Genomic DNA, 72,089 nt, shown 5'->3' on the forward strand with positions numbered 1-72,089 from the left:
TCACTCTCTAATCCACTCCACATCCCTCCCCCCTGCCCTAGGCAGCCACTAATCTACTTTGTGTCTCTGTGGATTTGTCTGTTCTGGACATTTCACATACAGGTAATCTCACAATGTATGGTCTTTTTTTTGTATCTGGCTTCTCTCACTTATTGTATAATCTTTCAAAACTCTGCATTTTCCCTAAACATGTCTCTAACTGAATTCATGAAACCTTTGAAATACTGTATAAGAAAAGTTTTGAGTTACTATTATCAGAAAGAGTAACACACAAGATTTGAAAAGAATCCTTAAAGAAATCACTTTGAAAAGCTCAACTGTTGGAAGTTAAAATGCCTTGCCTTAAAAGGAGAAATAAAATTGGGATGAAGAAACACTACTTTATACTACATTTCATGATGAGAAAAATAGAAGATGTTTATTAGAAAAATCAACTTCTGATCATGCATAATAGCGCATAAACTCTGGCCACAGAGCATTTTGAAGAGGTTACATGATAATATTCATTAAGTACATATATGTGAACCAAATTTTATTTTAGGAAACAAATTAAAATATTCAAATCCATGCACGGCATGAGAATTACATCCCTGTGGGGAAGGAAACAAACTTTCCAGAAAAGGACTGAGAGAAAAAGAAGAGAAAGTCAGAAGGAAGGAACTAAGTTGAGGTTGTGAGTTTTCTGGTTCTTCCTCCCTACCCTGCAATTCCAGTCTTTTCCTTGCCCTCTGAACAAATTAGAATGTATCAAATTCCCCTCCAGATGGGTTAATGCGTTTTCCACACCTCTTTCACTCAGTCTGGATATAGAAACAAAGCAGAGTGGAGAAAGTTCTGACACACACGGCAACGTGTTGGTTTAATCTTCGGATTCACTCTTGAATCTTGGACAAGTCACTGTAGTTCTCTGACCCTCCGATTCCTCATTTATGAAATACAGCAAAAATGTAGAACTTCCCGGCTTGCGATAATGATGAATTCATATGGTAAATTCCTAGTCTGGGGCCTGGCTCGCTGTAGACCCACCATACGTGCCACTTGAAGTAGATCCCAGGGGCTCTTCTCTTTGAGACAAGGACAGTTTAAGAAGAGGAGATTTTTAAATCACTTACCTGCAATTTCTACAAGAAATTTTAAGCACATATGGTTTCCATCTCATTCAGATGAACCATAAATCGTAATTCAATCTCTCTCACTGGCATAGGGATGCTGCGGAAGCAGACTCCAGCCCTCTCCTGTAGCTTTTAATAGACTACTCTCCTTTGCCTCTTCACCTCCCTAAAACCAACTGTTTTAAGGCTTTTAAAATCCCATAATTTAGGCAATTTCCTCACTCCCAGTTGTTGCAATGTGACGCTTTTGGGCATGTAGCTGAGAAGTCATTTTGAAAAAGAAGAATGGATGCTTTTCTTTCTTAATAAAAGCGGTGCTGTTCCTCAAAGGAGGGGCCTCCCCTGGAGCTCAGGGGACACCGCAGAGAAGGGGCCTCTCTCTTTACACCCGTGTGGCTTTATGGAGAGACTCCAGCTCTTGGGTTTGTCGGTGTTTGACAGGTAATGTCCCACTCTCAGTCTTTAGATGGAGTCCTGGTCATCATGCTGAAGGCCACAGTCCTGGATACAAATGGGTTTGAGTTCACTATCCACACGTGAGTGTCCTTCCCCCATGTCCTCACCAACACTTAGCAGGGGCAGTCTTTTTAATGTGAGCTGTCTCATAGACATGTAGCAGCACCTCACTGTTGTTATAATGTACAATTCCTTAATGGCTAATGACATGGAGCATCTTTCATGTGTTTATTTTCCATCTATGTATTTTCTTTGGTGACATGACTGTTAAAATCTTCTGCCTATTTTTGATTGGTAGTTAGTTTTCTTATTATTGTGTTTTGGGAGTCCTTATATATTTAAAGTATAAGACTTTTCTCAGATATGTGATTTGCAAATGTTTTCTCCCAGTTCATGGCTTACATGTTCAATGTGTCAATATTAGAGTCTTTTGACAGACATATATTCTTCTTCTTGATTTTGTCCAATTTATCAATTGCATTTCTTTTATGCATCAAGCTTTTGCTGTCAAATTTTAAATATCTTTGCCTAACTCAAGGTCACAAAGATTTTCTCCAATGATTTTTACTAGATTTTTATAGCTTTGTATTTCACATTATCTATAATCTATTTTGAGTTTTCTTTTTTTTACATTGTGTGAGATATAGATTAAATTTAATTTTTGCATAGGATATCCCATTTTTCTGGCACCATTTGTTGACAGGCTATTTTTTTCCTCCCCTGAATTATCTTTGCATCTTTCTTAAAATCAATAGACCACAGATATGTGAGTCCATTTCTGGACTGCCTATTCTGTTTGTATAACCCTGTGTCAGCATCACACTGTTTTGTTTACTGTGTCTTTATAGTAAGCTTTGAAATTAAGCAGTGTGAATTTTGCAATTTTGTTGTCCTTTAAAGTTGTTTGGGTAATTTATGTACTTTGTATTTCCAAATAAAGTTTAAAATAAGGTTTTCAGTTCTTACAAAAAAAAAAAGCCTCCTGGGATTTTGACTGAAATTTCATTGACTCTATAGATTAATTTGGGAAGAATTCAACAACATTGAGTCTTCAGCACCATGACCATAGTGTGACTTTCCATTTAATAATTCTTCTTTAATTTCTCTCAGCAATGTTTTATAATTTTAAATGTACAAGTCTTGCACATCTGTTCACAGATTTATCCCTAAGTGTTTTGCACTGATGATGCTATTATAAATTATACCATATGTTCAATTCCAATTTCTGATTGTCAATTGCTAGCATTTGGGTTATACCTGATTTTTTATATATTTATCTTGTATCCTTCAACCTTTTTATACTCACTTACTTATTCTAATAACATTTCTGTGTTTTCATAGGATTTTCTACATAGGTAATCATCTTGTTTTCAAATAAAGTCAATTTTACTTTTTCATTTTCAGTCTGGATGACATGCATTTCTTTTCTTACCTTAATGTACTAGCTAGAACTTTCAGTGCAATGTTGAATAGAAGTGATGAGAGTGGAGGTCCTTGCCATTTTTCTGAGCCTGGGGAAAGTGTTCAGTCTTTCATCTTTAGGAATTATGTCAGCTGTATGTTTTATGTAGATGTTCTTTATCAAGTTGAGAACATTCTCTTCTATTCCTTGTTTGTTGACAGTGTTTATTAGAATGAATGTTAGATATTTTCAAATGCTTTCTCTGCATCTATTGAGATAATCACATGTATATATATTTTTTTATTACTAAGGTGATTTGCATTAATTGATGTTAAAATAACTTTGTATTCCTGGGCTAAACCTCACTTTATTATGATTATATTACTCTTTTTATGTATTTTTAAATTGGATTCAGATCTTTTGCATTATTTAGATGAAGAGTGTTGGTCTGCAAGTTCTTTTCTTGTACTGGTTTTGGTATCAGAGCAATCTTGGCCCTGTAGAATGAACTGGGGTGTATTGGCACCTCTTAAGTTTCTGGAAGAATCTGTGTAAAATTGGTATTGTTCCCTAAATGTTTGGTAGAATTCACCAGTGAAACCATCTGGGCCTGAAATTTTCTTTGTAGGAAGAATTTTAGTACAAATTTATTTTCTTTACTAGGTTATCTATTTCTTCCTGAGTGAGCTTTGGTAGTAGGACTCTTTCATGGGTTTATTTTTTTAATTTCATTGAATTGCTGAATGTATTGGCATAAAATTGGCTATAATAGTCTCTCATTATATATTTAATATCTGTGAGATCTGTAGTGCTTGCTCCTCTGTCACTCCCAACATTGGTAGGTTGTGTCTTCTCTCTCTCTTTTTTCCTGATCAGCCTAGGAGGAGGCTTATCAATTTTATTGAACTTCTCAATGCATCAGCTTTTTGTTTCACTCATCTTTCTCTCATTTTTCTGTTTTTCAGAATTTCACTGATTTCCACTCCGATCAATGGCATTTGCCTTCTTCAGCTTACTTTCGTTTCATTTGCTCTTCGGTTTCTAGATTCCTAACCTGGAAGCTGAGGTCATTGATGGAGAGCTTTCTTTTATTCTAGTGTGGGCACTTACTGCTGTAACTGCCCCATCTGTCCATCACTGCATCTGGCTGGTTTGGACATGTCCTGCTGTCATTCTGTTACAAGCATCCCTTATTTCTTGCTTGATTCATTTTTTGACACATGGGTTATTTAGAAATATTAACTCCTTTTCAAATATTTGGGAATTTTTAACATACCTTTCTACTATGAATTTTCTGCTATTAATAACTCAGTTAATATATATTTTTTTCCCTCAGAGAGCAAACTTGTATGATTTGAATATTCTCATATTGAGACTTATCTTTTGCCCAGAACATGGTCTATCTTGGTAAATGTTCCTTGTGCAAGTGGAAAGACGCCACATTGTGCTGTTTTAGTGTGGAGTGTTTTCATTAGGCTAAGTGGGTTGATAATGTTGAGCAGGTCTTCTCTATCAGTGTTGATTTTCTGTCTATTGTTGTATCAATTAGAGATTGGTACATACATACTTCTATGTACTTCTTCACACACTGAAATCTCTGAGTCCACATGGATACTTATCATCATAATCCAGCACCCAGGGTTCATTCTTGCTTCCTCCTTTTCCATATTTCCATATTTGTAACTTCTCCTATGTGTAAATTTGTAATTTTTCTGATGTGTGCACTCCCTGATGTGTTCAGTCCCACTGTCACTTAACTTCGACCTCCAGGAGGACACACTCCTCGCCCCCTGAAGCCCCACATCCCCTGAGGGACCACTGCCCCACTCTCCCTTGTCACACTGGTCCGGGCAACAGCTTGGTGCGGAGGCCCATCTCCTACTGTGTGGTGGCACACACACCAGGCACCCAGTTCGTTGTATGTCCTCACCCACCTCAGGTCGGACCCTCCCACGGACCACCCCCATGGACTATGCTGTGGCTGGGACTTCAGAGTCCACGTGTTTATTAGAAAGCCATATCTGTGAGAGAAAGGAGGAGGAAGCAGGAATGTGTAGTGGGAGAGGTTGCCATGTAGGCCTGGTAGAACCTCAGTGCACGCACAGAGAGCTCTGGAGCAGATATTTACCTGACAACCTTATCTCGGGTGAACCACTGTGCCTGCTCTCTACACCCTGGGGTGGCCAAGTCACTGGCTGTGGCTGCCTCAGGAAGAGTATTCCCTCACATCAGCCTGGCTCTGGAGCCAGAGAAGAGGTGGAGGGAGCTGCAGCCGAAGGCCTTGGCTCGCCTCCTTCCCTGCAGTTGGGCAGCAAGCCTTTCCTCAGGGGAGTCAGGTGGTGGTCTCCACAGCCCTGCATAGGCTGTCTCCTTGCCATCCTCAGCCTGCCTGTTCCCCAGCACTCTGTGCCAGGCCACCCCAGCTGGCCTGGACACCCTCCTCACACACTTGCCCTCTTTCACCCCAAACTAGCTGGCCCCTCCTGGGACCACTGTCCTCACCCCACTGTGATTCTGACACAGCATTGAGCCATCCCCACATGTGGACATATGGATGCCCTCCTCACCCTGCTGGGGTTCTATCCATCCAAGCCAAGCCCCTTCCATGGGGATGTTCACTCTCTGCACTTTGCTGCCCCCTCCCTACAGATACCCCCTCACCTGGCCTGGGCCCTGGCACCCCACGCTGGGCTGCCCCTTCCACTTGGCACCCCCTTCTTCGCACAGCAGGCTTACACTCCTCCCTAAGCCTCCATAGCTCCTTGCTCATAGCTGAAGATGCAGGGCCACCAGTGGCTCAGGCACTTCATGCTCCCAGGTCTACTCCCAATCTGGATGTCATTCAGAGAGCCCGGTTGCCCACTGGTCTCTTCCACCAAAAAGCAGATGGTGTACATTACCCAGAACAGCTGAACTGAGGACCAGCTCCAACACCGAGTGGCTGGCGACCACAGTGACGGAATCAGCTTCACACTTCATGGTCCCGGCGTGTCTGGGAGGTAATCACCTCCACAGACCAGAGGATGGCTTTGTTGTGAATTCTGAGATGTCCTGGGTAGCCTCAAGCTTAAGGACTAACGGCTATCTTTATTTTGTAGTAGACTTGTTAGAATTTTTGTCAGCTGATAGAATTAAGGGCTGAGAAGCACTCTGCTCTGGGGAGAGGTCCAACCAGTGCCGTCTGAGTTCGAACCCGGGGGAGGGTCCTTGCTGGAACCAGGAGCAGAGGTGAGCACTGTCAGAGGGATCTTCTCTGAGGAGACTCATCTGGTCCGTGTTTCCTCACCATGTGTTGGACTTCCATAACTGGCCCTGGAGCTGGGAGGGGACAGGGAGCAGGGATGACCTGGGTGGTGGAGGAGAGGAGAAGAGAAGGTCTGGAAGTCCAGCCTCCCGAGGATGCCACCTGATGAAAGGGGAAGTGCAGAGAGGACCGAGTGCCATTTTCTGACTCCGTGTGTGTTGGTGATTAGCTAGACCTAAGCCTGCTCTCTGGTAACTGACATTCCCAGCCAGAGGGATGCGCACAGTGTGACTGAAGGGTCACACATGTCGAGCACACAGCACTGCACCTGTGCATCAAGTTACTCTGAAGTATCTGAGTTGCCTGTGTGAGCTTGTCACACTATGGGAAATGGGGTACTGCCAGCTTGGCCTAGAGCCACCTAATTCTAAGCACTCTGCTTCTTTTTTTGTGTGTGTGAGGAAGATCAGCCCTGAGCTAACATCCATGCTAATCCTCCTCCTTTTTTGCTGAGGAAGACCGGCTCTGAGCTAACATCTATAGCCAGTCCTCCTTCCTTTTCTCGCCAAAGCCCCAGTAGATAGCCGTATGTCCCAGTTGCACATCCTTCCAGTTGCTGCACGTGGGACACGGCCTCAGCATGGCTGGAGAGGCGGCGTGTCGGTGCGCGCCCGGGATCCGAACCCAGGTCGGCAGTAGCGGAGCGCACGCACTCAACCGCCAAGCCACGGGGCCGGCCCCCAAGCACTCTACTTCTGATTGTGAAGGGCAATCCTGCAAAATTGCTAATCAGTTTACAGCTGATGTCTGATTTTAGAGAGCCTTTGGAGGATTCTCTCTATCTGTTTTTAACAGTCGTTTGAGCTGTCTCTGAGTTTCCACACCAATTTGGTCTGCTGCTCTTTACTTCTCAGAATTCCATCAACAAGAACACAGAGTAACTGTCTATAGAAATCTACGTTGATGGATATTGGGGAAGTGGATTAAAATTACCCAGACACAGAGGCGTGAAGGGCCCAGGACAGGTTATGGATGGAGATTTCAGTGGTCTGCACCGTTGAGGGGCCTGCATCTCTAACCCTGAGACTGAACTGTATTGTGGATTCACTCTCTCTAAGTTCCTTTTAGGATTAATACGCCTTACTTCACTTCTGATATGCCTTAGCAATTCCACTCAAGCCATCACACTCTTCTCCTTGGATTCCACTGGGGCCTGCTCGGCTTCAGCAGACATAGAACACGAAGGTCCTGTTTCTGTGGCCATACACCAATGGTCACTCGATTCCCATTACACGCCCCTCGGTAACCCCCTAGTGATACCTCTCTAGAGACATGCAGTCTGACACAACTCTGTTTTGGTTAGAATCCAATCTCAGCTCTTCTTCCTACTCACTCCTGCCATCCCTTGATCTTCAACAGCCCTCATGGCAACAGACCCCTTCTTGGTCCAGCTCCTGAGCACTATCTCCCATATGCTTTCTTTTGGGGAGCTCCTCACCGTGCTCTCACTATGAAAGGGAGCAGGGCCCCTCTTGGGAAAAGTCCGAGATTCCACCCAGGTAGTGACACAGGTGAAGATCTCTCAAATGAACACATTAGAAGACAGGGGTCAGGAGAAAACATTGGGCATTATTGTGCATCAGAGAGAAGGTTGCTCCATGGTCTAATGGAATCTATGGTAGAAGAATATATTTCATAAAAGAGTTTTTCCTCTATTTGGAAAAGTTCATGCTTTAGCCAAATGAATCAGAAATGGCTTTTTTAAAATTTTTTGCCAAAAGCGTCCATATGTTTTCAGATGCATTAGCAAAGCAAAAGCACAGAAACATTAATTTGCTAAAAGTAGGGCAAAACCACATTCTTTCCCTGGAAAAACTCAAGAGTTGGGGAAAAGAATTGGACTTGTCATTTTGGATCACAGTGAGAAAAAATTGCCATCTGGACAAAAACTGGCTCGAGAATGGAACATGACCATCTCCTTTCTTCCAGCAGAGTTTACCTCTCAACAGGCTTTGCCCTCGCTGTGGAATGCTCTCTTCAGTCCTGTTGGTGGTGCCTTTATGATGACATGGGAAAATGCATAATAAACACGAGTTTGACACAAATAAAGCATGTTTTCAAATAGTTAGCTCAAGGCTGTAGTGTTTTTTAAAAGAGTTGGACGACTTTGTACTTTTAGAGTATATTTGAGTGGATCATTTCAAATGATCACATTATGATGCAAAGCTCTTTGTTAAGAGCCAAGAGCAAGCTTCTCACTGCAGAAACCAGAGCCTGAAGGGTCACTTGTGGCAGTAGGGGGACACCCTGCACACTACCTTCTTTAGGAAAGACTCCGAGGGAATACACACAATTTGATCCAGCCAAATGCTTGAGCTGGTTGATAGTGCTCTCCCACTCCCCAAGTCAAGATTCTTTGGAAAAGTGCATTTGTAAATGTGTTTCTAAATTTAGCCACTCTTCTATATCCAGGCCAAGTTTTCATGGTGGAATCCAAAGCAATCCAGCAGTTGATGGAAAATCTGTATTGTATAAGTCCCCCAAACTGTTCAAATGGTCACGAGAAACTACAAGGTGCTTATGCCTTGTGAAGATGCTGCATTCAGTAAGTGTTCAACATACACAAATGGCACATTTTATAAACCTTTACCACTTAGTCAGATCAAGGATAAGGATGGGCTCGCCTGGACCATTCTCCTTGCTGGGGTAACACCTTATATTCATAGAGTAAACATGTGCCAAGTGAAAAGCACAGGATCACTCATTCCACTCATGTGACTTGAATTCCTCCTATGCACCAGCTGCTGTCTCCCAAGCTGCAGGGCACACCGTGAAACAACAGAATGCCTTCTCTCAAGTAGCTCACATTTCACCGTTCCCCTAGGGGAATAACTGAAACAATTCTTGCAGAAGTACTTTATACTCAAAATGTTTTATCTGGGGACTTCAGAGATTCTGATACGGCCGATTTTGCTCATTGAAGATGAAGAGACTGAGACCCAGAGAGGTGAGCTCAACTCAAGCAAATTCCTCGAAGCCAGTGAAACAGTTATTGTCATTACAGTGCTTTATGGTTGTAACGTTGAAATAGTTGCAGAGGATCTAGACAAAGCAGGCTCTCACACCACTTCTGATGGTGCAGTTGATGCAATTACACAGCACAGCACCTTGTGCTACCTAACAGAACTGAGCATCTGTGTTACTATTTGGTGATGCCAGAGATCTCACTCTAAAGGATGTACTCTCAAATTGCAGCTTTCAACCTTTTTTTATTATGAGGCACAGTTAGAAATACATTTAATATCATAATCCAGGACACAGAGCTCCAATATAAAAGTTTCACAAAATGCTTTTGGCTCTTACTTTGTGCAATGCAATCTGATATTTTTCTTTTTTCTTCCCTTTATTGAATTTCATTTTTTTTTAAAAGGATATTTTCATCATTGAGCACATTGATCTAATGATTTACTAACGGGTCAAACTTCAGTTTGAAAAGCACTACCTTTGGAGAATTCTCGTCCTTGTACCCAGGAGGCACTGCAACAACGTGCGAAGCACGAGTGTCCATAAGAGCAGAAGTGGGAAAACCCCAAATGCCCGTCAACAGGTGAGCTAGTAAGAAAGGATAGTTCTAAAATGGAATATTGAACGTCAGTGAAAGTTTCTAAACTGTAGATTTACCTATCATCGTAAATGATTCTCAAAAGCCAAATATGTGAAAAACAGTTCTGGACAGAAAGAGACAGCACAGCTCCATTTATTTGCTGGTCAAAACTAGGAAAGCTGAGGAGCAAATTCTTATGCAACAACATATGTACATATGCAACATCATTAAAAAAGAGAGAATGACGAATATAAAATTTAGGATAACTTCTCCCCTGGTGGAGGAGAGTGTGGAGGAAAGTGGATGCATTTGGAAAGATGAACATTGAGAGTCTCATATGTATAGAAAATATTCTGTGTCTTAAGCTGTGTAGTGGGTATATGGATATTCTTATTTTTAAATAAATATATTTTAAACAATATTTATAAATTTTATTTTTTAAATAAAATTCTAAATAATATTTTTATTTTTACAATTGTACATATATGCATTTTACATACGCAATATAATATAAAATAAAAATATCAAAATTATGAGTAATAAATGTCAGAGAGATATTCAATATTTTAAATATAATGATTATTATATTAAATAATAGGGTTAGAATTAGGTACAGTGACAAAGTCTCCAAGAGAGAAGAATATAATCAAATTATCATATATCCACATAAAAGTCTTATAAATTGTGTTTTGAGTGAACATTAAGTGGTAAATTAAGTAAATTAAGTGGTAAATAAATTAAGTGGTAATGACATACTTTGCATAAAAAGTACATATACGGGGCCAACTTGGTGGCATTAAGTTCAAGCACTCCACATCGGTGGCCCAGGGTTCTCGGGTTTGGACCCCAGGTTGAAACCTAAATACTGCTCATCAAACCATGCTGTGGTGGCATCCCACATACAAAATAGAGGAAGACGGGCACAGATGTTAGCTCAGGGACAATCTTCCTCAAGCAAAAAGAGGAAGATTAGCAACAGACATTAGCTCAGGGCCAATCTTCCTCACCAAAAAAAAAAAAGTACATGTAGCTATATATGCAGTGTGATGTAATTCTGTATGTATAATTTTATATTTATATAAAATATTTTTGGGAATTATACCAAATCTCAATTTATATTGTCCAAAATATTGTTGGGAATTATACCAATGTCATGATATGATGGTGATTTTTGTTTTTTTCTATGGGTTTTCAAATTCTAAAATGAGCATAAGTTACTTTGTAAGTCAGAAATGGTCAATAAGTCATGTTAAATGAATCAAATTTAGAAGAATGGTCTTGCTCTCTGTGTTAGCTCAGGCTGCTACAGCAGACACCATAGACCGGGCAGCTTAAACAGCAGACGTGCATTGCTCACAGTGCTGGAGGCTGGAATCCAAGGTCAAGCCACCTGCAGATTTGGTGTCTGGTGAGAGCTGCTTCCTAGTTTGCAGACAGCCATGTTTTTGCTGTGTCCTCACATTCTCTTCTTATAAGGGCGTTAATCCCCTCATGAGGCTCCACCCTCATGACCTTATCTAACCCTAATCACCTCCCAAAGGCCCCATCTCCAAATGTCATCATGTTGGGGATTACGACTTCAGCATATGAACTTGAGGGGAACACAAACATTCGGTTCAGAGCACTCTCTCTTCCCTAATCCCTCCACAAAGTATTAATGAAATGTTAGAAACTTCTACTGTACAGGATAATCTAGCAGGGTCTGTAATGAAGACCCCCCATTAAATGAAGACAGGAAAGAACCTTGGTCAGTAGTAGTTCAGCCTCCATACTTGGTTATGTCAACTCCCTGGGATGAAAATAAAATAAAAATTCACCAAGTGGGAAAGTGGGAATACAGTTTTTGATCCCAGTGCAAAAAATGGACAAAATGGAAAACTGTAGCACAGGCTAAGAGATCCACTGGACGTGTACTTGCCCACTCAGCTCTCATTTCTGAGAAGATGAAGATAACGAGTGGGGCAGGTGTAGACTTTCCTCAGGGAAGATCTGCCAAGTGAAACTGTAAAAATGAAGGTGGTCACACCGTGGAGGAACTTGTTACCGATGAGCTCCGTGAAGTGACTCCAGAGATGCTGAGTTCTCTGCATTGCTAATCAATCACTCCAGCTCTCACAGCACCAGTCTCCAGATACCCACATTCTGTCTAACATTCATGTCACTCTTGAGAAAAAGACACAGAAAAATTATTAATGGAGATTTAAAGTGCAAAAATATTAAAAGATGTTATGATCAAAGTAAGTTATTTTCTAGGAATGGTCTCATGACTACGAGTCTTGCTTATTTTAATCCATCTGACCATCTCCATCTTTTAATTTGAATGGCCAATTCATTTGTATTATAATTATTAATTTAGCTTGGTGTAAGTCTACCTTCTTGGTATTGCTTTTCCATTAACCTCAGATCTTTTTTGTGTGTGTGAGGAGGATCATCCCTGAGCTAACATCCATGCCAATCCTCCTCTTTTTTTTGCTGAGAAAGACCAGTCCTGAGCTAATTGCCAATCCTCCTCCTTTATTTCCCTTTTTCTCCCCAAAGCCCCAGTAGAGAGTTGTATGTCATAGTTACACATCCTTCTAGTTGCTGTATGTGGGACGCGGCCTCAGCATGGCCCGACAAGCAGTGCGTGGGTGCGAGCCTGGGTCTGAGCCTGGGCCGCCAGTATCGGAGCACGCACTTAACCTCTAAGCCACGGGCCATCCCCAAGCTCAGATCTTTTTTATTTGATCTTCATTTCCTGCTTTCTTTTGGTTTAATTGAGTATTTATAAACATCCCATTTTATTTCCTCTACTGTATTTTTAACTAATTCTGCTTGAATTACTTCCTAGGCGTTGCTCTAGAACTACAGTGAGTATCTTAATTTGTCGCAGCCAATCTTGAGTTAATATTTCAAAATGTAGGTACAACATAAGATGTTTACCAGGGTTTCCATGTATTTCAATAGCACATATGAAATAAACCCCACAATACAATGTTGCAGTTTTTTATCATAAAGTTAATTTACTTTTTAAAAATTAAAAAAAATATAAAAAATAATGTTTTCTACGTATGTCCACATTTACCAGTCCTGGAATTCTTTCTAAAGATCCAGGTTGCTACCTATGACAATTGCTCTTCAGCCTGAAGAACTATTTTTACCATTTTTTACAGTGCAAGTCTGCTGGCAACAAATGATCTCAGCTTACATTATTTGAGAATGTTTCATGTCTCTTTATTCTTGAGGATTAATTTCTTTGGTAATAGATTCTGTTAATCGGCTTTTTCTTCCCTTTCATTTTTGAAGACTGATTTCTCTAGTAGTGGATTCTAAGGTAACTGACTTTCTGCCTTTTCTTTCAACACATTCAAGAAGTCCTTACATCGTCACTCGTACTATTGGTGCTTTGTATGTAGGTGTTTTCTCCTCTGGCTGTTTTTAGGATATCTTTTTTATCTTTTATCTTTCACAGCTGGTGTTATGCACAGGTGTGGGGTTCTTTGTATATATCCCACTGGGTTTGCTGAGTGTCTTGCATGTATAGCTTGTTTTTCATCACATTTGTGAAAATTTTTCCCTTTTTCTTGGAATGACTTTCTGCTCCTTTCTCTCTCCCTCTCCTGATGCTCTGAGTTCTTGGATGTTAGACCTCTCAATATTGCCACAGGGGTCTTCTGAGCTTCACTTTAGATAGTTTCCATCTAGATCTCTTTTCAAATTTGCTCATCTTTCTTCAGCATTCTTCATTCTGTGGTTGAGCCCGCCCAATGTATATTTTTAATTCAAATATTGTAATTTTGTGATTTAGAATTTCCATTTGGTTCCTTTTTCTAATATGCCTTTCTCTGCTCTCTTTCCTTATCTGTTCACTCACTCTTTCCTATAAAGCCTCAAATATATTTATAACGGTTGTTTTCAAAGTCTTGTTTGTTAGCTCCAGTTCTGGAACCAGCAAACCATTACATCAATTTCTCTCTCTTGCTTGTAAGCCTCTCATTACTTTGTATGCGTCATGATTTTTGATGGTATAGGAGATGCTGTATGGAAAGGCACTGGAATATGGAATAGTATCATGTTTTAATAGGGCTTGTTTGTTTGTTTCCAGAGAATGTGAGCTTCTTCCTGTGTCTGCTGGATAAATTGAGGAAGTGATCATATTTCATCCAAAGTCATGATGAACTAGGACCACTGCCTTGCTTTGACAGGAGTGAGCTCGCCTCCACTGGTCCACAGCGGAGGGACCCGTCTGCCTTGATTGTGTACATGTTTGGTTCAGAAGGAGGCTGGATTTGACTGTATCAGGGCCTCCAATCCTTGGCTCCACGAGAAGAAGCAAAACTGTGCAGATTCTGTTTTTCAGCCTCTCTTCACTGCTTTTTTCTTTTCTTTCCCAGAATGTTGGGGTTGGACCAGGGATACTTTTCAGAAGAAGCAAATTATTGTTTCATTTGGATCTCTTCCAGACTCCAATCCACTCCAACAACTCCACCATTGCTAATAGCTTGACTGAATTCACCTCGACCTTGAAGAGTCTGATGTTCTTTGAGGGGCTTCTTCCTCCTGCTGCCATGACTGCAAGACCTGGGCTCTGTCCCCAGGAGGCTTCCACTGCCCTCAGACCACCCATGAAGGGTCCCTTTATTCTAAATCAGTTCATCAATTTCTTCTAGTATCCACCACTCAAGAATATTCTCATAGATAAAGAGATCTTTTTGTACTTATTTTTCTTTGATGTTCTTTGTTACTTCCATTATCAAGTATTATAAGCATACATCATATTAAAATATCAATAAAGAATATGAGTAAGAATATATACTAACATTAAATATTTTATATAATAAATTTGACCTTTTATGAATATAGTCAATGCTTTTAACCATCTGCTTTATATTTAGTATTCTGGATACTGATCAAGAAGGAATGCATTTGAGTCTCCTGGTCTGTACAATGTTACTAACCCTAGACACTGTGAGGTTGGTGGATGATAACATAGACTGTGTGGTTGCTATTAAAATAGACTCTAAATAATCATAGATGACTATGAGTGTGTCAGTATTTACCAAAACAGCTGTGGCTGGCTAACTCAATTTGTTGTCACCATGGTGATAAGGTCAGGGTTACGGTTCCATCACGTGTGGACAATTAGCTTTACTCTGTTCTGAGATCAGAGATGACATTCCCCTCCCTCCCACAATCTTGGCTGACTTCTCTACAAAGACTTATTGGGTGACAGAATGTAGATGAAGCAGAGCAAATCTATCTGTGAATCATGCCTTCCTATATCCATGTCTTTACACAAAGGGATATTTTTGTCTGTCGAGTTCTAACTCATCCTTCAAGACTCCAGTTCTACATTAAACAGCATACAGAACGTGATGGTTGGTGAAGAACCAACCATCAGTGGTTGGTGACACAAAAGACAGCACTTTTGTCCAAAGCAATATTCCCATTGTATAGCTAAATTGTGTTTGTGTTAAAGAATGCTTGGGGCTTTGTTCACAGCAGACTTTCATCATGTATTGGTTGAATTGATGTTGTTTCTCTTGGTATGTATACCTATGATGAATTCATCATTTCTCTTTGAAAAAATATTTTAAATGATTGCTGAGCTTGTACTTGACTAGAATAAACATCAGAATATTAGTGCTAAAACGAGGAAAGTTATTATAACCTACAAGATAGTATAACTAATGTGCTACCAAACGTTTCAGAAAGTGCAGTACACATATTCCAACTGAATCTTGCTTTAAAGAATTATCATAGAAGTTTAGTATTTCTACTATGCTTAGAAAAAAGTGAATGTGAAGATACATTTTCTATCTCATCTTTGACACTTTTGAAGACGTTAAGTGATAGACAGAAAGATTTTGATAGAAGATCCCAAACTCTGGTATATTTTCAAAAACTTCTTAGTGGAATGTTCTCTCTCTCTCTGTCTCTTCTGTAAACACACACACACACACACACACACACACACACACCTCTAAATAAAATGGAAAAAGTCCTTTTCTAGTTAGTTTACTAGGATTATGAAAAGAAAAAAATTACACAGACATACTCAAAAATATTCCCAAACTTCAACCCTGAATAATGACTCTGTGCTTTAGATATGAAATATTTGCAAAAGTTCATTGAAAATTGATGACCCTTAGAATAGACTATTAAAAAAAAAAAGGCTCTGCACATGACTCCAGTTCCAAAGAGATGGATCAAACCCACCTCCCAGAAGTTTCATCCAAAAATGAGACTGGAATCTATAATGAGAATCAAAAATGAGACTCTTATCTACAATTCGATATTTTTCCACTGAGCTCTGTTTTTCTTTCTGGGCCCCTCTGGCTTTCTCCTCTTAGATTTTTGTTTTGTGTTGCTTTTGATGTCATTTAACTTGATTTTGTTTTATTTTTGTAAAATGTCCGTATGATATATGATCATGTTCTAGTCCCACATCAAGGGTCTCATGTCTGAAGCGGCTTCGCCACTGTATTCACCTGTTTTACCATATCCCTTCCACCTGAATCTTGGGAAGAGATGCTATGTGATGTGTTAGCTCTATCTGTGATCTTCCTTAGACAATTTAGTGAATCTCATTATCCTGAGAAATTAAATAATAAAATATATTTTCCTATGTCCTGGAAAAGACAAGGGAGTGATTTACGAATATATTTAAAGGAAAATAACTGATTTTTTTAAGAATTATTCCAGGATTATTGCCTTTGGGTAAAACCATGAGGCTTTGAAAGTATTTTCTGGCGCTGTAGCAAATAAAGTGGCGGCTAAAATGCTCTGCATGAGGGAAAATAGAATTTTAAAGATTGGGGAGAAGTATGTTGGAGGAGGCTAAAAGGCAAAGAATCTCAGTATGTGGTTCAAAGACACATTCCAAGTAGAAGGGAGAGTTAGAAAAAATTTACTTCTAAGAGCAAAGATGTCTGCTATTCTATACTAAACTATCCTGTTTTCATGATCTGCTTAGCTGGACGCAATACATGCCTCCATCTTTGAGTCTGTAATGAACAGGTGTTATAAGGGGATAGAGAGTGGTAAGAATTTAGCAAGGCTTAGAAAGAGGTGAGAGCTATATTACAGATAGAGGAGAGAGAGGGAGTAAAGACACATTTGAGAATAAGTACCAAGCATCAAATGTTAAAGACCCGTGAGCAGATTGGATCGAGGAGTCTTAAGTGTGGCAATGAGATGTGATGGAGTTGAGGGTCAAGGGTTTGGGAAGGACCAGGTCGTGAAGGGCCTTTCATGCCATGTCATGAGCTGTTACTTTATCTTGAAGATTGTGGGAAATTGCCAAAAAGTATGAAGGAGAATATGTGGGTCAGACTTGTAGTTTTGACAGATTATGACATTGTGTCTACAGAAATACAATTTGAGAGAGATGAGATTCGGTTGGGGAGACACAGAAGGCTGTTGGGTAGTCCAGCACACTACAATGAATCCCACGTAGTAGTGGGGATAAAGATATAGAGATGAATTCAAGAAGTACAAGGAATACAAAATTACCAAAACTTGGTCCTTTATTGGCTATGGAGAGCAGGCAAGTAGTCAATGATAACTCATAAGTGTGAAGTCTGGGTCATACTATGGATGGGAATATGATCAACTGAGATGCATAATTCACTAGGTATGCAACCACTGGAGGATAATGATGAATTTAACTTGGGATATATTGAGAGCAAGGTGCCTCTGGAGCATCCAAATTGTGAGCTGTTGTTATTAACTATGTCCTAGGTGCTTTTCCCAGTAATTTATATATAGTAACTCATTTAATCTTCACAAGAACTCTCAGAAATGAATAATATTATTAACCAATTTTATGTAGAGGATACTAGAGCCTAGTGGTGCATTCTGACATTCTGGGAGAGGATTACAATAGAGATATAGACTTGGGAGAATGAGATATAGGTCATAACTGAGACCATTGGAGTGGATAATATTAAGTAGGGTGGGGAGTGTGGAGTGAGAAAGACAATGTGTTGAGTTTGGTATCCTGGGATGTAACAACACTAAATGTAAACTTCCTGTAGACCTCTAGTGATAACAGTGAGAGGCAGTGAGAGGGCTAGGATTAGGATAAACACAAAAATAGCTGCTATTAGAGGCTCCACCACTATCAAACATGTGTGACATGAACCAGAAAACAGAAATTTTTAAAAAGGACAAAGTTAGGGGCACAATGACATCACTTTGAGACTTGCCAATGATTTGTATTTATTGAGAAAACAATTCCATTCATCTTACTTTCATTCAAAACATACCAAGTAAATTATATCAGATATTGTATATCACACACATTTCTTGATTCAATTCAATAGATATAGTACTAATTTCCATTTTCCTAAAATTAGAAGGGGGTGTGAAATTTCATTTTGTTATGCTTAGACATCTCTGACAGAAGTGGGGCATCTTCCCATTCTTTCCACTGCTCTTCTTTTTACTCCACCCTCTGACTTCCACCGTTTGGTTCTTGCAGCAAATGTTACAGAGTGTCTGTTTCATGCCTGATTTTTGTCCTACAAACAAAACAGATAATGAGTGTTGCCCATGTGGATTTTGTACTTAGCAATTGTCTTTGCCTCACCATGGGCAGCGAGGCTGCTCAGAGAGGTCGAGGGCTGAGACGGGTTTGACCATGGTCCATGGTGGTCTTGCTCAAGCTCAGGTCCTCTTCCTGTAAACAGAGCACCTATTAGGAGATTTTCAGGCATGTCTCTTACTCCAGGGACTCAATTCAACTCAAGAAGAATTTAAACACTTTCCTACACATTCAAAATGGTCAAAATTCCTGTAAATGCTTAACTAGACTGAGCCCTGAAGAGATCCTTGAGTGTTCTACAACACATGACAAAATTAAGGAGGCTTTGGCTTTCTTACAGTGGCAGAAAACACTACAGTACTCCTCTTCCTGGTTCTTGAATCTTCAGTTAGACCTGAGATTACTCTGGATTTTTGCATCTGAGTTCACTAGCACATTTAGTACACACACACACACACACACACACACACACACACACATATATATATTCTCCACATCTTTAAGAAATCCTCACTTTGTTAGTGAAGTGAGAAATTCATGTTTTGGTATTAATGGCCAAATCCGTTTTTTTAAAAACTTGATCGTTGAACGATTTTTTGGAGTACAAATGGTCACAGATCTCATTGAAATTTTTCTCTAAATTTGCAATAAACTAATTAAAATACAATGCTTTCTTCAACTATGAGGCAAATAAGAATTTATAAGTCAAGAAGTTTGAGCATTAAGTAATATAAAGCATAGAAAGAAGCCAGCGCAGTAACCAGACTAGAGGAAGCACATACAGTGTATTATTATTACATTACTATTAATATTGGGAGTATTGATAAACTCAAAATTGCCTTTCACTTTTATACTATATGCTTCCATATTTTACATTATGTAGAATCCATTTGTCCAAAACCAATTCTGACCTGAGTTGTTTTCTGTGTGAATAAGAAGCAGTTTCATCCCCTTAAACATATATTGTATCTTCCATTAGATATGAATATCTCATAAGACTAAGTGAAGTCAGTTGACCATTTGAATTATATTTCAACCTTTTGAGGAAATTCATGCTCAAATATCTCATCACTTTTACTCACAATTTAGTATAAATTTATCTATTTCAATAAAATGATTTTCATAAAACTGAAAAAAAGCTTACAAAACAACAAGAAAGGAATTTGACCTGATTTGGCAATGGACTAATAGTTTTTTATGATGACAGGCCACTGGACAGAGCTCCAAGATACTGAATGGGAGATTTCAGAATTTTTAAAAGTGATACTTTTCCTTTAAAACAAAAAAGATAAAATGCCATTTCAAATATGTAAAGAACCTGGAAGTTGTCACTCCCATCCTTACAAGAAAAACACTGAACAAGCTGAAAATCAATGACTTTTCTTGTACTAACAGAGAATTAAAGTCACAGAGCACACTGCCATCTGAGTCTGTGAAGACAGGTGAACACAGAGACTCACAGCTGAGATCAATTTATCTGCAGCAGAAGTAGCAGGGCCATCAACAGTAGCAACATTTAACTGAAATTTTGATGAACTGTTTGAGGCTGAATATGGACCAGCATGAAAGAGAGCATCCAGGTGACTGCAGGCTTAGGGAGTCCCCAGAGCTTTCCTGGGCTTACTTCCAGGAAGCAAACCAGCTTCTCATGGTGAAGATTTAGAAAAGAGCTCCTCAAGAAAGACCCCTCTTGGCTCTGTCAGGGGGATGGGAAAAGTAACAATAGTGAGAAGCATTCAGATCCTCTACATAACAAAGCCTACTCTGTGGGGTAAGGACTTTGCCAGAGTCTTTTCAGAGCTGGAGAAGGACAATTGCCCAACTCCAGCCCATTCTAGCTTTCCTGTCTCACCTAAGGAAGAGGGGAGACAAATAAATACTTGAGAACATCACAGACCAGGAATAGAAGTCTTCTAAAGCTTGTAAGATAATACCACACTTGCCCTCTCCCATAGCTTACTACCACACTCGCAGGGCTCCAGCATAATAACAGTGAATTATAGTTGAAAGAGCTGCAAATCTCAGACTCCCAATGAGGAGGAGTAGTTAGGGAAGCCTACAGTATACAATGGAGACAAAAACATAAAAACTAGAAGAAATGGAAAGATCTACCTCTACAACTGTAGAAAACATTAAACACAGCCCAACTCCTAGCCAGATTAACATAAAATCTCACATTAAAGTCCTATTTACCTTAGTTTCTATTATCAGTCATGTTGAAGTCATGTTCAACATTGAAGAACAAAAACAAACAAAAACAAACAATTATAAGGCATGTGAAAAGGCAAAAAAAAATCATCTAAAGAGAAAAATTAAGCATTGTAACCACATTCAAATGTAACACAGATTTTAGAATTATCTGACAGCAAATTTAAAATAAGTATGACTAATATGCTAAGGGCTCTAATGAAAATGTGACAACAAGCAGGAAGTGATAGATATTCTAAGCAGCGAAGTGGAGACTCTAAGAAAGATTCAAAGAGAAATTTTTCTTTTTTTCTTTTTAAAGATTTTATTTATTTATTTATTTATTTTTCCCCCAAAGCCCCAGTAGATAGTTGTATGTCGTAGTTGCACATCCTTCTAGTTACTATATGTGGGACGTGGCCTCAGCATGGCCAGAGAAGCGGTGCATCCGTGCACGCCCGGGATCCGAACCCAGGCCGCCAGCAGCGGAGTGTGCGCAGTTAACTGCTAAGCCACGGGACCGGCCCAAAGAGAAATTCTATAAATCAAAAACAGTATAACAGAAATGCATAATGCCTTTGATGGACTCATCAGTATACTGGACAAAGCTGAGAAAAGAATCAGTGAACTTGAGGATATGTCAACAGAAACTTCCAAAAGAAGACATAACAACCCATTACATGCATGCACCTAATAAACGAGAATCAAAATATGTGAGGCAAAAACTGATCAAACTGCAAGGAGAAATGGACAAATCCATTGTTGTCTTAGAGATTTAAATGTTCCACTTTCAGTCATTCATAGATCAAGCAGGCAGACTATTAGCAGAGACGTAGTTGACTTAACCAGCACCATCATTCAACTTGATCTAATTGACATTTATTAAATACTTCATCCAACAACAGCAGAATATGCATTCTTCTCAAGCTCATGTGGAAAAGTTACCAAAAGAGACCACATTCTGAGACATAAAACAGTTTAACAAATTTGAAAGAATAGAAATCATACAAAGTATGTGCTCAGACTACATGAAACTAAACTAGAAATCAGTAACAGAAAAATAGCTGGGAAATCCCAAAATATTTAGAGATTAAACAACATACTACTAAAAACACATATGTTAAACAAAAAGTCTCAAGACAAATTAAGGCAAATTTTGAACAATGAAGATGAAAATACTCCTTATAAGATTTTGGGGGATTCAGCAAATGCAGTGCTCTAAGGAAAATTTATAGTATTGACTGTATGTTTTAGAAAAAAAGAAAGGCCTAACATCAATAATATAAATCAATCAATCAATAATCTAAAAAAATCAATAATCCAAATCTTTCACCTTAGAAAACTAGAGAAAGATGAGCAATTGAAACATAAAGCAAAAAGAGGAAAGAAAATTTTAAAAATCGAAGCAGAAATCAGCAAAATGGTGAACATAAAAACCATAGAAAAAAACAATGAAACCAAAAGCTGATTCTGTGAAATGATTCGTGAAATTGACACAATGCTAGCCAAGCTAACCAAGATAAAAAGAGCAGTGACACAAATGACCAGCATCAGATATCAAAGAGCAGTCATCACAGCTGATCTCATGGACATTAAAAGGATGGTACAGGAATACTATCAGCAATTCTACACATGCTGAGTCTATAACTTTGATGAAATGCACCAATACCTTGAAAGACACAAACTATCAAAACTCACCCAAGGAAAAATGATCTGAATATGCCTACATCCATTTCAAAAATGGAATCAATAATTAATAACTTTCCAGCAAAAAAAGTATCAAATCCAGATGGTTTTACAGGTGAATTCTACCAATCCTTTAGGAAAGAAACATTACGAAATCTCTATACTCTCTTCCAGAAAAATAAGAGCAGAAGGATCACTTTTTAACTTAATCTATGTGGTTAGTATTACACTAATACCAAAACCAGATTAAGACATTACAAGAAAAGGAAATTATGGACCAATACCTCTCAGCCCCTATTGATAGGGATACCTTAAACAGATACAGGAGACAACTGAAAGAGCCTCCAATGGTTAAAGCTAAAGCAATTTGAGCAAAAAAATAAAGTACTAATGGATTATAATCAAAAGCATAACATACATATATTCATGATTGCATACTGATGTAAATAAATGATTGAATAAGAAAATAAATGTGAGACAACAGCTAAATCTCCCTGCAGAAGAATTCCAAATGAGATGGAAATAATTCCTCTCTCCTTAAGGAGGGACTACACATGGTTATTTCCTTCCAAACAGTACATTATGGTAAGTCATAAAAATTAGTAGCGTTACAGCAGAGAAATCTGACAAACAGGACCTCAGCCAGGTGATCAAGGTCAACATCAATACTAAAAAGTCATGCTGAGAGTATGTAATTCTGATATAATGCAATGGAAATAGCGTTTTGCCTCTGAGATCTTCCTCTCAAAAAACAGTAATCTGTGTCCAACCATGAGAAAAACACCAAGACAGATTCCAATAGAAGGTCATTCTACAAAACACCTGCTCAGTATGTCTCAAAACTGTCAAAGTCATCAAAATCAAGGAGTGCCTGGGAAATTCCGAGCCGAGAGGGGATCTGACAACTAGACATCATGTGGTGTCCTGGATGGGATCTGGAAACAGAAAAAGATATTAGAGGAAAACTAAGGAAATTTGAATAAAAGATGGACTTTAGGGGCTGGCCCAGTGTTTTCGTGGTTAAGTTTGTACACTCCGCCTCGGTGGCCCGGGGTTTGCAGGTTCGGATTCTGGGCGTGGATGTACACGCTGCTTATCAAGCCATGCTGTAGCAGCGTCCTGCATACAAAATAGAGGAAGATGGGCACGGATGTTAACCCAAGGACGAGCTTCCTCAGCAAGAGAGGGAGATTGACAACAGATGTTCGCTAGGGGCCAATCTTCCTCAAGAACAACAACAAAAAGGTGAACTTTAGTCCATGAAAATGTGTCAATATTGGTTCATTAATTGTTACAAATGTAACATACTAATATAAGAGGTAGAAGAAACAGAAATAACTAACACACAACGACATTTGACAGCCTCGGTGCTGCATACATTTTATGTTACAAATTTTACAAAAAATAAGATTATTAATATCTTTATTCTTTATATCAGAGAAAATTAGGCTCAGAAAGAGTCATCGATGTGCTTAAAGTGAGTAAGATTTGCAGTTAGGACTTAGTTCTAGCTAACACCAGGGTCTACACCTTTAATTTCTCCTATTATCTCAACCCCAAATTTCCTTTGAAAAAATTCAAGTTTCACCTGGCCAGAGCATAATGATTGCTAATATTTACCACAAGGCTTTACTGTGTGCAAGCACTGTTCTACGTATGTGCTCATTTAATCCTTAAAAATCACTAGGAAGTGGTATGATGATTTGTTCCACACTTCAAGCCATTAAACACAGGGAGATTAACTTAATGGTTGTAAGTAACACAGAGATCATAAAGTGCTGGGATTCAAACCCAGTCTGTCTGGCTCCAAAGTCAGGTTCTTAATCAACCTTCCAGAAGTGTAATGTTTCTAGGATGAGAAATGGCACATTTAGGAAGTTCTGGGGAGAGTATGCACTCCCTTCACCATCTTCCATTTATTTTGTCATCAGAGCTGTGGCTGCATTTATGTATGTATTGTGCATGGGTACACGTGTGCATTTTAGAGATGGGCTGCTTTTGTGTGAATTCCTAGTAACCAACACACGCATTAAGGACATATGAGAACTTATTTGGGGATGATTATACTAAGACAACTTTATTTCAAAATTTTACTGTGCTGCAAGAGCCAGCTGTATTCCTCAGCTCTCTATTCTATTCCATTGGTTTGTCTGTTCTTCTGCTAGTATCATAAATTTAACTTTTAATTATTGTGCTTTTGTAATCTTTTAAATTACACCATTCTTCAGTTGGTGGAGATAAGTGGTGTTATGTAAACACAGCACTAAACTTGAGTTAGAAGACCTGGTGTTGGCGGTTACATGGCTCTGGTTAAGTTACATAAACTATGAGTTTTAATATTCTTATCTTTAAAATACAGAAAATAATTTCATAGGATGATTTGAAAATTAAATAAATTGGTGAATTAGAATGTGGCAAATTGAATAAAATGGTATATTTTACATTAGTGTGACAATTTATTACTATAAATGGATTTTACATAACTGTAATTTACATCAATTGTCAATATTATTTCTATGATGAAGATCTCTGACGTGTCTGAGTCAATAGAGAAAGACCACAATCCGGGGTCTTGGTGTTTGGACGATGAGTCTGGCTCTCTGGAGCCCTGGGGGTACCAGCATAAATAAATGTTCCCAGAGGCTGCAGGAAGCTTGTCAGTTAAACCATTTAATTTGAGGGTGGCCCTGAGATGGGATGCCAAGCTTATTCATGGATTCTGAGGTTCAGTGTTATAAACAGACTCATGGAGGTGATGGTTGTTCTCAGTCAATCCTAACAGAAGTACTCAGTCATAATTTCATTACTGGATTCACTGTAACATGGGCAGCTCGGCCAATTCAAAGGAGATGGTGAGACAAATCACACCACCTGGATCGCGAAAGTGGCCTCTTGACTCAGGGTTGGTGACATCCAGTGGGACAGCCCTGTTTCCAAATTCAAGAGTCTGTCAGAGAGTCAGAGAAAGTGTTTCCTTTTGGACAAATGCAATTCCCAGGTCACAAGCTGTGAATCCAGATCTAGAGCTCAAAGAAAAATTTGGCTTCAGAATTGGCATGGCTGAATGCAAGGGGTAATCTTAGGAAGTCAACAGTCCCAGGAACAGTCTCAGAGCCTCGTAATAGAGTCTGAACACACTCACCGGAATGCTGTAATCATTCCCTGGCTTCTGAGAGAGAGGGAGAGACTTGGGATACAAAACTAAAAATTATACTTATTTGCTAATTTTTGGAAATGGGTTGTAGGGGAGAAAAAGCCATTATCACTAAGTTTTGAGCCAAATGAAGCCTCCCTCTAGCGGCATGTCAGTAGCAATAGTCCCTTCTCTTCATCAGCATGTTTTTCATCTTACCCTTTCATTAACACAGTTGTGTACAAGCGGATCTTTCCATGAGCTGAGCTCATGCTCAACACACCCTGAACGCCCTGCCTTCCTCCTCCTGTGGTCACGCGTTCACTCTCCTTCTTTTTCTGCTCTCTCCTCCTCAAATTCCATGCAATGGTGTTAAAATGTTTGTGAAAATAGTGATGAGCCTTCCCTTCCTGCATCCGTGTGTTAGGGTATCTACTGAATGCCCTAGCTATCTTCTCTTCTCAAATCCATCCTTAGTCCTTCAGAGACACTTCTTGTTTTGAATTACTGGGTTCTGTAGCAGTGCTCTGCCTCTCACTCTCCCTTTTCCTACACAGACAGCCAATGCATGCGCCTTTCCCAACATAAGCTTGCGTGCTGTCTATAGTTTTAAGATTAATTTCCCATATTTCTAAGACATCCTAGGTACCTCTCCAGATACAATTGACATAATAAGCAACAAAAATATAGACCAACGAACCAAAATAATGTTTTTGATGGGCAGAGATTGGGGCTCAAATTTGGACTCAGCATACTCTGTGAGGTTTGAGTACAAACAGCTACTTATTTGGGTAAATGAAAATCATCCTGTATTCATAGGCCCACGCAATTGCCTCCAGAGTCAAAGGTTTGATAATATGAAATACAAATACCTGGTGTTCCGGTTGCCATGATGATTTAGTCTCCAATCCCTAGGTTCCTATACAGAATAGTATTGGGAGTAACACTCTTGGAAGAATCCCTTCTAGAATTTCTAAATGTTGCATAAAATTGCCCAACACTTCTATCCTCTTTCTATAAATCCTTCTGAATATAAGCGGCATCTACTTTTACCACTATTCCATCTATGTCTCCCCTCCATTCTTCACTACATTCATTGCTGAAGTTTCAACTCTGGTTCACTTTCTCCAGCATGTTCTCCAGCATGTTCTCCAGCTCCTCTTTCTCCATCATGTTCTCCCAAAAAGAACTCATCTGTCCTCATGTCTCAACCAGTCCTGTACACTCCTCCCCCGATTGTATAGTTGATGTGTCATAGGACCATAAACCTTTAGAGCTAGAATAAATCTGATCTGAGAGTCACCGTGGCTAAATCATCATCATCATCATCTATAAAAATAATTAAAAACAAACAGATGATCTGCTTATAGCCATTGAGCTCACTAGGTTGCTTTTTTCTCACATAAATTTAGAAATTCTAAAACCAAGCCCACCATTTTCCATGATATTCTCAAAATCTATTATATCTTCCCAAAGTCTTCAGCCAATGGAAAGATCGTTCTCAAAGTCACAAAAGCTCTATAATTTAGCTTTATTTTACCCCACTCCTTCATTATCCACACCTAGATGGTAGAAATATATCAGTTCTTCCCTCAAAATGTCTCTCACCCACTTCCTTTCTCTCAATTCAGACTGTTGTTCTCCACATTGATAATCTTGCCTTGTTCACACCATCAGTTCTGACGTTGACTTCCCAGATTTGAGTCTTTCTCACTAAAAACCATCCCATATCCATCATAAACTCTCTTGTCCTAAACCTTTGGTGGCTTGCTAGCCCAGACTACATGAAGGCAATGAAAAATCTTTGAATATACACATTTGTTGTTATTCTGATAACTCCCAGCTACAGGAGTGATGATGCTGATAATGGAGAGCAGGAACCAGACAGATGCCCATTAAGGGCTGAGATCATTTTTCTGACTGCTGAAAAGGACACTTAACTCTTCAGCCCTTGAAGTTTTTGGTCTGTTACATTTTTAATGTTTTGCTTAAGTTTTTAATACAACATAATTTGCATGAGGCAACTGTAAGGCTTTTATGTGATCCATTTCATTGCCTGAATCTTTCATCTGGGTGAGGGCTGCATTAAGCTCATCCTGAATAATAGCTTCTATTATTTAAATCCGTTATTTAAATTCAATTTTGCCAAGAAGCTATCACTCCTACTCTATCTGCAAATATGGAAACTTAAACGTAGAATTTCCTCCTGAAATTTTCCATAGGGGAAAAAAATGTCATCCATTTAAATGCATCCTTTGAGTACTGCAAATTCTGTGAGCAAACAACTTTAAACAACCTATTTATTTTTCATATCAAAATTAGGATTTTAAAAAATTTTGCTGATTATAAAAGTAATTTGTGTTTACTGTAAAAGAAAAAATGAAACACTGAAGAATCTAAAGTAGAAAGCAGTGTCTACTCAAAATGGCTATGCCCAATGGAAACATTGTGTTATCTCTATATTTTTTTCTAGATTTTTAAACATAAAGAAACATCAATATTTACCTAAGTTGCATCATATGATACCACGCAGACTGCATTTTCCAAAGACAGCCACAACAATATTCCCATCCTGCACGCTCTTCTGCAAGTGTCCTTGGCATTCTCTCAACAAGAATTGTTATTTCTCCACCTCCTGGAATCTGAGCAGGCCGTTGGATAGCTTCAATAGATAGGATATGGCTGCCATAATGTGGCATAAAACTAATTCTGTGCATAGCCCTTAACTGGCCTGGCAACTTCCACTCTCTACTTCTTGGAAGCTGACCACCATGTAAGAAGTAGGACTATTCTGAGAGCACCATGCTGTGAGGAAGCCCAAGAAGGCCTGGAAGATGAAATTCCATGTTGAGAGGTGAAGAAATTAAAGTTCCCCAAAGCACCAGACATGTGAATGAAGAAGCCATCTTGGAAGTGGATTCTTCCATCCCAGCTGATCCAGGTGATTTACACGTGGGTCAAAGACAAACCACCCAGCTGAGCCCTTCCTGATTCCTGATCTACAAAATCAGCAACAGAGTAAAATAGTTGTGTTTTAAAAATTATTACCAATAATTTTTAATGAAATGGGAAAATACTAATTAGGGAATATTAAGTGAAAAAACTTAAGTACGAAACTATAAATACAACATGATGTTAGATGTGCCTTAGCTTGTCTCACCTGCTCACTGCAGCAGCCACCAAAACGGGCTCCCTCGCCCAGACCTAACCCCCTTCAATGCATTCTCTACACTGAAGCCAGAGACATCTTCCTAAATTAAAATAGTTGTTTCAAACTCCAAAGTTCTGGGGTTATTTGTGATATAGCAACAGAAAACCAAAACATATTCCTTGAATATTTTTTATCATAAAACAAATTAAATCCACCTCATCTCTTTTAGTGGTTTTCATATTATATGCATTTACCATATACTAATTAACTCATCCCTTATAGATGTACTTTTAGACTGTTTTCTCTTTTATTATTGTAAATAATGCTGCAGTGAACATTTCTTTGCATGTGCACCTATCTGATTGTTTTCAAGGGTGAATTCTTGTAAGTCATATTACTGAGCCAAAAGATAATTCAAAAATTACATTTTGATATCTTCAGCGTGACTATATTTCAGGAATGTACAAATTTATTCTCACACCAGGAGTCTGTGAGGATGTCACTTCCATCATACTGGGCCTTATCAACTTTTATAGCCAATGTGGTAAAATATACAAAATTTCATTTTTATTGGCCATTTCTTGTATTTTGTAAATTGCTTGTGCATAAAGTATAAACCATTTCAAAGCCATTTTAAAGCTTAGTTTCTTTATATAAATAAATAATTTCATAAATCTATATACAGTAGACATTATTACTGCTCACCAATATTTCCATTCCTCCTCCCTTTCCAGAAGAGCACAGGAGGAATAAATTTCCCTAATTCCATGAACTTATGTACGGCTATGTGCCTTGAGTGGGGAAAAAAAAGAGGAACATGACATGCATCAAATTGCTAGTGCACCAATCTCCCACGTTCTTTCTTCCCCTGCTGCAGCAATCATGAAAACACAGGTTGATAGGAAGATTCCATGAGATCTAAATGGCCTGGAAGGCTAAGCCAACCTGTTGAGATAATTGCTCTGGAGAGTCTCCCAGACCCTCCCTCACCCTTTGTGTGAGAAAGAAGTAAACGTTTTGTTCATATTAATACATTGGGATGTCAAACTGTTTACCACTGAAGAATAACCTAACCTATCCTGACTAGTAAAATACACATCTGGGGGCCGGCCAGGTGGCACAGTGGTTAAGTGTGCATGCTCTGCTTCGGCGGCCCAGGGTTCATAGGTTCGGATCCCGGGCGCGCACCGACACACGGCTTGTCAAGCCATGCTGTGGCGGCATCCCACATAAAGTAGAGGAAGATGGGCATGGATGTTAGCCCAGGGCTAGTCTTCCTCACACACACACACAAAAATACACATCTGGTCATATATATGCTTTCCAAATGCAGACCTTGTCATTGGGTTTGTTGGTTGCTTGGCTTTATCCCTGTCTACACGTATATCAACACGCACAACATGGGTCACCTTGGTAGAAAGATTTAACAATCTGTTATGTATTCTTCCATATTTTTCATTCATGCTCGTAACATTATACAGATATATCCATATGCATATACATAGAAATGTATGTATGTATGTAAAGTGGGATTTTAGCCTTTGTTTTCCAAAAAAAGAAAGTGGATAATTATACCCCCTTTTCTGCCTCTTGCATTTCTTACTCAACAATAACTGGTGGAATGTAGTCACCTTCTATAGCTCTAATTCCCTCATTTTACCGATTGCTCAATAGAACGTAGTCTGCACGCAGTAGAATTCATTCAACCAGTCTCCTCTTGACCGGCATCCACTTTGATCTAGTTTTGTGCCATTAGAAACAATGCTGCAGTAAACACTTGAGTGCCCAAGTCCATTAATACGTCTGCTTTTATTTCTATTGGCATTCTTGGGAGAAGCCCGGTGAGGTTAAATGATATATGTGTTTTTATTTTTAATAAATGCTGTTAGATTACTTCTGCCAAAAACTATAACACTGCACATTTCCACCAGGAATATGAGATATTATTTCCTTTAATTCCCCGGGAGTATTAAGTGTGTAGCTCTTTCTAATCAATGTAAACTGCTATCTCATCACTTCTTAAATTTGCATCCTCCTGGCTACCAGTGCATTTAAGCATCTTTTCATATATCTGTGACCATTTACATTTGCTCTTCTATGACTTTTCCTTAGTCAATTATTCAACAGTGCTTTTCTCTTGTCAGTTTGGAGAAGTACTTTGAATAACATGGACAACTTACCCCTTGTCTGCCATTTGCATTACACTATTTTGTCCTCATGTATTTTGTCCGTTGATTTTAATTGTTTCTATAGCCACACAAAGGTTATTATCATTTCTTTTATAGCATTTAAGTTTCTGATCTTAGTTAAGACGTTATCCCTGACCCCTAAGTTGTAAGATTTTCTTGCAAGAGTATTGATTGTGGGTTTTTTTCTTACACTAGAGTATTTAAGTCATGAGGAACCTACTGTTTTCTTTTTTGATTTTTTAAAAGCTAAGGTATTATTTCTATTTAAAAAATGCGCTTAAGTGTACAATTTGAGAAATTGTGGTAATTATATATGATAAAGTAATCACAGTCAAGATATAGAACAGTTCCATCACCATAAAGTGTTTTCTTACACTCCCTCACACCCCCAGTGCCAGTCCCCAGCAAACACTGATCTGCGCTCTGTTACTCTAGTTTTGAATTTTTCTATACTGTTGTATAAATAGAATCATCCAGTATAGACTTTCGTGCATGACTTCTTTCAGTCAGCATAATGTTTTTGAGATTCATCCATGATGTTGAATGTATTAATCTTGTTACTTCTTATTGTAGTGTAGAATTCCATAGTATAGATAAACCACAATTTCTTTATCCATTCACCAGTTTTTGCCTATTGTAGATTGTCCTGCTATAAATATTTGCATACATGTCTCTGTGGATATGTTTTTCTTTCACTTGAGTGAATATCTAGGAGTGGAACTTCTGGGTCACATGGTAAGTGTATGTCATACAGTTAGAGATACTACCCGACTGTTTTCCAAAGTGACTGTACCATTTTGCATTTCAGCCAGCAACGAACAAGACTTACAATTGTTCTATATCCTCACCAATGCTTGTACTCAGTATTTTTCAATTCAGCCACTCTGGTAGGCATGTCATTGTGGTTTTTAATTGGCATTTCTCTGATGATCAGCGATGTTGAAAATCTGTTCATACGCTTATTGGCTACTCATATATCTTCATTTGTAAAATATATAGTCATAAATTTGGTCCTTGTTTTAGAAAGACCTTCACTTTTATTGGGATGTTTGACTTAATCTTGAGCTATAAGAGTTCTTTATCTATTCTAGATACAAGTCCTTTGCCTGATGTATGCTTTGCAAAAAAATTTCCAGTCTATGGTTTGCATTTTTATTTTCTTAACTTTGTCTCTTAAAACCCAGAAGCTTATAATCTGAATGAAGTCCATTTTATCATTTTTTTATTTATATTTTATGCTTTTTGTATCTTGTTTAAGAAATCCTAGTGTAACCAAAAGTCACAAAGATTTTCTTCAATGTTTTCTTCCAGAAATTTTATAATTTTAGTTTTTACATTTAGACCTGTGATCCACTTGGAATTAACTTTTTTGCATAGTGTTAGGTAAGGATATAAGTTCATTTTTTTGCAAATATCCGAATATATAAGTATTCCAGCACCCTTTGTTAAAAAGACTGTCCTTTCTCCATTGGCTTGCCTTGGCACTCAATTGCCCATACAAGTGTGGGTCTATTTATGGACTCTAATCTGTTCCGTTGGTCTATGTGACTATCCTTAAGCCAATCTTTTTTTTATATATAATTTTTATTTATTTATTTATTTTTCCCCCCCAAAGCCCCAGTAGATAGTTGTATGTCATAGCTGCACATCCTTCTAGTTGCTGTATGTGGGACACAGCCTCTGCATCGCCGGAGAAGCGGTGCGTCGGTACACGCCCAGGATCCGAACCCGGGCCACCAGCAGCGGAGCGTGCGCACTTAACCGCTAAGCCATGGGGCCGGCCCAAGCCAATCTTGATTGTTATAGATTTATACTAAGTTTTGCAATCAGGTAGTGTAAGTCTTCCAAATTGACTCCTCTTTTCCAAAAACGTTTTAGGTATTCTAAGTCCATTGCCTTTTCATATAAACTTTTAAATCTGCTTGTCAATTTCTTCAAAAAGCCTTTTGTTTTGCACCTTCTCAGACCCTGGAGCATCCCGGATGCAGAACCCAGAACTGGGGGGATGTGACTACTAAGGGGGCCCAGAGTATGCAGTAACAGGGAACAGATTAGCCTTCCTGCCTGAAACAACTAACAAATTGGAAAATACATTAAAGAAAGTTTCTCAAGACATTGGACATCGAGTAATGAAGGACAGTGACCCCTGAGAGATGAGAAACAAATGAAGTGAGCCCTAAAATTGCCCCGGCTATGACCTGCAGAGAGTTTCCAGGCAGCAGCACAGGGAGGGGAACCCAGGGGGAGCACAGCATTCTCCCTAAATTGAGGAGAAGGAGCTGGGACCCAGGGGGCTAAGGCAGCTAGAATCAGCAGGGCAGAGCATTGAAGAGGAGAGCACTGCAAGGAGAGAGAATTGCAGAGATCTACGAGAGTATTCTTCAGCACGTGCATGTGAGGAAACTATCAAAAGGATTAGAGGGGAAAGTCTTCCAGGATAATGGGGGGCCAGAGCAGTGCCTGCTCACACCGTCTGGAGTGGAAAATCCTCATAATTATAAGGACTGGTAGAATACTGAAAAGTTTTTCCTCAGTAGTGGAGAAAATTTTACCCTAGACTAGGCGTTACTCTGTTCCCTCCTAGCAAAGCTTAAAGCACAACCCAAAAGCATCAAATTGTTTCCAAGTAACTTAAATGCATCCCAAAACGAAGCTTAAGTATATTTATAGGAATGTTATAACATATAGCACCCAAAAAGGAAAAAACCACAAAGCCTGGTATTTTTCTCTTAGAGTGTTTTAGCAGATAATGTCCTTGCCTAGGCTTAAACTTCAAACTCGTCTCTTAAGCAGTGGCCCTAGTCATAGTTCAGATCTTTTGTCTTCAACTGAGCCACTTTGAGTCCTCTGCATATGTGTAGTTTGTGAGTCAGAGATATGGGTACACCCATCCCTCCGCCCCCCGCCACCCTCTTCAGTGGTCACAGCATTCCAGCTTCAATCTTCTGGTCCCCACGTGCACCCCCACAGCTGCTGTGTGCACTGCCATGTGGAGGCAGAGACAACACTTGTAGAGCTTCTGATCTCCCCTCCTTCCTTCTATTCCTCAGACTGAATAATCTCAGTTGGCCTATGTTCGATGTCACTGACTCTTTCTTCTGCCTGCTTACATTTGCATTACATCTTATATTGAGCCCATCTAGTGAATTTGTCATTTCAGTTATTATACTTCTAACTCCAGCTTTTCCATTTGGTTGCTTTTTATAATTTCTATCTTCTTATTGATATTCTCTATTTGGTGACACATTGTTCTCCTGATTCCTTTTGTTCTTTGGACTTGGTTTTCTGTAGCTCTTTGAACATATTTAGAATAGCTGACTTAAAGTCTTAATCTAGTAAGTCCAAGGTCTAGGCTTCCTGAGGGACAATTTCCATTGGATTCCTGTGTATGGACCATGTCTTCTTTTGTATTGTCTCATAATATTTTTTTCTTGAAAACTAGACATTTCAAATAATATGTCTGACAACTCTGAAAATCAGATTCTCTCCACCACCCAGGGTTTGCTCTTGCTGCTTGTTATAGATTTTATTGTCTGTTTAGTGACTTTTCTGAAATAATTCTTTAAGTCTGTATCTTTGTCATGTGTGGACACTGAAGTCACTACTTATTTAGCTTAGCGATCAGCTAATGATTAGACAGAAATTGGCTTAAATGTCTAAAACCCTTAAGTCTGTGGGTATTTGCCCAGCAGCTCTGTGTGCATGTTGGGGGGTGTCCTTGACACTCAGCCAGGTGATTTACAACTCTGCCTCCACTGCAGTTGCTGCTTGCACAGAGCCTCAAAGTCAATCAGGGGTGAGGACTTGGGACTTTCCTCAAGTCCCAGGTGTCTCCTGAACACATATATAGCCCTATGCATGTGTGTGACATTTTAGCCCCTGTGGACATCTCATTTGTTCCTTTAATAGTCTTGTCTTCCTTCTTTAAAAGTTAAGACATTTAAAGCTTTAGATTTTGAAGAGTTCAGCTGTTCTGGGTCATTTTATTTTGTTTGGGATTTCTTTTATATTTCTCCTATAATTCAAGGGTTTTCTAAAAATATGTTTCTTGATTTCCAAGTGATTAAGATTTTTTAATCACTCTTTTATTATTTAGTTCCAATTTTTTTGGATTATAATCAGAGAATATGGTCAGAAAAATTTAATGTTTTCTTCATGGCTAAGTCCATTTTTTAAATATGTACATGAGCATAGAAAAATCCAGTTTTGCATTTGAAGTATGTAAATTTCTATACACAGTTATAAAATCAAATTTGAGTATGAGCAAATTCCACTATATCATTTCTTCAAAAAAATTTTTTTTCAAAGGGAGACTGAAGCCAACCGAAAGAGTGGCCAAAGCTGGAACAATTTGAGCAACAAAATAAATAAAATAGTATGGGGTTTAAACCTAAAATATAAAATAAATTTCTGTAAGTACATACTGATATAAATAAATGATTGAATACATAAATAATTAGGGAGAGAATAGACAAATTTGTCATGCAGAATTCCAAATAATTTATGAAGCAACTCTACACTCAAGGACATGGAGACTAACTCTCACTTCTTAAGTGTGGGCTGTGCATAGTGACTTCCTTCCAGAGTACAGCATGGAAAGAGGAGGGGAAAATTAACCTTACAGGGGAAAAACACAAACACTACTTCATCCAGGTTAACACCTATGCGATAAACCACTCTGATAGTATGTTCCCTTGATATGATGTAATGGGAAGGGCACTTTATCTCTGTGGTATTTCTGCCAAAAATCATAACTTCAGTCTAATCATGAGAAAAAAATCAGGCAAATCACACTTGAGGGACACTCTACAAAATATCTGACTAGCATGCAAAACTGTCAAGGTTGAGGTGTCAACAAAAATGTCAGAATAAGACCTGTCAAAGTTCTCCCTCCATAAAAGCAATGAGAAACTGGCAAAAATGTTCACAATAAACTTTATTAAAGCTCTATAAATTAATTTAGCATTTGTAGCAACTTTGAGACTAGTCAGTGAAAAAAACCTTAAAACAAACAAACAAAAAATCCCACTGAATCTCAGCAAAAACAGCAAGGTTTGTGGCATTTTAACTTACCATTTTCCACTCCTCAGCTTTGGAGGCTTTGAACAATAACAGCCTGCATTCCTAACGTAAGAGGGAGCAGATTGCGGCTGGAGCTCTCTCTCAAAGACTCGTTACCAAGATTGTTATTGGACCAATCTTATGGTTCCCTGGCAGCCCTCATGCAAAAACCTGTCTTTATTTGACCTGATTCAAATTATCCCCGTGCTAAAGCTTCATCTTGGAAAGCATTTGTCCACTGTTTTAAAATCTTGGCTTCCTGAGGCAATAACAGTTGGGGCAAACAATAGACTAACCAAAAAGCTTGAAAGGAAAAGCTGAGGAATGAGATTGCCACAGGGGCTAAAATGTCACACACATGCATAGGGCTATACACGTGTTCAGGAGACACCTGGGACTTGAGGAAAGTCCCAAGTCCTCACCCCTGATTGACTTCGAGGCTCTGTGCAAGCAGCATTAAAAGAAGCTAGAATATGATAGTATGTTCCAAATGCTGGGAGAATATCACTGTAAATCTAGGCAGCTCAGCTATCTTTTAGGATAAAGCCCCACTGAAGATTAGTTCAGTCCAAAATTACAAGAAACAACATAAAGAAACAATCCAATATGAGCAAGAATCAGTGGATACCAAAAGAGTAGTACAAGTATCCTGAACTTGCTGCATAATAGAAATGTTGGAGAAAAGCTATTAAAAAAATCATAAGAAAATAATTTACAAAAAAATAGGAAGTGAGCAGGATATTATGACTAAAAGATAGTCTTAAAAAAGAACAGATCTTGAGCAATTAATAAACATATTTTCTTTAAAATTACACATAGTAATTTTAGAAGAAGAAGATTAACTGGTATTATATATTGAAGATATTACACAGAAAGAGAAATTCAAAGATAAAGATGTTGAAAACCTAAGACATCGGTCAGATAGACTGAGAAATTCAACATTTAGTCGATAGGGGTTCCTTAGCTGAATATAGAAAACGAAAGTGGCTGCTCAAAAGATAACATCTGAGAATTTCACAGAGTCAATGAAAGACATGAATCCTCTGATTTAGGAAACATTGGAGGCAGAAAAATCACACCTACGAATTCAAGTAGAAGTGAAACAGCAGAATATAAAATAGAGACAGAAGATCTGAAAGGTGGCCAGACGAAAAATGCAGTGTTTACAAAAGGACAACAATTAAACTGGCAGCATTAAAAGAAGCCAGAATATGATAGTATGTTCAAAATGCTGGGAGAATATCACTGTAAATCTAGGCAGCTCAGCTATCTTTTAGGATAAAGAAAAAAATACATATACCAAGAGTTGAAAATAATGTGAAGCAACTAGAACTCTTACGCTGTTGATAGGAAAATAAATTAGTACAATAACTTTTTTTTCCTTGCTAAAATGGAGATAATATGGTTAGCACATTATAAGCATTCAACAAATATTAGTTTTTTACTGTTTAGTAGAGGTAGAGATGAATATCATAAAATGGTTTAAACGTCCAAGTTCACTTTACAAAGAAAAATAAGTGCCCGAGTCAATGAATAAGCAAACAAACAAACAAAAAATAGAAATACCTTGTGGTACTGAGAATGGATTCCTAGGAATCATTAAAAAAATACAATATGCTCAACTTGAAATATATGTAATTAGAATTTATAAACATTTAATATAATGCATAGAAAAAGGCATCTTTAATTTGGTACTCTCTTTTCTAACTTTTGATTATTTTTTGTTTGTTTATTCCTGATGGAATAGCGTCTTAGGAAGTTATTTTCAAATACATGTTCCCAGAAGTTCTGTGAAAATCATTTTGACACTGGGTGGAGAGAGGTTGGAGATGAGAAGGTGGAGTTCTCAGGGCTCACTCCCAGTTCAACTAGAATAACTCCTTTATTTTTCTGCTTATACACTGAGCTTTCGTACACGATAGGAGACAGGGGCAAATTGCTATTTTTAATCACAGCTACTTTTAATTAGAATCAAATTAGTAATTAACAGAACATTTTAGTAAATTTGTTTAGGCACATTCAGCAGTAAGAGAAGGGGTGTGCTTAATTGTTCTATAAAATAAAGAACAAAATACTTTGGGGCTATAAAGAAATCTGGTAAGAGTGGATGAGAAGATAAGGAAGGAGAGAGAGAGAGAGAGAGGCAGAAGAGAAGCTGAGATTGAGTGAAGGAGGGTCAATAAATCTTCCTTGTGGTGGAGTGACCAAATGGCGATGCCTACTCTTCCATTGGAAATTATGGTGTTTCTCTGATGTAAGACCGTCATCTGGCTCTCTCCCATACAGTAAGTAGAGCTTATTGATGAATTTTCCTTACAATTTAAATTGCTAAGATGGCTGAGAGATGTTTGACAATGTATTTAGAAGCAGTTCTCTTGGAAAGGGGCACTGAGGTAGAGGAATCCATGAAAATGTCACCACAGGAGTTTGTATAAATCCGTGAGGAGAGTCTGACTTCCATGGGGTGTAGAATTTTAGGGGTTGGAAGTGTTGAACCAAGTCTGGAATCTGGGCTTCATGAATAATGTTTCATTTGGAGAAAGGATTTTATGCTAAGTTTGAAAATTATTCCTGTAGTAAATGATTCATACAGTTACATCCTGTTTTGAACACAGAAGAAGCCATGCCATTTTCCATACATCATAAGAATTTTTACTGAAGTTGAATCTACTGTAAGAATCACACCCAAAAAAATGGTTTAACTCAATCCTTTTCTGGCTGGATTGGAGGTGACATCTATACTAATGGAGTAGGGACCATAGTCACAAAAGAATTGTTGATTTCCAAGAACGAAGTGGGACCAAGGTGCGCCCTTGGCAGGGGACCTTTAGCTACTTCACAGTTAGTAAGCTTTTGCTATACAGTGTGACTTTCCCTAGGGTACTATTTGCTGGTCAATACATGGCTCCGCTATTCTAAGCCACTTCATTGGTCAAAGTGTGAGTCTCTTCTAAAAACCTAACAGGGTCAAAAGTTGATGGTCAATACTCATTTGTTGAATGAATAGTTGAATGAATAAGTGAATGTATGAATGTCATTTAAAGCTTTGTAAATATCATGTTCTCTATTGGTAAAACCTTTCTAACCCATTTTTTAGAGATTCTTTCATTATGAAAGGAGAAATATAAACGTAAATCTTATAATGATAGTGCTTTGTCAATTGTGAACGTAAACACAGTATTTAGTAATACCACTTCTGGTAGTAGAATATGAATATGAACCTAAACAATAGTCACACAAGGTCATTTATGTGTGGTCATGATTGGAGGAGCCTATTTGCATGAGATACAAGGAGCCTTCTAAAGAAAAGTTCATTTTAAGAAAAAAAGAGTCAGAAAAATAAATCTGAGGATAGGCTGAGGTTAAAGAAGATTGGCCATCTGGGGCCTGTGTTGATCATGTTAACCTTTAGCCCTAATGGTTTTCCTTCCCCCTTCTCTTTATCCCAGGTTCTTGTGCCAGAGTACAGAGGAGTGGAAACTAAAACATATATTTCAAATAGCTACTTCCTTAAGAAGTCTGTTAGGCGTTGGTACCGTAACTCACCAATATTCTGGGATCCACACAAGAGAAATGTGAAGAAAGAAAGAGAGAATGACGTTCCTTACTTGTGCAGAGGACCTTGAGCAGAGTGAAGCCACCTTTTACATGTCTTAGATCCTAGAGTGTTTACTGGTGACATCGGCACTAGAGGCCCTTTTGGCACAGGTGTATGGCAGCATAGAGAGGCATTTGTCCACTCATTCATTTACACGTTCCTTAACCGAGATTTATTGGGGCCTTAGATAACGTGCTGAGGATTTAACTGAGTAACACAAACCCCTTTATTGAAGGCAGTGTTGGACAAAACAAACAAGTAGATCAATACTTCCAGGACACTGTGAAAGAGGAATGCACTATGTGATATAGGATTTTTTAGATGGGCAGTCAAGACTACTCAGAGAAGATTTCTATACCAGGTTCATAACCTGAGTGTTAAAGGAGGAGTAGATGTTAGAGGAAGCATGTTTTCATGGCAGAGACAAGAGTAATTGTGAAGCACACAGACATGAGACAAAACTAAATTTGCAGAATATTTTGGCAAACTACATGCCATCATCTACTGAATCCTTCTTTGGGTTTATCTAAATAGGTCATAAAGTTCATAAAGTATTAATTTTGAAATACTCAAAGGAAATAGGCACAATTTTTCAATTTGGTTTGTTAACTCTTCTGTCCTTACGCCTCTTACAATCTACTTTTCAATAATGACTCTGGTATTTCCGTTGGTTGCTTCTCTTTTCAGCTGGCTTTTTACAGTATCCCAGGTCAAGTTTCCTGTATGCCAAGCAGTAACTGTGAATTCTTTTTTTGATCATAAAGAAAGCTCCAAAACTTTTTTGTCTTCACACTGCCTCGATCATTGCCTCTGCAGAATAGAAACCAATCTCTATATTTTTACATAAACTTTCTTAGCACAAAAATTCACAAACCTGACTGGATATTCTTTTTGCTTAGATGGTCTTGGTAGCTATGCTCCTCAACTGACCACCTTGCAAGTGGGCAGTTTCTATAATGAAGTGAAAAATGAGATTATGTTGATTTAAAACTTTGTGATATGTTCTGATATCCATTCCAGGTGCCTGTGGTTCAGATAGATATTTTTGGCAATGTTCTGCAAAGTTGGAAAAACATTGCTCTGTGGGTTTCTGAGAAACATTTGCTATTTTTCTCATATACGTCGTGCTAGTAGCAACTTCTAATCAGCAGGAAACAAAGGGCATGAGCAATTTATCCATTAAGTGAGTCATATGAAGTAAGCAAAAGAAGGAGACTTGCTGATGGTTAAAAGTGATATTTTTACATTTTGGTCAATGACCATTTCTCATAAATGTTTTAACATATGCTAAACTGAAAGTATTTTGGTTGAATTGTTAGTGAGCTAGCAAAATCTCAATATTTTTAACATGATTTTTTTTTTAAAGAACTCAAAAATAACCATGGAGCTTTTTCCAAGACTACTTAAAAATCACTTTTCAGTTGAGATGCCAAACTTTTAAAATCAGTTTTGGAAAATAAGAAATCTATATAAATTTATCAATTAATATAGAAATAAAGTGTAAAAACCAAAGAACAAAAGAAACTCAAATGTTAGAAATCTTCTAATTTTTGAAGAACTTTAAAAACTAAAATTTTAAAGTACAATTCTATTAGTATCACTATCTAGTTTTCTGCATTATTTTTTCCAATTTTTTTATTTTGAAAAATTAAAATCTATATGAGTTGTAAGAATTCATCAAAGGACATCATTTTACCACATTTGCTTTTTCTTTCTCAAATACTTCAGCATGTACCTTCTAAAAACAAGGATACTCTTCTACATTACTGTAATCAAATTATCACAATCAGAAAATATAACATTTAAAAATACAATTATTTAATATATAGTCTATATTTAAATTCCTCCAATCGTCCAAACAGAATTCTTAACAGATGTTTTTTGATCCAGAGTACATGAAGAATAACGCATTGCATTCAGTTGTTATTCTCTTTAGTTGGCTAATAAAGCAAAGCTTTGTTAATTGTTAGTAAATCAAAGCTAAATTTATTACAACTAGTTGAAGCAAGGGAGAATCATCTTGACAGAGTAAGATTCTCAAAACAGAAAAAGTTCATATGGTTCCAAATTGGAAGAATGCACCTCAATTGGATTCATTTAAGGTTTTTCTCATGATTTGACTGGAGTTAAACATTTTTGCCAGGCATACTACACAGGTGATTTTTGCGTCCTCTGTACAGAACATGATGTCAGTTTCTTCCATTATTGGTGAAATATGGCTTGATCATTTCTCCAAGGTGTCATCTCTCAGATTTACTCACTGCACAAGTTCTTTTTAGTAAGTAATCTGTGGGGGAAAGTTTATGAGGACATAATATTGTGTTCATAAATCCACTAATTATTAGCTTCCATTGATTCTTTCTGTCGTTACTATGATAGGTGAAAAAGAATAAATTTTAATTTCTATAATTTTTTCAACATGTTATTTGATATTTGTCCATAAAGTAGAGCTTTTCCTTTTCCTCACTTTGTAATTACTATTATTTAATAGCAATATACATATTAGGTTCCTTTCTTATTGCAGTGTGTTATGTTCTTATTCAGATTGATAGCCAAGCCATTCCCCATTTGGCCAGTGGGAGCCTATTCATGCATGCTCCAGGATCCTTTTGATATGTACCTATAATTTTTAAAAGAAATTCCTTACTTTCTGTAACAAGAAGACTTTCTAGTCTTACCTTGTACTTTCCTTGCCTTAGCCCCGGAATCAATATTTCTCCAAGGGACCCGCGTTTTTTTCTATCCATTTCCAAGCCATTGCCACTCACCCCCCTGCAGGTAGTCATTTCATTGGCTTCAGGTTTTCACTTCCTGTACTTATTTTTTCAAAATTAAAGCAATATATACTAAATATTCCTTCTCATTCTTTCTTATCCAAAAAAGGAGTGCATTATAGGTACTTTATTGAACTTAATTTTTTTTTTCACTAAAGAGCTTGTCCTGAAAATCACTGCATATGAGTTCATAGAAATTTTCTTCATATTTTGGTTTAAAACTGCATAGAACTTCATTTTGTGGTGAACAGTCATTTATTCAGTCAATCTCCTGTATATGGGCTACATTTTTTAATTGTATTTTTGTAAGTGTATCTTAACAGTAAATTCCTAAATTTGAAGTTTTGTTAGATACTGCCAAATTCTTCCCAGAGAGCTGAATCTATGTTGTATTTATATCAGCAATATATGGAAGTACTTGTTTCCAAAGCCTTCAAACAAAGTGTTCTCAAACTTTTGTGTTTTATAAATCTGATAAAGAATATATGGAATCTTAGTATAGGTGAGATAAATATGAAATTCTCTTATCATGAGTGAAGTTAAATGTCTTTTCATATGTTTAAAAGTCATTTGTATGTCTCTTGTGTCTCTTTTTGTAAGCCATTTATATCTTTTGCCTTTATTTTTATTTGGTTTTGGTATTTTCCCCTGTAATTTAAAATGTTCTTTAAATACTTAGAATGATCACTTTTTACCTGTGATATATACAAATAATTTCCTTTCTATGTATCAATTTTATTTCCATGTTTTTTTGGGGGGGATGTCATACAGAATTTTTTTTCAATATTTCCTTTCATTGCATCAGGATTTTGAGTTATAGGTAGACTTTTTTTCACCCAGTTTATAAAGGAATACCATGTATTTTTCCCTGGTAGTTGCATAGATTTAATTTGTGTATTTAGATCACTGATTCATTTGGGGTTTCTTTTTCTTTTCCAATTCTCGTGCCTCTAATTGTTTCTTCTAATCTAATTTCATGGGCAATACCTCTAATTTATTGTTAAATAATAGTGGAGATAGAAAGTATTCATGCTTTATTCTTGAACTTGATGGGTATATCTCTTTTTCTTCCACATTAAGATGCTGGCTTTAGGGCTGAGTATATAATGTTATATGTATGTGTGTATATTTCTATATTATTGAATAAATTTTAATCAGAAATGGGTGTTGGATTTTATCACGGGCTTTTTAGCATCTATGGAGATAATTATGTATTTTTCTTTTATATCTATCAATATAGTGAGTTTTACAAATGAATTTCTATCTTTAGATTTATTAAATAAACTTCAATTAATGATGCTATATCTTTTCTTAATGTAGTATTAGATTTTGTTTGCTAATGTTTTATTTAAGATTTTTAGATTGATGTTAAGAAACAAAATTGGTATGTGCTAAATTTTTTCAGCTTAGGAATCAATGCTATTCTTGCTTTCTAAAAATATTTTAAAGGGTTCCTTAATTTTCTACGTTCTGTAACAATTTATACAGCATTGGAATTATCTAATCTTTGAAGTTTTGATAGAATTCTCTGTGGAATCATCTGGATGTGATGCTTTTTTATTGGGTAGTTCTTTAATAACTCTCTCACTCTTTCTGTGTCTCTTTCTGTCTTTCTGCCTTTCCATTCTCTCTCTTTCTCTCTTTGTCATATGCAAATCATCTGTTTAAACTTTTTGTCTCTATTATAATCAAATTTGATAAATTATATTTTTCTGAGATATTATCTATTTCATCTAAGTTTTGGCATTTATCTGCATAAAGTTTTGCACAGTCTTCTCATAATATTTTAAATCCTTCTGTTTCAATTGCTGTTTTATCCTTGTTCTCACCCTTGTTCTTCAACCATTGTTACCACCTCTGTTTTAATCTTAGACCTACAGTTAAATATATTCAGTGCTGAAAATCAGTCCTTTTGCTCAAGTTTCTTCAATCACGTCTTGAGTGGGGTAAGCTTGTCCTGTAATTGATTTTGCAGGAAGGACTCATACAGTATTCCTGGAGTTCTTACAGGATTAAACAGTTTCTATAGACTTGACACTTGAAAAACAGTTTTGCTGATGTAACACCCGTAGCTCACACTTTCTTTCCTTGAGTTATTGGAACAAAGGTCCCACCTTTGTCTTGGTTTCAACGTCCTTGTCTAGAATTTTGATGTCATCAGATTTTCTTTCATTGATATGTGACTTTGTCTTTTTGCGTGAATATTCCAAGGATAATTTTCTTTATGCTTAAAGAAAGATATTGAAGCTAAACATTAAAGGGCATATTTTTTTCAGTATATGGTGATCTCTTCAATTACATAGCTTCGGGACTTCTTTGTTTCTGAATTTTTTTGAATTATGGTTTAAAATATTTTCAATTTTTTTATTTTAGTCTTTAACATCTCCAACTATGCCTGTCTTTTATCTTCTTTGCCTATATTGATCAATTTCTCTCTGAACATTTTGTTTCTTTCATTATTTCAATTTTGGTTTGTCTTAGTTGTTAGAATGCCTTTCCTAAATCTTCCTTATTAACTTTGACGTTTAAGCTTTTCTCTCTTGGACACTCTGTAATGTAGCTAATATTAACACATGTTAATATTTATCTTAATATTGAAAACTTATTTTCAGAGTGAATGAACTTAGATGTCCATTTCTGTTCTAAATTTTGGAATTTATAATTCAAAGTTTTTTAATGCCAGTTTTTACTTAAGCTTGTTTAATTCAGTTTGGAGTGTTGTGTTAAAGGTTTTACTTTAATTATTTAGTTAATTAATTAATTTCCTTGTTAGCTCTTTTATTAGAGAGAATTTTTATCAATTGAGATGTTTTGATTCTCCTTTTCTTGTTTTCTTTTTATATTAGGTCCATATGGAAGTACTCTGCAATTTTTAGTTGATTCAGTATTTGAAAAAAATTATTCTGGATTGGCAATAACAAATGTCTACATACAAGACTTTCAGATGGCTAATTAGGTTTCTCTGTTCAAGAGTTCTCTCTTCTGTTAATATTTTGAAGTGCAGTTTATTTAATGGATACTACTCTTTTCAGGGAAAGAGGCTTTGATTTGTCTTCTCTTTTTATCATGTCTTTTTTTCTTTCTTTGGAAAAATAAATTTTCTTTTTCTTTTACATCTTGCCCTTCACCATGAAGTCTCAAATGTGTGCCTCCTGCTTCCCTATGTGCTCTTCTCCCTCAGAAGTAGTGATACAAAATGAAAGGAGTAAAATAAAAATTATACAAGGAAAGAAAAAGATAAGCAAAAACTGTTTAAAATACTTAAGAGAATATGCTACTTGGATAAAATTGATAGAATGATGAGTTTCAAATAACAGAGGACACAACTTAACACTGGCTTAAATATAGGTTGGATTTATTATCTCTCATTACAAAAAGGCGAAGTTGGGTTAATTCCGTGACTTATTGTTCTCAAAGGCACAGGTTACTTTACCCTTCACGTTGTCATATTGAATTTTGTTTTCACATTTGCCGTCTTATGGTCTAAATCACTTGGACAAGAATGTTCTTCTGTAAGAAATAGCAAAGGCCAGAAGAATGTCGTTTTCTTGAGGGAGTAAGGTAAACTTTCTCAGAACCTTAACTTCCCCCACTGCCACAAACCTGGTATTTTTCCTTCATGTCTCCTTGTCCAGATTTCATAAAATTATATATAAGTTTACCAAGATTTATTTTTAGATAAATAAATATTTTCTTGTCCTGGACCACCAGGTATTTAAACTCTGTGTTCTTTTAAAAAACACAAAAGGGGTATGAGACGATTGTTGATTAAACCACCAATTGTGTCTGACACAGATAATAAACATAACAAATTCCACTAAAACATAAGTGTATTTAATGGGAGATAAAATAATAAGAATATCCTAAGAATATGAAGGATAATAATCTTGAAAATATCTTAGAGTAAATTAAAATTATAGGATCATCTTAGAACAAGTATCTGAAAGATAATAATCTTAGAACATTCAGTAGAGTTCTTAATGATTTTTCTCTCTAGATTAGAGTAACTGTAGGACGTCTTTGGGAAGAAAGTCACAGCACAGAGAACTTAGCTCTCTAATTATTTCTAAAGATTCAACTCCTAAAATTTGAGATCTTACATTTGTGGACAGGCAATATCAATTACCAGTTAATGCTGATCCTTCTGGTTCTACAGACTTACAAAGCTGGTACCAAATTCTCCCCTTACGAAACATAGTGCCCAAGAAAGTATTAAAAATTATTTAACTGTATTCTTATTAGGGATCATATGAAGAGGCAAAGGAATTGAGCATTATTTTCTCCCCACTTCTCTTCCTCTTTTGGGAGAACTTGTCCGTTAGAAATCGTGCCTCCTTAGCCTTGATGACTGGGCCAGACGGAGTAATATGCAGCATGTTGACTGTACTTAATAATACTGTATTGCATATTTGAAAGTTGCTAATAAAGAACTTACAAGTCCGCACTACAAGAAAAAAAATTTGTAACTATGTATAATAATGGTTGTTAACTAGACTTATTGTGGTGATCATTTTGCAATATATACAAATATCAAACCACTGTGTTGTACACCTGAAACTAATATAAGTGTTATATGTCAATTATACCTCAATAAAAAAAAAGAACACAATAACACAAAACAACATAAGAAAATGTAAGGTACAACATTCCATTAAGAAGAAAGGAAAATGAACTTATTTCCTCGTTTATGTAAAAAAATGCAGAAAGCTAAATATGACCACTATTTCCATGATAAATTTATTGTGGGAAATATCAAATTATACAATGATTTACACATTCTAATCTAAATTATTTTAGAAGTATTGGTGATCTATTATACTGAACCTTATTTACGTAAACACTATTTTGGCCATTATACAAATTATTTTTCAAGAAATCAACTTTTGAATACATACTATGTGTCCGGCACTGGGCTAAATTGCTCTGCATAGCTCCCTATTAAATAACTGATAGTATTAATACTTTGTACAGGTGAGGAAACTGTGGCTTATGGAGTTTAAATAACTTCACCACTATAACACAGTTAGTGAATGGTATAGATGGGTTCTGAACCCATGTAATGGTCTTGTATGCTTAACAAATTGTCTTAGTCAGAGCAAGTAACATTATTAATTTAAATGTAACTATCTATAGAACTTGTTACCACAGTATTCTTTAGGTAGAGAACAGAACAGAAAGGGGTATACCACGTCTTCAATAGATAGGCCCAAACTTCATGCCATATTTAGGACTCGCCTAAGGAGATAACAAACTGATTATAATGAATTGTCTATACGGCCTTCTATGATCAGACTCAAGAGAAGTTTCTTTAGCCTTGCACCTATGAAATGAATTGTCAGTGGTGACTCCATTTTGTACCCTGGACTTCACCTTGTTAAAAATATGAAACTGTGCTGACCATGCTGACTTGCCAAAAAGGGAGTTATTTGCTGAGACAGAACTTTCTGAAGGACTGTCCAAAAACATACTTTTTCTGGTAGCAACCATATGCCCTTGAGTAAGCCAATAAACTGTAGCAGAAATTTACCCTCCTTAACAAACAATAGAGGGAACTGTTCTGGGCTCTCTTTCTTGCTAATAAAAAGTCTGGACTTTCCAGCTGCTGCTGGAACTGTGTTCCTTGAATTGCAATTCTAAGACCCCAAATAAATGCTACTCTTCTATTTTACAGTTTTTTTTAATAAGTTGGCATATTTGGTGTTAGAGATATGGGATGTGAAGCGACTTTCCACCTATTTCTGGGGCTGCTGTTGGTTTGGAGCAAGACCCCTGTGTGAGCCTCCTGTGCTCTGTCATCTCCCTGACAGCCTCAGGCCAGGTGAGTCCTCTCAGTTCTGAACCTCCACCTTGGTTGAGGTTCTGGCTTTTATCTGGGTGTCTTTTGGAACTAGTTTAAGAGAATTTACTTCCTCTTTTGGTGAGTCCATACTTGTAGCAGGAAGTATGCAGTCTATTGCTACAGGGATTCAGCTCTTTGGGGATCCCTGCTGGATTTATGTTAAAAAATTATGGGCCCTCTGCATATCAATTTTTAGAGAAATGGCACTGGTATACCAAGGATGATTTAAAACTTGCTTGGCCCCAATGGGGCTCTTTTGAAATATATAAATTAGTTTATTTGCATGCACAGTTAGAAAATAAGAGATCTAAAACTAAGCAAGTGGAACGGGAAGCTTATTTTGATTGGTATGTTGAAGTGTCCTGGGAAGTGCCCCATCCTGTTCAAAAGGCGGGGAAACGTGATTCCAGTGTTTTAGGCACTGTTGAACAAGAAGGCCTATCGTAGTAAAGAAGTTTTAGGGAATCCAAAGGCAAGATAGGTTCCACCTGGTCTATGGACCAGGATCTTGTGCCTTTCTGGAAATGGGTGAACTTTTGGATAATTTGGGATTGTAACAGCCATTCTGGAGAAACTTTCTTTTGGATAAGTCCACCTTAAGGGGCACCCTTAAAAGAGAGGATTCCAAACCTCTCAGAGACAATGGAATGCATTCTTTGATTCCTATGCAGAAGCTTCTAAAAGAAAAAATGACTTCAAAAACAGCTATAAAAGGGTCCTCACAGCATGCAAATAAAAAAAATCTTTAGTAAAAGTCTTTGGCCTTCTGAGCAGGTAAACTTTACTTAGTCCATCTGCCAGAAACACAATTTAGATTCAACTATTCTTTTGGGTTTTGTACCTGAGACATGGCTAAAAATTTTAAAGATCTTTGTGTCTCTCTGTATGTATATACATATGTGTGTGTATATATACATACATATATATGTATATATACACACACATATGTATGGTATTTTTCTACCTCTGGATGGTATTGCCAAAATTAAACATTTATATATATTAAGTATTCCTAAAATTCTCAGAAATATAGAAACTAACCCAAACGTCTTTCAAGTTCACCTTGTCTGAGATCAGGCATGTCTTTAGAGTTATCAATACTGAATGAAATACAAGCATACAAGTTTTTCTATCTGGGTTTACTAATCAAATAATTGTTTACTAGTCAAATAATTCTGTTACAGAATTTGTCAACAAGAAAAATAACTTAAGATGATGGTTAACTCTTTAATGTCTAATCCAAACATAATTGTTAAAAACAAGTGTTTAAATAAATGTAAATAAGATAAAAGCTTACACTAAGCTAAACTAAATAATGGATATCCATTAAATATCTAAATCATTTCCAGATAGGATAGTCACTGAGACATTGACTGCTAAACATACAGGGAAACAAACAATATTTGGGTCCACCAATAGACATGTTTTGTGCCACATTGAAAAGTTTGCTGTAAAGAGAAATATGCTTCTAGAAATTATGAAATTTGTTTATGGGTTTGCTAATCTACTACAGGATGCTAATAGATGAGCTTATAATATCTGATAGCTCACAATTTCATGCTTCCTAGTTTTCACTGGAAAGCAAAGAGTTAAAAAAGTTGGAAGAAGAGCTGAGAATATAAGGTGAACCAAAGAGAAAATGTCAGAACACTTAGAGTGATAAACATAAATTAACTCTGTGCAAACTGTGTGCACTGACGCTGAGAGAGTGCAGGCAAAGCAGCAGGAGCCTCTGAAAGATGAGAAGCAATGGGATTCTCTTGAGAGCTTTTTCCTACTATGGAAGGATTCACTGTAACTTTTTATTTTTCAAACTATTGTCACAGACCATTGAGAAATTATGATTAATGTTTATTTAAACAGAACATGTACATGGTATCTACATTTATCAATATAGATAAATGGATAATACATATCTTCAACTTTATTTATAATTCATAGATAAATTTATTATAAATTTATTTATTATATATAAATAAAAGAAAATAATTTCATAAAATGCAAAATAGAAGGCACATATGGCATATATTAAGCATAGGAAATACATATCAGTTTGTTAAACTTTTATTTCAGATACTTATATGGTTTTATATATATAGGCAAATGCTGGACCATGATATACACTAGATTTCTTGCTGTGGAATGATTCAACATGTTTGAAAACCATTGCTCTTATACTACAGTAAATTGAGCAACAGAAAGGTCTGTGCAGCCAGATGGAGAGGCCAATGCAAGAACCACCACCCTTCCTGTCCTGTAGGCACACAAGGATAACTCCTCAAGGCCAGGCTGTAATCATTCTCTGACAGGCTCATACGCTGTTGCCTGTTTTTTCAGATTTACAGCCAGGCAACAATCTTTGTTCAAAAGAACTTCCCCCAGTTCTTATAACTACTTACAATGCTGGGAATTCTGGTGACGGCTTCCCAGATATTTATAGCCCTGCCATCAGTTTAGACGCTGTTGTTCCATCTTTCAAATCTTTATTCTGCCTACTCAACTTACAGCAGCCGTCTTCAGCAACAATGTGGGGATCTTGTTCTATCCGCCTGTTCTATCATGAACAGTGTAGCAGAGCAATGTCAGGATGAACCTATAGACCCAAGTGAATCTCGTTCTATAATATCCAAAAAGCATATGGCTTACTTTGTACTATGTGGAAGGAGTTTATATTCATTTAATGTAATGCATAGGCAATTATGCCACCCTCCAAGGTAAAATCTGTAATTATTCTGTAACAACTGCTTTGCTTCATTTCTTTTCTAGATACACTTTATAAGTTTTTGAAATTGAGAGAATGACTGTAAATGAAAAGTAAGCAAGAAAAGTAGGCTATGTATTTTCAGTGAAAGACGATATGAAGAATGAAGATGGAATTTTGTTGAAGGAAAAAGTAATTTTGTTCTAAAATAAAATGATTGTTCCAAAACAAACAAAAAAAAAGGACAAAACAAGACATAAAAAATTGTAGAAGACTGTGAAAAAGGAATCTTTAAAAAGAAATTTTAATGTGTGGTCAAGCTGGCTAAGATTAAAGTGAATTTATTGAAAAATAAATTTTAATATCAAAAGTACACTGGTGTAAAATTAAAATTCGGACATTAATTAAAAGTACAAAGAACAAAGTCCTTTATTAAAAGGACAAAGTCTTCTCAGATTATTGATCTGCTCTTAATAAGAAATTATAAAGAACGGGCCGGCCCGGTGGCACAAGCGATTAAGTGCGGGCGCTCCGCTGTGGCGGCCCGGGGTTCGCAGGTTCGGATCCCGGGCGCGCACTGACGCACCGCTTGTCAAGCCATGCTGTGGCGGCGTCCCATATAACGTAGAGGAAGATGGCCATGTATGTTAGCTCAGGGCCAATCTTCCTCGAGAAAAAAGGGGAGGATTGGCATCAGATGTTAGCTCAGGGCTGCTCCTCCTCACAAAAAAAAAAAAAGAAATTCTAAAGAAAGTTTCTTTATCTTTAACGTAATTTGCCTAGAAAACAAAGATTCTCTGTTTTGTCTTTATTAGGTCTTCGATTACTTAGAAAAGCTGAATTTTCTCAATATTAAAAGAACTGGGTTTTGGGTCCGGCCTGGTGGCGCAAGCGGTTAAGTGCACACGCTCTGCTGTGGGGCCCCGGGGTTCACCGGTTCGGATCCCCCGCGCGCACTGACACACTGCTTGGCAAACGATGCTGCGGCGGCGGCCCATATAAAGTGGAGGAAGATGGGCACGGATGTTAGCCCAGGGCCAGTCTTCCTTAGCAAAAAAGAGGAGGATTGGCAGATGTTAGTATAGAGCTGATCTCCTCACAAAAAAAAAAAAAAAAAAAGAACTGGGTTTTGCTTAAAACTATGTAACCTTCTGCATTTTCCCTTAAAATCTTTTTGTTGCTTTGGTTAAATGGATAATTAAATATTGTTTCATAAAAATCTGTGAATCTTTTGGATTAAATGTTTTAAAACCTTTTGATATTTTTAACCAACATCCCTGAATCAAATTCTAAATACAGTCTTTTTGACCTGAGAGATATTAACCTAATTAGGTTTATTTGATATGTTAAATTACATGGGAAGTATCAAATAAGAAGTAATACTAAGCCTTCTTTACATCATATCTATGTAGGTACATATTGTTAGTGCTCCAGAAATGACACGAAATTCCTGGAAATCGGATGTGTCCTAATATAACATCATCAAACTCCAACTATTATCTTAAAATATTGCATGTCCCCAAAATAACCAAATTCCTTTGTCAATTGCATTATAATGACTGCTCATCAGATCTTTAATAATGGGCATTTTAGAGTCTTTTGTCATTTATAGACAGTTTTTGCTTTACTCTGATGGGCTTTGCCAAAGAACTGTGGCTGCAAAAGTGCTTCATCGTCAAAGAGATTCATAGAAAAGACTTTGACAAGTACTTTAGAGTACAGGTCTTTGATAACTTTGGGTTATCAAATCATAACACTGAACTGGGTGGGAATTTCTAAAATTCTAATGGGAAACTGATTGCTTTGATATTTTGTTTTCCAGATTTAAAGGACCCTCTTTTCTCCTCTCTTTTAAGCAAGCTATAACTTACAGCAATTTGGTAAAGTGTATCTTTGCAGCGAAGGTTGAAACGTTTATCTTTTTCTCCATACCTGATCCCTCTAGAATTCTGAAATTCTTATTAAATAGTCTTAGTTTCATGACAATATACGTATTTGCATAAGTTCAATAAGAATCTGTTCTCCTTATAATGGGATGCTCAATGCACCTAGCCCCTACTTCCTTTGATCCACAGCTGATAAAAGGGGATATACGTCAATTTGGCAAAGGCCTAATCAAATCCATAGAGAATAATCACACTTTGGTAGAACAGTCTTTCCACAGTGCACTCCCGGGAGACTAAAACACCAGACATCATAATCTGCAGCCCAGAACTTTCCTGTAGACACTGGAAAAGACACCTTTAGAAAGACTCCCTCCAACCTCACTGGAAGGAAACTTATCAGCTACTGTTAACCAGCCCTTGTGTCACTAGACTCCAAGGTATAGACCCTTGGATTCATAAGTTACGTCTAAAGACACCACTAAACCCTGACTGGACCTGCACACCAACTGGTGACCTGAAAGTAAGATTTCCAGGAATTGAAGGAGACGACAGCTGAGTAGACAGCTTTCCCAAGATTCTGGACCAGTCCTGTACATTTTTTATACCCTTTCTCACTGAACAATTTGTTATTCCCTTCATACTTTTCTCTTTTTTAAAAAATTAAGGTCATATTGGTTTATAGCATTATATAAATTTCAGATATACATCATTATATTTCTACTTCTGTATAGACTGCATCGTGTTCACCACCAAAAGTCTGCTTGCCATCCGTCACCATACATATCTGCCCCTTTACCCCCATACTTTTCTCTTCATCATCCTATTGGGAGAACTCTTTTATCTATTCTTCTACATCATGAAAGCATATGACCTCCATTTGTAACTCGTATCTTTATACTCCTTCTTGTGGATCTCTTTACATAAAGTGAAGAATTTCAAGAATGGGTTAATACTTGGCATCTTAACCTAGAAAGCATCCCACAGATCTTTGGAAGGCTGAAAATGAAGGATTGTTGGATTGAAGTATTTGGGCTATTATTTGTCCTGATAGGTATTTCAATGCTTTCTTCTCTAATGCACACAGTGGAATTCTTAGGTGGTGGTAAAACCCTATGAAATCAGAAGAACTCACTGCTGTTATATAGGTTATTGCCTTATGGATCGAACCTCTTACATAGTCGACATATCAAACCACCTTTCTTAAAGTTCTTCTTACAATGGCTTTTGTTATTAGGGTGATTTTCACTCTCAGGTTGGCCTTTTATTTTTCTTCATAATCCTCATTATTAACTGTCATACCTTATCACACTCTTTTTGTTCCTACCTTGCAGAAACTTTCTGATTCCCAAAATCTCACTGATTGTTGGATCTGTGCTAGAACAAATGTGCCTCCACAGCCCTGAGGACTGGGCCGTGACCCAAGAGATCACAGTTGCATGGCAACAGATAGTCAGACAAAATGTCTCTCTCCTGGGAATTTGAATTTGAGATCCAAAATCCCTAGTTGGCTATTCAGTCAATGAAGTCATATAACAGTGAGGTTTTGGTGACCTCATCATATGTGGTCACGTGCATGGAAAAGAAGAGCAAGCCAGTCTTCAGAGAAAGACAAAAATGAAGGAGACATGCACAGAGAAGAAGAGAGGAAAGTATGTAGTCTAAACGAGAGCGAGAGAGCTCCTGAGAGAGGCAAGGGCTTAGCCGTCTTTGCTTTTCAGGTCCTGGTTACAGTTCACTTAGAGTTGCCGAAACTTCTTGCCTCTCCTGTCTCCATTTTATTTTTACTTAAGTTAGTTTTGGAAGATTTCTAAATCCAACAATCCTGGCTTTAACAATATTCTCTTGCTATTGTTTCTATAGTATGTCTGAGAATCAATTTCAGAGTTTAAAGGATTCTAAGATATCATAATTTTATAGATGAGGAAGCCTAGAGAGGTTAAAAATATTACACAGATGACTGAAGATCCTGACTAAACCTAGGATTCCTGATTTTACAAACACCAGTGTTTTGTAGAAAATTAAAACAAAGATTTGGGAATAAATAGTCATTTTCTCCTAATACCACCTCATTTTCCAATAAAACTCTTCTAACAAACTATTAAGTTTAAAAAAAATTAATTTTGAAGGAAAACCAACTTACCGAAAATAGTGAGATATCTATTCCCTGTACCCAGATCTATCAGACATTTTGACATATTTGCTTCCTATATCTCTTTTTGAAAGATATAAAATAGTCAAAATCCAGTCAAAACTTTGTTTTAAAAGATAATTTTAGAGCACATAGTCTAGTATGTGTACTTTTATAAAGTACCCTCTACTACACTCAGACCCTTTACTAAACTCAGATATGATTATACAGTCTAATTGTTTTCTGAGTTTCCTAAATAGAGATGTTTAAAATATATTACCAACATTCATATGACTTTTTTTTACTGAAAAAAAATTTATATTTACCTCAAACCTTAAAAAAAATGATACTGAATGCACTTAGCTGTACTTTACTAGCAACAAATTGAGGTATATCTTTACATTTTTATGTTTGTATAGTTTTGGAAAATAGTCTTTAGTTTCAGCTTTCTTTCCTTTTCTCATCTTGAGCCTTTGCTGGAAGTGACGTATCATTCAAAGGTAGTAGCAATCAGTATTCTTTCCATTCTTGTTAAAATATCAGCATTGTTCTATATTATATGGAGACTAAGACTATCAAGGGAGAATATTTAAAATACTGTGGCAATGAGTTTATATAGTAGTTATGTGACTATCAATATTCTTTCAAGGGATTTATGTTGTAATTCAAGATTACTTGAGCATGAGCATAATAAACTCTTAAAGTAGTAGCCAAATCTTCTCACGCAAGACTCTGAAAGACTCTTTCCAATTAAAAAAAAACTAATACTAATCAACTATAACGCCCCTGGAGGAATTCTACAGGGAATACGCAGTATTATTCCCTCAAATAATGAAAAATTTAAAGCAATGTATTTACTCATTTTCTTCCTTATTCACCCTAGTATATATATTTGTCAGAATATAAAAATTATGAAGTGTTATCAATCTGGTTGTTTTCTTCCTATTTGACTTATTTTAATTGTTTGCTTTTATCTATCAGCCACTTTTTATTTTGCTACCATTTGAGATAATTTCAAACTTAGAGCTGCAACATTAGCACAAAAACCTCCTATATACTACAGTACAGTTATAAAAATCAGAAATCTTAACATTGATATAATACTACTGTCTAATCCATACTCCACACTTAAATTTCTGTCCTAATAATGTTATTTGTAGCTACTTTTTACACCGCCCCCCTCCCCAGTCCAGAGTCCACTCCAGGATAACTCCTTATATTTAGTTGTCATATTTCTTTAGTTTTATTTAATGTGTAATTGTTCCTCAGAATTTCTTTGTACTTTACAACCTTGGGGTTTTTGAAGAGAACTGGCTAGTAACTTCGTAAAATATTGCTCAATTTGGGTTACCTTAGCTTATTAACTCTTTCAAATTACTAGAAATTCCTGTATTGAATTATATTGCAATGTACTTTTGGAAGTTGAATTATTTTTTCTCTAGATGCAAGTTGATCTACCTTAGTCATTTAGGGAGGACATTTATTGCACAGGTTGAGCATTCTGGCTTTGGAGTCAGACAGATTTAGATTTTATTCTACCTTTCCTGCAATTAGTTGTACTCATCTTTCCGAGCTTCAATTTCCTAATCTGTAAAATAGGGAAAAAGTTGCATAATAAAGGGGTTGTTGGAGGGATTAAATGAGATAACATATGCGAAGCATTTGGTAAAGTGCCTGGCATATAAGCAGAGCTCCATAAAAGACTGGACACATTATACATTTGCCAATGGAAAGTAACATGAAAAAACTGACAAGCTGGTTTAGTGGCATTAAATAATATTGCACCAATATTCAGGCAAAGAGGAAAGTGAGTTAAATTGCCTTTTTCATTTGAAGGCCTCTGAAGCATTCATGTTTCCAAGTTTCAGACATTAGGTTTTTTTAATGTGTCAGTTTTCAGTGTACAAGGCTTTATATTTAATTTTTCAAAGCAAAATGTCTCAGTTTATTTTAATTTTTTTTGAAATAATAATCATAGCTAAAGGAATTTCTTTCTGACAGTGTAGAATTTAAAACAAGAGTTTCCTAGTAATTTAGTCATTTGCAACTAATTTGTTTATATGCTATATATTACCTACCTGCTTATTTCTTACATAACAGTACTTTCTCAAGGTAGATCAAGAAAGTCCATTTAGCAATGATGTAGCTGAATTGACAATAAGAGTAATAGCTTTGATTTGGGCTGTGGGAATATGGGTTCAATTGGAGAAGGATGCATGCGAAAGAGGCAAAAATACACATTTTTAGCTTATTGCTTGATGCAAGATTGATGTGAATTATCTTGACCTAAGCTGTGTCTTGTCTTTGGAACCATTCCTTCTGGTCATTTATTCTACTTTCTGGCGATCCTCCGTCCCAGGGGTCTTAAGCTTATAACAACATAACAGTTTTGTTATAGCTTTTCCTGCCCTGCCATATTCACATACACCTTTCCTTTCTTCTTGGGTGAAGAACTCAGATATTTTTAGGGAAAGTTACTGCATCAGTAAGGCATTTTGGATTCTTTGCTAGATGATGAAAAAAAATTTATTTAAAACGTTCATAGATATTTACATTTTAAATAATATATGTGATAAATAAATAAATAATTGGCTATTTTCTAGGCTTTGTGTTTGAGAGAGAGTTTTTGACAAGTTTGGGCCAACTTGTGTTCTGCAATAGTGTTCTGTGGGCTCTATTGTCTCTAAGTTGATACCGCCCTTCATGCCTTCTTAACTTTCTCTAGTTTTGAAGATTTAAGTATTGTTAGTGTATTTAGCCACAGTACTCAGGTCAAGGCCAGAGGCAGGAAGATCGGAAGCATGAATCAACTCATCAAAGGATGGGCTGCCTGCCTGGAGAAAACACTGGAGTGTGATGTGGGACTTTTAGACAGGCAGAGGGCTCTGACACCCAGGCACTCTCTGGCTGGAACGTGCCTGTGGCAATTTTGCACTGGTTAATTTCAACTGAACAGAATTTTCATTTTAGTCAAAAATAGGGAGGCTTGAATTAAATATATCTAAGTTTGTTATGACCTCTGTGAATAGGAATAAAGAAGATAAAAAGCAAAAAACAAAAAAAAATTTAAAAAGAAAATGATTTAAGACATCATCTTAAACATGAGTAGATAGGGTGACTGCATGCTTTTGTTTTATGAGCTTCTGGGCATTTGCTTTTCTCTTAAGTTACATTTTTGCTTTATATACACAGTGTTACTAATTTCTCATGTCTTGGCAACAGCTAGAAAGTCACATTTGAAAAATTATTTAAACAGCTTACCATTTTGATGTCATCTCCTTATAATATTTAGAAATCAGTTTTTTCTCCTGTAGGACACAATTACAATTTTCTAATATGAGTGTACCTTATTTCTTACATTTTAGGAGCTCTCTTTCTTTGGAATTGAGACTTGACATTCAGATACATTAACAATTAAGTGGCCAGGACATTTGAAAGAAATTGGAGGTTAGCGCAGAAGTGCCCTTCTACTGGGGAGGCATTCATGTATCAGAGACATTCTCTTGAATTTATGTAAAAGTTAGAAACACAGTATTGTTATTTAAATAATTTTCCCACATAATAATTCCGTTAAAAGTTGTAATTGCTTTAAATTTTACTACTGATTGTAGTCATTTGTGTGATTGTATCTATGATTGATGCATTTTAATGTTGCAATTGTCTGGCAATTTTCCATGATTATATCCATGACTGGTATTCTTTATGGTGCAATTGTGTGGTAACAGTCTGATTATATTGCTATTAAGGTTTTTACATAACTTTCTCTCAGGACACATTTGAAGAATAGAGGCTTTATTTTCAAGAGTATAGGCTCCCGCGTAAAGCAAATCAGTTCACCTGGCTTGGTGAATTGTCTTTTCATCAAGTCAATAGGCTGAATGATTTTCAGAAGAAAACCACCACTTTCACTTTTCATATTATAATATTGAGAATGTTATTTAGAAATTTATATTACTAAAATTCGTAACTTCTTAATATGCAATCAGAAAAAGCTGTGATAACAAAGACTGAAAAGAAGTGACCAGAACATTTGGGAAAAATCTAGCAAAGAGCAGCATTAAGAAGGCCAAGAGAAGAAAGGGGAATTAATCAGATGGCACAGAGGGAGATCAGGTGAAGAAAGTACTTAGACACGTCTACTGAATCTGGCACTAGAGACAATAACCTTGACCTCACTGAGACCAGATTCTGTGGACTGTGGGGAAAGAAGCCAGGAGTAAATGTAATTAGGAATCAACGGGAGATAAAGAAAGTCACACAATGTGAGAAGACAATGTTTTTCTTGGGGACAAATGTGAAGAAAGGAAAAAGATAGGATAATATACATAGGAAAATAAAAAAAAATGCTGGGAGGTTTTCTTTTTAACACAGAAGAGATAATTATACACTGAAGGTAAAAAAATAAAAGAAAGAAAGATACTGAGGAAAAAGGTCTCTGAGGAGGTTCAAAGTTCTATTAAGTTCAAAGTAAACTGAACAGATAACTTGGCCCTTCTTTCAGTGAGATATGAAAGAAGGAGGGAAAGTGGTATATGAAGATCAGTTCATTTGTGGGTGGAGGTAGAGGTTGAGTGAATTTCTGCTACTTGGCTTTTGTCTTTGCTGTAACTTAAAAAGATACATTTTCTCTATCAAAGACGGGCATGGAGGTGCGCATGAGCATGGGGACAAAATGGAGAAATAGAGAAAAATGTCTAAGAGTTGGAGACTCTGCCACGTAGAAGGGCTGATGGAGTTGACAGACGAGAACAAATAGAAGGATTGTTGAGTGAACTTGAACAGAGAAAACTTATTTGGTACAGAGGTATGATTTTTCCCAGCAGTGCTTAATGGTCTGCATATCAAAGCAGGAGAGCAAATGTTTGGAGTGATTTCCTGATAGTGATGTACAGATCCAGTGTAGTGGGAGGACAAGAAAACAAAGCAGTTGTGGGTTGCGGGTGGAGAGTATTTGAAAGTGATGGACCACAGGTTCAACAAGGGACAAAAGTGCAGTCACTAGGAGGCTGATGACACAGTATACGAAATGGCTCATGCTCTGGGGTCTTGATGAAATGCAATAATTTGTACAGTGAGAATATGAAAGTAAAAATGCTTAAACGGTAAATGTTTTTCAGTAAGAAAATAGGATTTTAGATTGAAAGATTTTGAAATACTGTTATTTGGCAGGAAGACAAGAGAATTGATTTTAAGATCAACAGCATTGTTCATAATGATTTTAATTAGCTTATTTATTCTTTTGAAAATTAAAGTCAGAGCTATACTGACTAATTCATCTTGTCGTTCTCAACACTGCCTCTCTTTTGAGGGAGATATTTCTTTGATCAACACATCTCTGGCAGCGATCTGCAGCCTCCGTTTAAAATCACTAATTTCCATCAACAAGTGAGGTTAGAACTGTGCTGTCTAGGATGGCAGCCACTAAGCACACGAAGCTGTTGAGCACTTAAATATGGGTAGAGCTATGGAGGAAGTGAATTCTAAATTTTATTTAATTTTAACTTAAAAACTGAAGCACCTAAAACATTTTTTCTTTCATAAATCTTTATTGCTTTAGTGGGACTACATTTCACCTTAACCACTGCATCAACATTATTGTGTTGTAGTGAATATGACAGGTATATCATTAATAATTTTTATATTGATTAAACGTGTAAATGATAATATTTTGGATACATTGGGTTAAATAAAAATATATTATTGAAACTAATTTCATCTGTTTCATTTCTACGGTTTAAAATTTGGCTACAAAAAGGTGAAAATCACATATGTGGCTTGTTATATTTCTATTGGACAGAACCAGTTTAGAGTTTCTTTGATTGTAGCTGTCTTTTCGAAACTAAAAATAATAAAAATTTCTTTGTTAAAATTAAAAATATTTAGAGAGAGAATATGTTCGTACCTTTTCCTTTATGTACAGGAAAACCAACATTCTGAAAAGTAGAACCGACAAGATGGTGGAAGTAGAGCCGAAGAAGAAGCGGACCTTCTGCAAATGCACCTACCGCGGGGCGGCTCTCGCCCAGCCGGGGGACACATTCTAGGAGCAGCTGGAGCAGCGGGTGCAGCCGCAGCCACTAAACCCGCCCTGCCTTGGAGGCGGCTCTTCCGCTGACGCGCCTGCGCGAGCCCAGGAAGGAGGCGCTGCCGGGGAGAGGCCTGAGGTGCTGAAGATGCACCTGGAGACATGGTCGTCCTGCTGGATATGGTGGGCGTCTACAATGGCAAGACCTTCAGCCAGGTAGAATCCTAGTGAGAGATGACTGGCCACTACCTAGGTGCGTTCTCATCACCTACAGGCCCGGGAACCATGGCCAGCCAGGCACCGGGGCCACCCACACCTCCCACTTCATCTCACTCAGGTGGCCTGCTTGGCCAATAAAGACACAGAGTTCCTTCCTTCCTTCCTTCCTTCCTTCCTTCCTTCCTCCCTCCCTCCCTCCCTCCTTCCCTCCCCTCCCCTCCCCTCCCCTTCCCTTCCTTCCTTTCTTCTTTCATGGTTTTTACAAATATTTTGTTTATTTTAATGAAGGTGGTACAGACAATGTCTATTTAAAACCCATATCCCAGGCCAAAAAGTGCAAGGAAAATAAACAAGAGCCATGTTCTGTTCTGTACACTTCTGTATCAATAACTTTATTAACTGGTAATGAAAATTAGAACTTTTCTGGGATCTTCTGACAAGATTTTTCTTCAATCTTTAAAATGCCTTCTCTTCAGTGAAGCTAGCTTTGGAGTTAGTCATTACTCTTGCCGTATCTGTTATCTCGACCCCAACCTGATATTCCTCTTTTTTGGTCCAGACCTTCAGGTTTTAAAATTTGAGAATATTCTGCCATCTCCTTGTTTTTCTTGCCAAGTTTTACTAATGTATTTGGGAGACAAACTTCATTGCTTAGAATTATTATATATTAGTAGGAAAATGAAAATTAAGGCCATAGTGAGAAGCCAAATTTCCAATGTGTAGGGAAACCAATTGAGTCGGGCCTCGACATTCTGCAGGTTGCTTTCTCATTTTACCCCATATGCCCCATAGGACATTTGCTCATTCTTGGTGGGAGAGGAGACACAAAGCAGGTTGAGAAGCTCCTAAAAGGCAGGGGAGTCAGGAGAGCTTTAAACAATTTTTCAGATCTGGAGAGACAAAAATTAGAATTTGGTTCTGCCAAAGCACCTGGATTTGAGGAACATCAAGATCCCAGAAAGAAGGGAGGCACGAGAAGTGAATCAAATATTCCAGTTTTTCCCTTGAGACATTGACTGTTTCCAAGCTTCTCAGTACAAGTGCTAAAATTCAGACGCCTCAGTCTCCTTGAACTCCCATCTTTGCTTATTTCTCCGTCCCTGCTCTGGGTTTGGAGAGCAAATGCCGTCAGTAAAAGGGAGAGATTTTAGTGTTTTCTTCTTTTGTTTTCTTCCTGAGGATCACAGCCCTGCATTGTGTGTTTTCCCGATATCTGAAAAGAGTTGTTTCATGCTTCCCAGTATTCTTGCTTTTTATGGTGAGACGGCAAGTCAAGGACCAAGGCACGTTCTGTCATGGTTAGAAGTAGAAATAATTTTTTTTTAAAGTTTTCATAATTAAAATAATTTCTTGCATGATGGTAGTAGAGCATCTTTAAAAGATTCTTGTGATTTCTTTAGATTATTTTATTTATTACCATAATCTTGGGTTACTTATAGTTATTGAAATTTGAGCTCCTAAACTTGAGATGATTTGTAAATCAACACAATATAAGTAGGCAAATTCAGATTAATTTAAGCATAAGGACAGCTTATCAATGAATATAAACCAATATTGTGAATAGAAGCATTTCAGAAAGATTTTTTTAGCATGTGGATCAGTTGCCCATCCTTATTTGCCATATTTTAATTTAAATATTGATTCAATATTTAATGGTTTAGTTTATTGCCATATTTTAATATAAGTATGTACATGTACATTTCTATATGCACATAACTCAGAACACAAAGTGCATGTGGTTCAAAAAAGGGTTACCTGGTGGTATTTGTACCACTCTTCCAGCCCCTAGCAGCATGATACCCAAAGAACGGGAATAATGTGTGTGAGGTGTGGGAACCAGTTTAGAATTACGGAAACTGTAGATTTAAGGTTCTTCACCAATTAAGCAAAGGTGGAGGAATTTGCCAGATATAAGAGAGTATAATGGAAATGGAGGAAACAAGAAATGGCAGGTATATTATTTTGTGAACTTTAAAATAAAATAGCCAGTTATCCTACCAGCAAAATGAGTTTATTCGAGAGTAGACAGAGGAATTGCAATTTGTTAAATGCAAACTATGGCAGACCACAGGCAAATCTAGAGAATAAGGGAGGGGAGCTTGCTTTTATAGAGAAGAAGAGGGGGTTGGGAGGGGCTGTTTTGAACAAAAATTCATTGGAGGAAAGTAAGAGTTTGGGGTGGAGATGGCTTCTCGTTGGCTGAGCTGTGAAGCTTCTCATTGGCTGGGCTGTTGCTGGGCAAGGAGAAAATCTTTCTTCCTCCTGCTGGAGTAGTAGTTGCACTTCCTGTCCAAATTGTAAAGTAAGCTTCAGAGAAGTTGTGTCCTGTAGACCTCCCCTAAGGGGCTTCCTGACTCTGTTTTAAGTGAGGTTTTCCTTTATTAATTTTCACAATTTCTACAGTGAAGCTCCTACCTCAGAGCCCTTCTGCATGTGTTATCCTGTTTGCCCCACACCTGTTCTTAGCAGTAGAGCACATGTTGCAGATGAAGAAAAGGAGGCTCAGAGAGACACCAGTGATTGTCCCAAGTTATAAGTTATGTCAGATACATTGTTCTGAAACTAAATTCAAAAATACAGCTGAAAATGATGCAGGTGTCAATAAGTATTCCTACCCATATCCAAATCCAAAACTATGTTTTCATCTACATCCAGATTGTAAAGATGGTGGGTTACCAAAACAATTACACCAGTTCTTCATCCTCAGTGCCAATATTCTGTTAATTCCTGGAGCTGATAAATGTGATATTGGGAACTGTTAATTCAGTCAAATAGAGTTTACAACTTTGCAAGAATGAATAAAAATAATGATGACTAACCTTAAGGGGCAATTGTGACTTATTAATTACTAATTTTTAATCTATTTTCCTATGAAGCAAATTTCAGAAAGCATTATGTATACTAAAGGAAGTGATTATTTCCTGAAGTCTTCTTAAGAATTAGCTAAAATGGGATAAAATATTCTGAAATTCAATAAGAATTCAGTGAAAATTGCTGTGAAATCTATTGCTACCATGTTATTTTGCAAAGACAATGGTGTCTAATTTAGATTTCTTTGATTTATAGAAAGAATTGTAAGGTAACAAAGATGGTTAAATTAACAGCTCTGCACTTTTGGTGGTTAAAACTAAAAGCAGCATTAATAGTGTAACTGGCCTTTTAATTTAAGATTCACAGCATTAGCAAAAAAGTGCAACATATAATTACACTTTTCCTAGCATGTTTACATTCTTTTTCTCATTGTCTTGCTTTAGAAAAGAAATCTGGGCACCAAATATTAAAATAGTCAACTGTTATGCTAGCATTTTTTAAAACATCTAACTTAACAAAAATAATTGTTTTAACATCTGTTTCCTTTTCAATGAAATCTCAAATCTCCTAGATCATCTGTAAAATATCACAAGCATAGAGATAATTCAAATTCACTACTGCTCATTTTGAATTTATGTGCTCTTTTAAATACATTACTATTTAGTAACCACACTTTAAAATCCCATCTTAATTTGAATATTAAGATGAGAAATATGTTTTTCCTCTTGAAATCTTTCCTATCCATTAAAACACATTTCAAGTCTCACCTCCTTCTTCAAGTGTTCTCTGTTTTTTTCTGTCCTACACTGATCTCTTGTTCTGAATTCCTACGTGATATTTCCTCTGTCCCATTTGCGTAGTCTCATGTACTCTTCACCTTTGTATGGGGATAAGCCAACTACACTTTAACATCCTTAAGGATGAGGGCCAGCCCCGGTGGCCTGTTGGTTAAGTTTGACGTGCTCTGCCGATTTACTCACAGTTGGCTTTGCATAACAAAAGAATCTCCTGGTACCTGCGTTATTGGTAAAAATTATATGGTTTTCAAAGTACATACCAAGGGATCAAATGTAATAATCAGAGCCAGTTAGCCTTATCTCACAGCCAAACCTGTCTAAGAGAATTTACTTATAATTTCTAAGAGAATTTACTTGGGAAAGTTGTAAGTTTATAAGCTCTGTGGTGGTTGGTTTTTGGTGTTATCATAATTGAGGCATTCTGGTCTCTTGCAGGCCTTGCATGGATCCCTTTATTTCTACTCCTGGCTGTTGCACTATTGTCAATTACATGTCTCAAATTTTTAATCTGAGATATTTTTCAGTATGAGGACTGAGAGGCAATTTTACTATAGCACCTTCTTTGTCAAAGATGATTATAACAACCAAAAGGTGTCAATGGGGGAATTTATCATAGACCAAACATGCCCAAAAGAATCAAAAGGAGATGGAAATGTTGTGCAAAAATTTTGAGAGGAAAGAGATATAGCACCTTATTTTTCTTTAGGTGTTTAAAAAAATTGAATTAACAAGAAAGTCTAGATATAGAAATATGTGAGAATCTACAAATTACCAATAATATTTCAAAATAGCTACCCTTCTTAGCTTTGACTATCTTTCATAACTCTTCTAAGAAAATAATTTGGAGGAAATATCTTTGCATCCCAAAATGTTTTTTTTATATTCAGCTGAATATATTTGGTTAAATTTTGCAGATACTGTTTTGATACATTTATTGTGTACACAAAGATCAAGGCAATATTTTATTTATAAATTCCACACCCAAAGATTCCCTCTGTGGGTTTTGTTTAGTCACTAGTTCCTTTTGAAAAGGAGCAGCAAAGTCATATTAATGAGTCCATCTGTTAATGGAGTTTAAAGTTTCCTTCATTCTCAGATGGCTGTCCTTTTCTAAAGATTGTCTTCTCCAGCTCAATAGCAAATACAGATCCCTTTCTTTGCTCCTTGCCAAGTAGTATTTTCAACTGGGATATCTTTCTGTATTTCGTTTTTGTAAAATCTTGAAAATATTTGTCTTATGGAATTCCATCATTTTCCCTGAGAGCACAGTTCCTGCATTTGACGGATAACCTCTTGACTTGAGAAATGCTTTGTTTCTCCAGAGAATCTGAATTCATAAAACAATCAGAAAATTTCATTTAGATGAAAGTCCACAGCGATATAACCTCCTCCTTTTTGTGCAAACATGTATGGAGTTTGGTGGTCATGGTTACTTGTTACTAGCCCTGTGCTCTCTGTGGTTCTGTGTGAAGCTGGGCCAGAGATCAGCAAGCCTAGAGTGTCGTTATAGTGAGGCAGAAACTGAGAAGAATGCTTTAGTTGATGATGACCATGCAGCAGTTTAGAACACACAATTTTAAGGTCACAATTTAAAAAAAAATACTTTAGGGGCTTCCCTCCACAACGCTAATTGCTTATTCAGTAATGTCATAGGAACAAGAATGAGAAGAAAAGAAAGACTCAAAAGTATAACTATATTGATTTTCTATCTGTCTGTCTATCTATCTATCTATCTATCCATCCATCCATCTATCTATCCAATATGTATAACTAAAAGAACTTATTCATAAAGTAGAATTTTTAAATGTGTGGATTAGTTTAGTACAATACTTATAGTTTGTGTGTGTGTGTGTGTGTGTGCATGTGTATGTCTTAAAAGAAAATTCAAGTTCACAAATGTGTATTTTGACCTAAGGTAAACCCAACAAACACAAAGTTGAACCTCTCAGGAGAAAAGTTGTTCCTGGGATTCTATACTCAAGGATAGTTCTGATCCATTTTATTCATGGAAATTATTTAATTTATCCTGTGAAGCAATATTATAACATAGATTTGGAATGGTGTTCCAAAAGACCAAGCTATATCTTGAAAATTATGTTTTAGTTATGTTTATGCTATCTGTGTAAAATTAAAATAGTGTTATATACCTGTATTTTAATTTGGCATCTGGATAGCAACTGTCATGTAGTTATTACCTCCAAAAACTTCAAGATTATTACGCAGAAAAAAGACTGAGGGATCTGATGGTAGAATTCTTTGATAGGTAACTAAAATATGATACACTTCAAGAAATCCGGCAGCAGCCGCATCACCTGATGCACAGTAGAAGTGTATTCTGTTCTTTAACCATTATCTTCTAACTGTTCTTGGAGACACAGGATCAGTATCAAGCAGAAAACCGAGCGCTATTCATCTTCTTTGAAGGTGTGGCTTTTTAAAAACAGCAGACTGCGATCCTTTTCCTCTTATGACTTCTAGGACCCCAAATCCCCCCAACTAAGCTATGATGGATAAGGGCAAAACTGGAGATGTCTTGAAAACTGTATTTCTATGTCTCATATTTATTCATGGAATTCTTTAATTTAGAGTTTTAAGATGTCAGGCAAGGAAATAGGTTATTCCACTTACATCCAATAGAATAACACTAGAGCAAGTGTCCTAACCTGGGGTCCAAATTCAGGGGCTCCATGAAATTGGATGGGAAAAAAGAAATCTTTATTTTCATTAGTCTGTAACTGAAATGTAGCATTCCTTTCAAGTACAAATGTAGGCAATAAACCACAGTTATACTAGCAGGATTCGTGACTTTCTCCCCAAGAGAGATCATTAATAGTTTGATAACATATTTAAGTAACTTTAGGTGTCTCAAAATATCTTTTATGCTCATTGATACTTTGGATTTATGGTAGTTATGAGACCTTTCACTAGATCTTGATATTAATGATTAATAAAGAAGCACATATATATTGGTATATAATGTATATTTTATTTTAAAGTAGATTGCTATCTGTGTTTCAGCATAATTTCTTTCTTGGAATTCTGTTTGCCTTTTTAAGGTTTCTCTGTGGTTCAGTGTTCTGGCAAATCTTTCCATGGCACAAAAACATAAAGAAGCCCTGCTTTAAGCAGAACATTTGCTGGAAATTGTGTAATAGACTGGGACTTGTGTATATCAACCTGCTCTCCAGCCCTGACTCCACAACGAGGATTTAGCTAGCACCCAAACAGTAAGCTGTGCCAAAGCAACCCAACACCAAATCCCTTGGTAAGCACCAACTCTGGATAACTCCTACAAAGTTTAATGATGAGAAGGGTAAAAGCGCTGCAGATCAAAGGAGCGAAAATATCAAATGAAGACTCAGAAAAAGACCGTACCTCTGAAAATGAGCGATTATTACAGAAACCATAAAATTACTTCAGAAAACACTTTGACATCCTTGATATAGAAAACCATCAAGACTGAATGGGATAAGATTAAAACAGAGAAGGAAAACATAAAGAAGTAATCAAGGAAACAAAATATGCAATGTCTGAATTAAATTTTCATCAGAAAAATTAACAAACAGGATTCTGGAAGAAGAGAATCAATTTAATGATATGGAAGATCGACTTGAGACACTTTGATTCATAGCAGGGAAAGAAAAATAAAAAGGAATGACAGACAATGGAATTATAGGTGTTTCAGCAGGAGAAAAAAACAAGATAATTAGATTAAATTATTGTTGAAGACATTAAATTATTGTTGGAGACATGTTTCTTCAGAAAAATAATTACCAACATATACCAAATGAAACAGCCTCCAGGAAAACTACCACTTCAGGAAAAACTTTTTAAAAAAGAAACCTCTATTTTAGAAAAAAGTCCACTAGGCACATGAGGAAAAAGAAAATCTACAACACAGAGGAAACAAAGAAAAAGGAAAACAGATTATCTGTAAAAGAAGTAGTCTAGCCTCCAAATTCTCTGTAACTCTAAATATGAGATGTTATGGGAGGATGTTTATGGAGACTTGAGATAATTTTTATCCAAATAAATTTCCTTAGAAATAGAACAAGTATTCAAATATACAAAAGATGCACTTACAGATTACTTTGAAAAGTGTTTAAAAGTTTTCAGTATATATTTTAGTAATATTCCAACTAATTATAAAATAATTCCAAATTAATTGCTCATAATTGGAGAAGTCAGGTATAAAAATGTGACAACTAGTACAAATTAAGCCTAAATCATTGTTCAAGAGAATTTATGAGGTGTAAAATTAATCGCAATAACCTTGGTGTAAATCGTGTTACGTTAGTAAATGTTGTAATGTGGGAATGGGCAGGGGAGAATTAAGGGGTGTTAAACTGCTTATTATAAAAAAGAGGCACTTTATTTTGAGTCTAATGCTATTCAATGTTCCAAACTATCTCTAGACTTGTTATGAAGTTAAATTTATTAGAACGTTCTAATAAATTTAGAAATTTATTATTTCCCTCTAGTAAGGGAGACTACCACAAAGTCTTCTTACTGTCTCAAAAAGGGAAAACTAAAGTGGGGTTTTATAGACTTTGAACCTAGGATCAAATGATTTAAGGCAGGTCTTTCCAAGTAGGTATCTGATGGAGACAGGGCTGAATTCATGACGGATTAGTTTAAGTTTGGTGGACACAACAAAATGGGGGTCTTGAACTGAGTCTTGACTGATAACCAAAATGTTACCCAAGGGAGCAGATTATGTCTGATAAATTGATCATGAGAATTTCCTGAATGAAATAGTGAAGTTGTATAGTGGTTTCAGCCTTATCATTCATAGACCACGTTTTTTTGGAACAAATGACTAAATCATGTTGACATAGGTGGTCTTCAGGTTAATCTAAGTTGTGTTAATACACGTGGCCTCAATGATGTTTTTAAAACTTCTTAAAAGTAACCAGTAATAAAATTAACACCACCATAATGTGGAATGTATAATTACAGCAGATAAATATGTATGTGTGCATGCATAACAAAACTATATATGTCAAACATTAAAAATTCTGTTAAAAATGTAAATGCTTAAACCATTGTATTGACAAGAAAAAAGTTTCAGCTTGAGTAAAGGTAATAAAATTTCAATATATGCTGTTTACATGAAAGGACTATAAATTGGTATAACCACTTTGTAAAACTATCTGACGGTATTTACTAAAGTTTAGCACCAACTTGCCTTATCATCCAGCAGTTCTACTCCTAGATATTTCCCAAAGAGAAATGAATGCTGCAAAATATATATACAAGAAGGCACATAACAGCGTTGTTCATAATGTCTCTCAACTAGAAACTATCCAAGTATTCATCAAGAGAAGATTTTGGCGGGGCCTGCCCTGTGGCCGAGTGGCTCAAGTTCCGCATGCTCTGCTTAAGTGGTCCAGGTTCATGAGTTCATGGGTTTGGATCCCGGTTGTGGACCTGCTCCACTCATCAGCCATGCTGTGGTGGTGACCCACATCCAAAATAGAGGAGTATTGGCATGGATGTTAGCTCAGGGCAAAACTTCCTCACCAAAAAAAATCAAAGAGTAGATTTTCGCAAATATATATCTGTGAAAACTATTGAGCTATTATTATAATTTACAATAACACAAAAGAATCTCACTAATTCATTAAAAATTCATCAATGATCTTAGCCTATGTGATTTTAGCACTTTTTTTGCATGCACAGTATACTGAGGAAATAATATATTTAAGCAAGCACTACACAAATAACTTTCATTTTAGAAAGAAAAAGTATTTTTTAATTTAAAATTAGAGGTAATAGGGAATGAAAAAATAGAGAAAAAGGAGGAGGAGGGAAATAGATTAGGAGTTGAAATATTTATAAGTATTTTTCCATTGATTATTTTCATTGTAAAGCAGTAAGTGTTGTGAGAAATAGGAAATAATTAGATCTTGTCTAAACTAAAAATTTGGTTGATAAGACTAAACAAAATGAGAAGAGAAGTAAATAAATGTCTAAACAAATCTTGATGGATACAAAGGGGAGGGAGAGTCTAAGTGTGGCCAGGAATCAGGAATGCTGGAGGAAATGGCATTTGGCATGGCTCTTGAAGGATGGGAAAGATACTGACAGATGGTATTATCCAGGAGGATTTCTCAGAGGGGTTAACATATGGAAGTAAGAATGTATAGGGCAAATTTAGGAAACCAACAAATCAGGAATTTCTGGATTGCATCAATTTAGAAGGTAAATGTGGCAGAAAACGACGGGAAAGTGAGTTGGGTTCAGATGCTGGGTAGAGTTGAATTCCATTCTAAGTAATTTGAACCGTTTTCTATCAACATTGAGTCCCTGTGGAAGGATTTCAGTAGGAAGTTGATGTTTGATCTATGTTCTGAGAATGTAATTGGAGGAAATGTGAAGGGAGGATTTAGCTGGGGAAAAATTACATGACTTTAGGGGAATTTTCAGAGAACACAATCCCCGTATTTAATACATGATAAAAGAGGCTCATATCAATTGATAGCACAGGAAATGATAGAACCCAGATTTCTGAATTTTTAACCCAAGTAATCTTTTCTCTAGAATTAGGAATAGGGGCAAGCTATTGAATTGTCTAGGTGAGAAGAGATGATGGTGTGAACTAGGGTAGTGGGAATAAGAATAAATTGACACAGGAGAGAGACTTTGGAAAGGTGTGACTGAGAGGATTTGGTAACTAATTATATGTGGGGAATGAAGGAGAATATTTTTGGATTCCAGCTTGAATGACTGGAAAGAGGAGGAAGTTTTTAACTGAGCCGGGGAAGAGGAGAACCAGCAGGTTTGCAAGGGAATCAAAGAAGATGTTTAATTTATTTCTGTGTATAAATCACTAACTTTACTTGGGAATCAGCAGTAAGTTCAGAAGTTCTATTGAAGATTCCTTTTCAAGGCTGAGATGATATGTCAAAATGATTAGTTCAGCTGTTTGAATGATTTACTCAAGTCAATTGCTAAAAATTAGATTGATTATTTGAGTAACCAGATAAATGCACTTTTTGATTTTCACTTAGTTGTTTTAGCATTCTGTAGACATCTTAGGAATTTTCCTTCATAAAAGTATGTCTGATATTTGTTTTTTTGAATTTTATTTTGGGCGTCGTCTAAGTTAACTATGGCAAGAGGGAGAAAAAGATGCATCGTTCAACAGCAGCCGCATTTTTCCCCAAGCAGCTTTGAAATACAACATTGAAAGTTCTCTATCCATAATGATTTATTTATTCAAAAATAGTGATTGAGTTCTTCCTATGATGCAGACATTGTGATATGCCTAGGATTACAAAGGTGAGTGAAAACGGAGGCAGACCTTGCTCTCCTGGAGTTGACTGATTAATGTGGAAGCCAAGGATCTATCAATTCATCACCAAATGTAGTGGTTTAATCATAAATGCTGATGAGTGCTCTGCAGGAAAGTCATACTGTGCTATGTGAGGGTGAGGCTGAGAAAGCTCTGTATCTCTGTCTACAATCAGTGTATTAAAAAGAATTAGCACAAATAGTGTTTGAGAATCTAATTCGAATATGTTTTTTCAAATAATATAAACAGTATCACTCTAAGA

The sequence above is a fragment of the Diceros bicornis genome (genome assembly GCF_020826845.1).
Source record: "Diceros bicornis minor isolate mBicDic1 chromosome 2 unlocalized genomic scaffold, mDicBic1.mat.cur SUPER_2_unloc_6, whole genome shotgun sequence".
NCBI classification, from domain to species: Eukaryota; Metazoa; Chordata; class Mammalia; order Perissodactyla; family Rhinocerotidae; genus Diceros; species Diceros bicornis.